Source organism: Coenobita brevimanus, chromosome 14 (genome assembly GCF_032717465.1).
Source record: "Coenobita brevimanus isolate Jiangsu-jjx chromosome 14, ASM3271746v2, whole genome shotgun sequence".
Classification (NCBI taxonomy): Eukaryota; Metazoa; Arthropoda; class Malacostraca; order Decapoda; family Coenobitidae; genus Coenobita; species Coenobita brevimanus.
Genome location: NC_136967.1, coordinates 30,106,568 through 30,178,656, shown reverse-complemented (window position 1 = coordinate 30,178,656; position 72,089 = coordinate 30,106,568). Strand labels below are relative to the sequence as shown.

At 42.2% G+C, this 72,089-nt stretch overlaps 1 protein-coding gene across 1 annotated transcript; it reads left to right on the top strand.

Annotated features, from left to right (window-relative positions):
- Window positions 1-32,172: 32,172 nt before the first annotated feature.
- Window positions 32,173-68,010, top strand: LOC145389625 (uncharacterized). The gene is made up of 4 exons (XM_080264864.1): window positions 32,173-33,132; window positions 35,295-35,685; window positions 36,426-36,743; window positions 67,627-68,010. The coding sequence occupies exons 1-4, from the start codon at window positions 32,191-32,193 to the stop codon at window positions 67,899-67,901; spliced, it is 1,926 nt and encodes a 641-aa protein (XP_080120990.1). The 5' UTR covers window positions 32,173-32,190; the 3' UTR covers window positions 67,902-68,010.
- The last annotated feature ends 4,079 nt before the right edge of the window (window positions 68,011-72,089 follow it).

Below are 72,089 nucleotides of genomic sequence, written 5' to 3'. Positions count from 1 at the left end.
TACACACGCTATGAATATTTGACTTAGAATATATTTCAGCACTTACAATAATTTGAACTTGCACCCGTAAGCATTTCCAGTAATAATAATTATATAATTACGGGCCGTATTTATTGCACTGAGCGGCAGAATATCGCATCATAAAACCCTCGCTATGTATGTTTCCACTTACAACATATTTATACACTCACATACAATTTTTGCACTTATGTTATACCCGTATGCACTTTATACTAATATTTGGAGATCAACATGACTGATAATTTCACTGAGCATCTGTCTGTCGCATTTACTTCATAGTTTCAGCGTCCTGTCGCATTCACACCATATCAGAATTTCATCAACGTGTGATATTCGCTGAAACATGGGTGAATACAGAGACCCATGTCACACTCCACGCACTCATAGCGGGTGTCCTTCCTCTGTGTCGTTAGTCTCACCTGGGAATTGCTACATACGTGACACCTGCGTTGGGGCCTGGGTCTGTTTGGCTGGGGAGGGATAGGAGTGGGGAAATGGCGGGCGGATATTCTTAGGGGAGTTTGGGCAATAGGGGCAGTGCGGGTGCGATGCTGGGGCCTTTCTACAGCATAACGTGCAAACATCTCTTTTGTGAGCTCCCTCACAAACCCTTCAAAGGTTTCCTGAACTCCTGTTGTCATGGCATGAAGGTGGTGGCAATTCAGAGCAGTGATGTCTAGCAGGTGAAAGAACAGTTTCATATACCACTTCATCGTGGTCCTGGCACACTCTGCCGTCGATATCATGGAGTCTGACTGGTCCACGAGGCACATGTTTATGTTATAGTCCATGACACACTCAGGTTTCCAAATATGACGCCTGTTCTCGCTACGGTAATCAACTGAATCAGTACGGTGCATCAAAGGGCGGTGAACCATTGACAAGAGGCTTACTTCTCTATTGTGGTTCCACACAATTGCAAGGATGTTGTTGGCTTTGAAGAAGACAACCTCATTCCTTGCAAGTTTCCGCCCTACCTTGGCCATGTGACGCCGGTTCACCTTCATGGTTCCACAGACTCCTGTTTCATGCGTGTGAAGATAACGAGCGAGAAGAGGGCTAGTGTACCAGTTGTCCAGGTAGAGGACGTGACCACGATGAAGGTAATCTTCTATCATCGTCTTTACCACTGCTCTCGACAGTCCAATACTTCGATCTTCTATTGTGTCTGTCTGTGCACCGGTGTACAAGACTATGTCTTGCACGTATCCAGTCCTACAGTCGCACATAACAAAGATCTTGAACCCAAAATGGTGCCTTTTGCTGGGTATATACTGCCTAAATGAAATATTGCCCTCTCCACAACACGAGACTCTCGTCTATGACGAGGTCTCTATAGGGATAGAATGAGGAACGAAAGGTTTGCCTCAGGTGATCAAAGACCAACCTAATTCACCTCATTTTATCAGTGTCGTTCGCATTTGCAGGATCATGAGCATCATAGAAATGGAGGCGACTTAGAATTTGTTGAAACCGATTACGGCTCATCACTTGCCCAAATATTGGGGTAAACATAACAGGGTCCCTTGTCCAGTAAGCAGGAATTCTGTTCTTTCGTATAATACCCATCAAAAGGACCAGGGCAAAAAATAGGAACATTTCTGAAAGGGAGACAGGGTAATCTTATATGATAGAATGCCTACTCCTTGTTCCCAGTCTTTCGCTCTCAAGGTGCTGGGTGCTTGCAAAAAGGTTGGATTGGTATACAATCTGCTCCACAAATACCTCACTAAAAAACAGGTGGAAAAAATCCAACCTGGTGGAATTACGGTGAATTCTGGGAGCAATGCAGCCAGAGCGCCCCTGCTCAGTGAAGGGGTGAATGAGGGGAGAAAAATCACTCCCATCCTCCCAATTCCATCCTACAAATCCCTCGTCCCCATCATCCCCATCACCGCCTTCGTCTGGGTGGGGAGGAGATCCTGGTGGGGGAGGTGGGGGAGAAGGAGTGCGGAGGGCTTCCCCACTGTCACTCCTCTTCCCTCTACCTTTACCCTTTCCCTTTCCCTTACGGCCTTGAGGAACATTAGGGGGCTGTGGGGATGAAGTAGTGGAATATTGGGGAGCAGAAGACGTGCTGGGGAGTGGTTCCTCCTCACCTTCCCCCTCCATGACAACACCACGTGCTTTCTCATGCACCCTAGCTCGACCACGTGTTAGGGGATATTGAGGAGCATAAGATGTGCTTGGGAGTGGTTCCTCCCCACCTGCCCCCTCCCTCACAACCCAACGTGATACTGAACGCACCCGCACTCGCTCACGTGATACACTATGCCGCCTCACACTACCTAGGGAGAGCAATGACTCAATCACGTCACTCTCACTTTCCCTAATCCTCCCTGTACTTTCCCTTTCACTCCCCACTCCCTCCACAGCACTTCCTAACTCCCCAAACAAAATACTAGGCCCATACCTGCTCGTCCGACGTGGTGTGCGCTCTGGGCCACGATGAGTGATTACCTCACATCCATACCACGTGGCAGTACGTCCCACGACTCAGTCCTCGTCCTCGTCATCAAAATCTGGTTCCAAATCACGTTGGGGATAGGCATAGGATGTTGCACGTGGCTTCTTGGCCTGCTGCCCCTCTCTAGCTGCACGGTAAGTCACGTACTGCCGCTTCCTGGGAGACGGGACTTCTTCGTCACTGCTGGTGGTTTCTTCCTCCTCTGGCTGCACATAATCTTTATCCACAACCTCGTCGTCCAGTGGGGAATCACTGTCGCGGGTAAAGGCGTCCAGGGCGGCTTGAATTTCGCCCTCTGAGAGACCTCTCTTAGCCATGTCTGAGCAGGACCGTTGCTACCGGGTGAGTGGACGAGTGGTGGGTTAGCGCGGGTCGGGCGGGGTCGCCGAGTGTCCCCACCTGGTGGCAGATAGGGGAAGGTCATGCGAGGATACGTACCGCAGATCAAGCACGAAATTTGAAAATTGTTGAAATTATGCACTTTGCAATTGCACGACATACCGGTACATCGCCGGGACTGGCAAATGCAAATCGTTGCAACGTACCCATACGTCGACGGGACGGGGCGTGTTAAAGTAATTGCACGATAGTTGGAGGATTGGGAGTGGTCACCCTTCTTTGGGACTGGCTGAATTAGGGCAAACTTCCAGCAAGAAGGAAAGGTACAAGTTGACAGACAAAGGCGAAAGAGTTTGCCTAGGCAGGGTGTAAGCACAGAAGCACAGTTCATTAGAACAACAGGAGGGACCCCATCAGGCCCATATGCCTTGTTAGTATTGGGGCCAGTGATGGCAGAAAATACATCAGCTGAAGAAATTTTAATGTCAGCCATGAGGAAGTCAGAGGGTGGAAGTGATGGAGGAACAGCACCGGAATCGTCTAAGGTGGAATTGGAGGAGAAAGTCTGAGCGAAGAGATCTGCTTTATCAGTAGTAGAAATAGCTACAAAACGACCAGAGTAGAAAAGAGGAGGGAAAGATGATGAGGTAAAGTTGTTAGAAAGGTTTTCGGCAAGGTGCCAGAAGGAGCGGGAAGAATTTGAGTTGGAGAGTTGAGAGCATTTAGTACGGATGAAATTATTTTTAGCAGTGCGAAGAACAGACTTAGCACGATTCCAGGCAGAAACGTAAAGATGATGTGATTCAGGGGTGGGTTGGCTCCAGTACCTTCTGTAGGCCCTCTCCTTGTTGCGGAGAGCATTAGAACAAATGTGATTAAACCAAGGCTTTCTTGCGTTAGTCAACTGATAAGAGGAAGGAATGTATGCTTCCATGCCCGAGAGAATAACCTCCGTAATGCGCAAGGCACACTCAGACGGCTCCCGGCCGTGGAAGCAATAATCATTCCAGGGAAAATCAAAGAAGTACTGCCTCGGGCCTCCCAATCCGTGGCTCCAAAATGCCACAGACGACATTTCCCTGGAGGGTTCACTTCCCGTACCGGAGCGATAGGACAGGTCAAGGTAATAAGTTTGTGATTGGAGGAGCCCAACGGAGAGAAAAGATTAACAGTGTATGCAGAAGGATTAGTTGTAAGGAAGAGGTCAAGTATGTTGGAGCTCTCTCCGAGGTGGTCTGTGATACGGTTAGTGTGCTGTACAAGCTGCTCTAGGTCATTAAGGATAGAAAAGATGTAGGCTTGTTCACCAGGTGGATCAGTGAAAGGAGAGGAGAGCCAAAGGTGGTGGTGAGCATTGAAATCTCCTAGAATGGAGATTTCAGAGAAAGGAGAAATGGATAGAGTGTGTTCCATCGTAGAAGTAAGATAGTCGAAAAATTTTTGATAGTCAGTAGAATTAGGGGATAAGTAAACAGCACAGGTATATTTAGTCAGAGAATGACAGGAAAGCCGAAGCCAGAGTGTAGAGAATTCAGAAGAATCGAGTTCAGGAACACGAGAGCAAGATAAGTCATTGCGTATATATACACAACAGCCACCTTTGGCTTTGAAATGAGTATAGAGAAAGTAGGATGATACAGAAAAGGGTTTGCTGTCAGTTGCCTCAGACATCTGAGTCTCGGTTAGAAAAAGATGAGGTTTAGAGGAGGTGAGGTGGTGCTCAACAGGGCGAAAGTTTGAGGAAAGGCTGGGAATGTTGCAGAAATGAAGATGAAGAGAGTCAGACAGTGGTTCTAGGCACCTCGAGTCATCACCGGGAGAGAGGCACAAGGTGGTGGCATTTATGGTCCCCCGCCCTGGGGACTCCGAGGCTGGGTGATGAGACGCCATAATTTTTTGAATTTTCGAAAAGGAAGTGTAGTGTGTACTGTGCATATAGTTTGGTGTAGATAGTTAGAGAAATTTGTACTGGAGAGCATGCTGGCCTACTCTCTGTGTAAATGAGACACTGAAAAAGTTCGGCATAAGGGGATGATTAGGAACTACGGCCGTATGCACACACATGGAGAGGCTCTACATTGGTCCCTACTTTACACACTAAGGAAAGCACAAGCAAGCCCTCAATTTTTACATAGTATGCTAAGAGAACATTAAGGGAAAGGGGACGGTTGGTAGCCCTACGTGGTCAGTTGGTATGTCGGAAGTGCTCCCGTGGGAGTCGCTGTGACTATTCTTTGTCCAGACGATGTCAGTCGGCACCATAACAAAATAATTTCCCGTCATTTTTTTTTTATATATCAGCACTTATTTGTACGTATACTTTATATACTATTATAGTAATAAACTTTTCAATCAATACTTATGTTGTAAATATGATAGTTAGCACTGGAGATAGGTCAGGTTAGGTTAGGATAAATTTGGTTAGGTTACCTTAAAACTGGTTAGGTTAGCTTAAAACAAGTTAGGATAAATAAGGCTGGGTTGAATTACGAAAACTTATGTTAGGTGTGGGTAAATGAGCACTATTAAAGGGCAGTTTCGCTGAAAAATAGCGTTCTAAGATGGCGTTTGTCAGTCTTCGCGCACAGGTTAGGATAAGTTTGGTTAGGTTAGCATAAAATAGGTTAGGTTAGTCTAAAATAGGTTAAATAACGTTAGGAGAAATAAGGTTGGGTTGTTACGAAAGTTTAGGTTAGGTTTGTACAAGTTTTCCTGCAAGGATAATTTCGATCGTACATGGCACTCTAAGATGGCGTCCATCTGTCTTCGTGCACCGCAAGATAGTGGCTGTTCATGAACAAACACCTCTTTTTAAAGCACATTTTACAACCTTTTTTAAAGCACATTTTTCAACCTTTAAAAGAAACAAAAAACACTGTAACTTGAAAACACAATTCGAGAGTACTGAAGAATTTCCATGAAGGGCTAAAGCAAGGAAAAAATGCAAAATAAGGTGGTCCTATGTCTCCTTAACCCCTTAACCGCGGGGCGTCACTTTCGTGACGCATGGGAGCAAGGGATCATACTGCGGGGTATCGCTTTTGTGATTCTGTGTTATTTTGAACTCACCCGGGCTTCCAAGTGGGGGCTTGTATCATCTATCAGTACTGCCAATGTCCAACACTAGTCAGCACTCCTAATCTCATCTGTACTCCCATCCTATCTATCTATCTATCTATTGCTAGATACCTCAATCCCGTTTGGGGTGGCCACAAACAAATCGCCTCCAAGTCGCCCTGTCCCCCGCCATTTCACTCCCCTGCTCCCAGCTCACACCCCCCTCTCTCATATACCTCTCCACCCCATCCCTCCATCTCATCCTCGGCCTCCCCCTCCCTCTTTCCCCCTCCACCTCACTCACATACACTCTCTTCGTCAGTCTTTCACCCTCCATCCTCTCCACATGGCCAAACCACCTCAGTGTGTTCCTCATAATGCTTCCTATCACATCCACATCAACACCACAACGCACCTTTATATCCTCATTCGTCAGCCTGTCTCTCCATGTGACTCCACAGGCTCCTCTTAAATAACTCATTTCCACTGCTCTCACTCTTGACTTGTGTCCTTCCAACAACGTCCAAGCTTCACTTCCGTACGTTAGAGTTGGTATCACAATACTGTCATGTAGTAACTTTTTCACTTCCATGCTCACTTCCCTGTTTCTTATCACTGCTTTCAAGGAACCAGCAACCTTTCTTCCCTGCTGTACCCTTTCAAGCACTTCACCCTCCAAACCTCCATCCTTACTCATCACACTACCTAAGTACTTAAACGTACTCACATTTTCCAATTCCTTACCATCCAACCTCGCTGTACATTCACTGACTTCACCTCTCTCAAAGACCATCACCTTACTCTTCCCTACATTCACCTTTAGATTCCGTTTCTTACACACTCTCCCAAACTCATCCACCAAGCCTTGCAGCTCTCCTTCGTCTTCACTCAACAACACAGTATCATCTGCAAACAACAGTACAGGGAGTTTCCAAACACTATCCTCTCTCACCATGGCCACTCCAACATCCACTACCCTACCTTGTACCTCTTTTATTACCCCATCCATGTACAGATTGAACAACCATGGAGACATGACACATCCCTGTTTCAACCCAACCTTCAAAGAGAAAAATTCACTTAGTTCACCATCCACACGCACTGCAGCCTTCGCACCATCGTACATACTCTTCACAGCATTCAACAATTTTCCATCTACTCCATATATTCTTAACACTTTCCACAATCCTTGTCTATCCACCCAGTCATATGCTTTCTCCAAATCCATGAATGCCGCATACAACTTCTTTCCCTTCTCTAGAAACTTTTCCACTAAAGATCTGAGAATGAATATCTAATCTACACAACCTTTTCCCTTCCTAAAGCCTCCCTATTCTTCTCCAACTAATTTCTCTGTTCTTTCTCTAACTCTGTCAATAAGTATCCTACCATACACTTTTCCTATTATACTAAGAAGACAAATGCCCCTATGGTTACCACACACTTCTTTTTCCCCTTTTCCTTTGTACAAGGGAATAATTATACCTGACTTCCAATCCTCCGGGACTCTACCTTCCTCCCAGGCCAATCTGCACATCTTCCACATCCATTCTACTACTCCCATCCATTGTTGACAATTTAGCCATTTCTCCCTGTTCTTGACTCCCCTCCCTACCCCCCCTCCATTACCCTATCCTCTCGCCTGCCCGGCCGTGCTACGCTAAGTAAATCTTCCCTAGAATTTTTCACTGATTTCATCCATTGAAATAAGTCCTATGCCCTATTCTTATACCAAATAATATATACAAGAAAGAAATAAGGTAAGTGAGAGTGCCATACACCTGGAATTGGCTAATTATCACCTGACAACACCTCACGTGCACTCGTTCGCTAATTTTCGCTGTTTTTTTCCCCTTGAAATATGCCGTATAATCTATTTTCGTAATAAATATACATATAAGGAGGGAAGGGAGAAGCCTAAGTGATATTTACATTCACCTGGAACTACCTAATTTATAATGTATTGTCTAGATTTCCTGGCAGTCATTTCAGTGAAATACATAGCTGTTTCAAGAGCTACGTTGGTAGTACTGAATATCCCCTAAGTAGGCCTCTACCCTGGCCCTCCCTTATCAGTTCTCTCTCATCTTCCGAAGAGGAGGTACGTCTGTTCCTCTTGCTGACTTCAGGGCCTTTTTCACCCCCATGCAAAGGGCCCTGTGACCTTTACCCCCTACTAAACCTCGTGTGGAAAGAGGTAAAGGGCTGACAATTGATAAAAGAATGACTATGATCTTTCTATTGAGTAAAACAGTGCGAGTGGAATTGTAAATAATGTGTAAACAGCAAGTGAAAGTAATGAATGTAAATGTACGTGAACAATGGAAAATAGTTTTATAAGTTACTTCAAGTGACAGTGCATAACACAGTGTAAATAAAATAGAAATGTAAATAACGTAAATAAAATAGAGAACGTAAATAGAAATGTAAATGAGTAGTATTATAAGAATACGAGTATATACCCTAGGAGTAATGAAAGTGAAAGTTTCACTCTAGCATGTCTGAATACTATGAGTTATGAGAGTGAAGATGAAAGTGACATTCACTCTCAGTGCTAGTATACAGGACGAGAAAGTGAATGCTACGTATTTTGCTGAAAGAAATTGAATCCCTACAGTGACAATAAACTAATACTACTGAAGGAAACTTATGGATAAAGACTGTAGAAAGTGAATGCTACGTATTTTGCTGAAAGAAATTGAATCCCTGCAGTGACAATAAACTAATACTACTGAAGGAAACTTATGGATAAAGACTGTATAAGTGTTATATAGTAATAGAAATATAAAGTGTGAGGGGTTTTATGAATAATAAATGACAGAGTACCAAGAGCGAACCAGCGCAAGTGCGGCGGTCAGACGCGCTCATAATTTTCATTGCTTTCACAGTGGGTTTTTTTTTTGGAGTATGGATCCCAAACTACTTGAAAATCATAGAGTAGTGTTTATAGTGTTAATATCTGGCTGTGGTAATCATATTACGGGTTGTCGGGAAGTGTAAAGTGGAGACTTCGTTACCCAACTTCAGAGGTCTCCACAAGTCCTACGGTAACTGACGAAGGCTCAACAAACATTCCAGGAGAAAGCTGAAGGTATGTGCCATAAGTATATATAATTTTAATATTCTAGGACTAATAACTGATTTTTGGCAAATATTTTTTGAGAGTCTGTCGGAGCCCGAATAACCCCGCGGCACACGCAAAACATCGGTAAACATGCCCGCGGTGTAGGGGTTAACGATTACCAAGAATTATGAATATAATGCTGCTGATAACTAAAAGTGGTATTATAAGAAAATGAAAAACAGTTTGCAGTGCCTGAGATTAAAACACAAAGATGATACAATGCTGGCACGACGTTTCATAGTTTGGCCTATGAGCGACGAACAGTACCTTTCTCGTTACATATATCAACGTATATTATTACCTTTAGCATTGACTGAACGTTCTATATTCAGTTAAATCACATGGGTAATGTATAAAAGTGGTTTACACATGTCAGTTTGAGGATCTCGCCTACTGTTAACTACGCTTAAAAAAAAATAAAAAAAGACAGTGTGTGCTTCCCAATAGGTTAAGTAATCATTTATGTCTATTTTCTCCTTCCCTGATATGCATTTATTTAGCATAATCATGTCACCTCTTTTCCTTCTCTCCTGTAGTGTTGGTAGATTCAGTTTGTTTAGTCTTTCTTCGTAGCTTAGATCCCTTAAGCTTGGTACCCATCTTGTAGCGGCCCTTTGAACTTTTACAATCTTGTCTATGTGTTTTTTAAGATGAGGACTCCAGACTACTGATGCATACTTCAGTGTTGGTCTCATGAATGATGTTATTATCTTTCTTAGCATGTCTTCATTTATGTATGTGAATGCTAGTCTCATATTTGCAAGCAGTGTATACATGTTCTGTACCTTCTCACTGATGTGGTCAGCCGGAGATAGTCTGTTATTGATAATCACACCTAGGTCCTTCTCTCTTTCTGATGTGTGTAGGGTTTTATCTCCTAACATAAAATCCCAATCAGGTCTTTTTCCACTTTTATGAAACTTGATTACGTGACACTTGTCCACATTGAATTCCATTTGCCATGTATTACTCCATTCATGAAGTTTATTTAATTCTTCTTGTAGCTCTTTACAAGAGTCTGTGTTAGTAATTCTCCTTTGTATTTTTGCATCATCTGCAAACATATTTAAATAGCTTTCATTTCCAGTGTTACTGTCTGTATCATTTATATACACTAAAAACATGATTGGTGCCAGCACTGAACCCTGTGGTACTCCACTAGTCACTTCTTTCCATGATGAGTAATTTCCCCTTAGTACTGTTCTCATTTCTCTTCTTATGAGAAAATCTTGCATCCAACAATACAGTTTGCCTCGAATTCCTCCTTGATGGTACAGTTCCCATAAAAGTCTTTGGTGTGGTACTGTGTCAAATGCTTTCCTGAAATCTAAATAGATACTGTCCACTCATCCTTCTCTTTCCTGTAATGTGTCTGTTACTCTGTCATAGTTACTCAACAGATTAGTAACACATGATTTTCCTTTTCTGAAACGTAACTGTCTTTCTGTTATCATATTGTGCTCTTCTAGATGATTTACCCAAGCTTTTCTGATAAGCTTTTCTAATACCTTGCTTACAACACTGGTTAGTGATACTGGTTGGTAGTTGAGTGGATTTTGTCTATTCCCTTTCTTGAATAAGGGAACAATGTTTGCTTTCTTCCAAATACCAGGTGTTTACGTTGACTGAAGGATTTCTTGAAAATTAAAGATAATAGTATACTTAACTCCTTTGCACATTCAAGTAGTACCCAACATGAAATTTCATCAGGACTATTTGCTTTTCCTTTGCCTAATTTACTTAGCTCCTCCTGTATTACTTTTTCTGATGTTTTTATATCTGGTAGTATGTGTGGGCATGCATGTTCCACATAATCCCTCTCAAAATTTTTTTCCTCTGTAAAACTGATTGGAATTTCTTGTTTAGTGCTTCACAAATATCCGTCTCTTGTGTATGGGTGATTCCCTCGTCTGTAATGGATTGTATTTTATCTTTTACTTTGGTTTTGCTTCTGATGTAGCGGTAAAATAGCTTTGGTTGATCACTACTTTTATTTATGATATCCTCCTCAAACTGTTTTTGGACTTCCCTCCTTATTCTTGTATAATCGTTTCTTGCCTGTTTGTAATTATTATATGCCTTTTCACTATTGTGTCTTCTGTATCTATTCCACAACAAATCTCTTTTTTCTTTTGATTTATTACATTCTGTATTGAACCATTTCTTTATTTTCTTTTCTGCTTCTTTGTGCTTTGGGATGTACTTCTGGACTCCTATTTCATAAAGTTTAGAGAATTTTTTATATATAGCATTTAAATCTTGTCCTCTAAGCCCCTTTCCCCAATCGATTTCTAAGAAGTACTTCTTTAGGTCATGATACTTTCCCTTTTTATAGTTTAGGCCCTTTTTATAACTTTCATTGCTGTTAATTATGTCATATGCTATCCTGAAGTTGCAATTTAGTATTGTATTGTCGCTTTTGCCGAATGGAGGGTGGTATATTAAATTGTCAATATTGTTTTCTTGCCTAGTAAATATGAGATCTAGCATTGAGGGTACATCGAGTTCTCTTTTTCTGGTGCTTTCCCTTACATCTTGCACAAGATCCAGGAGCTTTTGGTCCCAACAGCTTTCTTGGCTTATTATATCTAGAGTATTCCAATGTATATTTGTATTAAAATCTCCAGTTAGTATAATTCTTTCCGATTTCTCTTCCATTTTATGTAGTAATGATCTTAAACTCTGAATTGTATTCTCTGCCAGGTCCTCATACTCATCTCTTTCCCATGTGTTTGATCTGGGTGGCATGTACAAATTGGCTACAGTTACTTTCCCTTCAGTTGTATTGATCTCTACTGCAATCAGTTCTACTTGTGAGGGTATATCTAGTTCTATTTTTTTGACATTTAGATTTTTCTTAGTTAATATTATAATTCCTCCTCCTTTTTTTAAGTTCCTATCTCTTCTCCATATATTATATTCCTCTAAGTTTAGGATGTCATTTGATAGCCTTGTTGTTAATTTTTCTTCAGTTAGGCATATTATATGTGGTTCATTTTCTTTGACATAATCATTCATCTCTAATAATTTAGATACCATTCCATCCACATTTGAGTACATCAACTTAATCATCTTGTTTATATACTTGTCATGACTTGGTTCTACTACCTTCCTCCTTTTTATTCCCTCCTGTTCATGTACCACTTTTGTACCTGCAATCCTGTTACAGTAAGCTCGCCCCAAACACGTTCTCGCTGATCGCGCTTGCAATTATGCGCGGTTAGTGCTGGGATACATATAAGACAATGTAAGATTAATGAACCATTACTAAAACTATAAATTTACGCAAGAGAAGCAGCCTTTCAAAGGCCAAATCCTCGAACATCAGCGCAGCACCACGCACGGTTTGATCATGTGATCATGTCCTGCTTTTCCACAGAGCTGTATTTGTAATTTAAATGTTTATATTACTGTTCTGGTAAGTTTATGTACAAGTTAAAGTACTATTATATAATATTAAAGCAAGAAATAAAGTCTTGTAACCAGTTTACCTGATAGGCGTCGGAATATTGCCTTTTTTATTTGTTCGTTAAACATTTGTTGCACTGATTTTCCACGGTACTGTATTTGTAAGTTAAATATTTACTGTTCTGGTATGTAAGTGAAAGGACTTAAATAAAGTTAAAGCATTAAATAAAGATCTGTAACCAGTGAACTTGATTTATATGATTACCCATGATCGGCAGGTTCCGAGACAATTCTCCGTCAAGTCAGTTCGCCGCCAGACAATTCCCCGTCAAAACATGGACGATTCCCCGTCAGGACAATTCGCATCCTGAACGATTCCCCGTCATTCTATAAATATACTTATTTCGCCTTTGAATTATATTTTCACATCACCCACAGCTGTCTTCATTAATGACGGCGAATTGTCTTGTTATTGTTGTGATGGCGAATTGACTTGACAACGAATTGTCCCAAAACCAATCGGCATCGGAATGTTGCTTTGTGTTTATGTATTGGTGTGTTGAAGTTTGGGTGTGCAGTACTGTATTTGTAAGTCATAACTTTAAATAAACCTTCTAACCACTTAAAGTGCTTCATATTGATTACCAATGGCAGGTAACAGCAAAACACCACATTTAGGGGGTCTAGGGAGCCAAATAAGGAGTACTGTAGTTAAAACTTACGCGGTTTCGTGCCGAACGCGCCACGGTTAGAATGAAACTCTCGCATTAGGGGCGAGCTTGCTATACTTTGTAAAGAAAATGTATTCTCCTCCTCTGATTTTCCCTCTTTTTTTTTTTTTTTTTTTTTTTTTTTCACCTTATCTTTTAGTAATTCCGGTTCCTCTTGTCTTGGGCATCTTTTTATCCATACATTTTTTAACTCCTCTTTTTCCATAAGATTCTTTGCATTTTTTAGTATCTCCTCCATGGTGTTTACACTCTGTGTGTGTGTTCTTACCTAATTGTATCTTTACAGGAATGAGTCAAGCTCGTACTGTTCCGTGTCTTAAACCATATTTATCGTACATATCATTAAATTTGTGAATTGTTTTGGCACACACTATTTCATTCAGTAGTGCATTCCATTAATCAATTGCTCAGTTTGGGAAACTGAATTTCCTTGTCTTTATCACCTCTCTTCTTAAGTAGGTTTTTGCAGTGTCCTCTTGCTGATGCTTCTCCATATGTTAAGTAATCATTTATGTCTATTTTCTCCTTCCCTGATATGCACTTATATAGCATTATCAGGTCACCTTTTTTCCTTCTCTCCTGTAGTATTGGTAGATTCAGTTTATTTAGTCTTTCTTCATAGCTTAGGTCCCTTAAGCTTGGTATCCATCTTGTAGCGGCCCTTTGAACATTTTCAATCTTGTCTATGTATTTTTTGAGATGAGGACTCCAGACTACTGATGCATATTCCAGGGTTGGTCTAATGAATGATGTTATTATCCTTCTGAGCATGTCTTCATTTATGTATGTGAATGCTATTCTCATATTTGCAAGCAGTGTATACATGTTCCGTACCTTCTCGCTGATGTGGTCAGCCGGATATAGTCTGTTATTGATAATCACACCTAGGTCCTTCTCTCTTTCTGATGTGTATAGGGTTTTATTTCCTAACTTATAATCCCAATCAGGTCTTTTTCCACTTTTACCAAACTTGATTACATGACACTTGTCCACATTGAATTCCATTTGCCATGTATTACTCCATTCATGAAGTTTATTTAATTCTTCTTGTAGCTCTTTACAAGAGTCTGTGTTAGTAATTCTCCTTTGTATTTTTGCATCATCTGCAAACATATTCAGATAGCTTTCATTTCCAGTGTTACTGTTTATTTCATTTATATACACAAAAAACATGATTGGTGCCAGCACTGAACCCTGTGGCACTCCACTAGTCACTTCTTTCCATGATGAGTAGTTTCCTCTTAGTACTGTTCTCATTCCTCTTTTTATGAGAAAATCTTGCATCCAACAAAACAGTTTGCCTCGAATTCCTCCTTGATGGTACAGTTTCCATAAAAGTCTTTGGTGTGGTACTGTGTCAAAAGCTTTCTTGAAATCTAAATAGATACTGTCCACCCATCCTTCTCTTTCCTATATTGTGTTTGTTACTCTGTTGTAGTAGCTCAACAGATTAGTAACACGTGATTTTCCTTTCCTGAAACCAAACTGTCTTTCTGTTATCATACTGTGTTCTTGTAGGTGATTTACCCAAGCTTTTCTGATAAGCTTTTCTAATACCTTGCTTGCAACACTGGTCAGTGATACTGGTCGGTAGTTGAGTGGATTTTGTCTATTTCCTTTCTTGAATAATTGGATAATATTTGCTTTCTTCCAAATATCAGGTAGTTTACCTTGACTCAAGGATTTCTTGAAAATTAAAAATAATGGTTTACTTAACTCATTTGCACATTCTCGTAGTACCCAACATGAAATTTCATCAGGACCACTTTCTTTTCCTCTGTCTAATTTACTTAACTCCTCCTGTATTACTTTTTCTTCTATTTGTATATCTGGTAGTATGTGTGGACATGCATGTTCCACATGGTCCCTCTCAAAATTTTTTTCTTCTGTAAAAACTAATTGGAAATTCTTATTTAGTGCTTCACAAATATCTTTCTCTTGTGTATAAGTGATTCCCTCGTCCGTAATGGATTGTGTTATATCTTTTACTTTGGTTTTGCTTCTGATGTATCTGTAAAACAGCTGTGGTTGATGACTACTTTTATTTATTATATCCTCCTCAAACTGTTTTTGGGCTTCCCTCCTTATTCTTGTATAATCGTTTCTTGCCTGTTTGTAATTATTATATGTCCTTTCACTATTGTGTCTTCTGTATCTATTCCACAACAAATCTCTTCTTTCTTTTGAGTTTTTACATTCTGTATTGAACCATTTCTGTATTTTCTTATCTGCTTCTTTGTGTTGTGGGATGTACTTCTGGACTCCTATTTAATAAAATTCACAGAATTTTTTATATACAGCATTAAATCTTGTCCTCTATGTTCATTTTGCCAGTCAGCTTCAAAGAAATACTTCTTTAGGTCTTGATAATTTCCCTTTTTATAGTTTAGGCTCTTTTTGTAACTTTCATTGCTGTTAACTATGTCATATGCTATCCTGAAGTTGTAATTTAGTACTGCATGATCGCTTTTGCCGAGTGGAGGGTGATATATTAAACTGTCCGTATCATTTTCTTGCCTAGTAAATATTAGATCTAGCACTGAAGGTACATCGAGTCCTCTTTTTCTGGTGGTTTCCCTCACATGTTGCGTTAGGAAAAACTCTTGCACAAGATCCGGGAGCTTTTGGTCCCAACAGCTTTCTTGGCTAATTATATCTAGAGTATTCCAATTTATATTTGTATTATAATCTCCAGTTAGTATAATTTTTTCCGATTTCTCTTCCATTTTATGTAGTAATGATCTTAAACTCTGTTTGTACTCTCTCCCAGGTCCTCATATTCGTCTCCTTCCCATGTGTTTGATCTGGGTGGCATGTACAAATTAGCTACAATTACTTTCCCTTCACATGTGTTGATCTCTACTGCAATCAGTTCTACTTGTGATGGTATATCTAGTTTTATTTTATTGACTTTTAGATTTTTCATAGTTAATATTATAATTCCACCTTCTTTTTTTAAATTTCTGTCTCTTCTCCATATATTGTATTCCTCTAAGTTTAGTATGTCATTGGATATCCTTGGTGTTAATTTTGTTTCAGTTAGGCATATTATTTGTGGTTCATTTTCTCTGACATAATCATTCATCTCTAGTAATTTAGATACCATTCCATCCACATTTGAGTACATCAACTTTATCATCTTGTTTATATACTTGTCATGACATGCTTCTACTACCTTCCTCCTTTTTATTCCATCCTGTTTGTGTACCACTTTCGTACCTGCAATCATATTACTTTGTAAAAAAATGTGTTCTCCTTTTCTGATCTTCCCTCATTTTTTGTTTTTGCTTCCTCCCTCTTCTCTTTCAGTAATTCCAGTTCCTCTTGTGTTAGGCATCTTTTTATCCATACATTTTTGCACTCCTCTTTTTTCATAAGATGCTTTGCATTTTTTAGTATCTCCTCCACAGTGTTTACATTCTGGAAAGTCACCTTTAGAGGTCTTGTCTTGCTTTTCTCGTATTTCCCTAACCTTTGTGTTCCTCTATGTCTTTACAACAGATTTCCTCTGATACTTCTTTCAATAAGCTCATTACATTTGCCATCTCCTTTTTGTCTCTTGTGATCTTGTTTTTTACTTCTTCCTCTTCTATGCCAGTGATTGCTATAGATTTGTTTATATCTACTGAATCTCTGACTAACTTTGAATTGTTTTGGATTATTCTTTTCACTTCCTGTTTAATGCTTTTTTCCTCCACCCTTGTTTCTAAGTCTTTCTTTACTTTCACCATTTCAGCATAAGTGGTTTCCACATCATTTTTGTAGCTTTGCAGAGCTTCATTCACCTGTGTTATCTTCTCCTCAGTATCACTACTCTGGTCTGTCAGACTGCTTACTTGCCTAATTGTCTCTGTATCATTTTTGAACTCTTCCATAACACTCTCGTGATTGACTACTGTACTTGCCATTTCACTCATTTTCTTCCTAAGTGTACTCAGTTCCACTGTTAGTTCACTGATTGTTGTGTCTTTCTTGTTGGCTTCCCTTCCTAGTTTTTCTATTTCTTCCTTTTGCAAGTGCATCTGCTTCTTTATTTCATCAATTTCATTTTTGAAAGCCATTTCCAGTTTGTGTACACGTTCAACCAGTCTATTGTGCGTCTCCACTTCAACCAGTTCTTGGTAGGAATCATCATCTTGCTTTCTACCATTATCCTTTTTCTTTTCCAAATTTGCTTTACTAAAGTATGTGTCCATTTTGCAATACTAAAAGCACAGAGTACATGTACTTACATTCCCCGTGCAGCTGTAGTCTAAACAAACCTCAGCTGACTGAGCGCATTCTTTCGCCCCTCGGTTCTCTTGTTTGTTTGAACAAGTCTTGTTTAAACTTCTTATTATTTTTTTTTAATTATGAAAAATCATTTAGTCTAACTTGGTACTGAGCTTGACTCATATAAAGATACTAATATAGATAATGCCACTGGCCGTGCTGGCTTGGTACGAAGCGCCGAATTCGCACGTCTACCCTCTTTCTGAATCCCACTGTGTGTGTGTGTGTGTGTGTGTGTGTGTGTGTGTGTGTGTGTATGTATTTCATCAATATATAGCAGATATGAAAATTGTGGTAGCAGTTCATATTGATTGGTTCCTTATCCCATTAGAATAGCAAAAGATTCCTACCACTTTTTTTTAGCAATGACCATTTATTTAAGGGTCGTGCCTGTTGACACATATCTACAGGAAGAGAGAAAAAGTGACAGAAAATGGAAATTTATTAGTTAAGTTTATGCAAAAATGACAATCTCACTGTGGACTCCACTGGAGTTAGAACCAGTCCTGCCTTTGTTCTCCAAATCAGTTTTCTGAAAGAACTGTTTCTGCTCTTCATCCTTGCATCGTGCACTGAGTGTCTGGATCATTGCAATTCCTTGTTCCACAGCATCATTTACAACTTTCACATTTTTGACCAGGTCATTAAGTTCCATGGCAGAGATGGTCTCAAGGACCATCTGCTGAATGCCAGCCTCAGCAGTCAGCCACCCTAGCATTTCTTTCATTCGGCTGGTCACAAATCTGTCCAGGGTGTCAGTGGCAGAAATACTGAGATTTTTTCCCTCCAGCCACATCAGACACTTCCTGACTGGCTGACAAAGGTTTTCCAGCATTCTTTGCCTGATCTCCGGTTCAGGTCCTTTTTCGAAGAGACCCAGGGAGACAGCTTCCATGCTGAGATACCAGAGGTGATGTCAAAGGGCCTTCTCTGCCATTGATGCCACCCTCTAGTCTGGGAAGTTGAGGAAGTCCTTGAGAAAGTCCATATTTTTCTTGGGGACCCTGCTTGGTATAATAGCTTCATACCAACATGTGATGTAGATAAGGCAGACAAATTTCACCACTCTCATCAACCTTTGTCATTCTGTGGCCTTCAAATCAACCTGGTCTGTGAAGAGCATGATCTTGAGAGAGTAGATGGCCTTGGCCATCCTTCTTGCTTGGTGGTATTCACCTGAGGCTCTAAATGTGACACCAGCTCGTTTGTGCATCTCTACCCCAAAGTACAGATGGCAAACCCTTAGCAGCTCTTCAAAGTCCTCACATGGATGAGGGTTGCTGAGAACATTGTCTATGTATTCCATCATAAAACACAACAGCACTCTTCCCTGTCTCCTCGCGGATCTTCAGTACTCATGGTCATAGTTTTGAAGCTCATCCAGTCTATGTTGTTCCTCTGTTCCTGAAACCTGAAAGGTGAGATATATGGGCCACTTTGGTGACCTAGGGAGAGCTCAAACACATCTTTCAGCATCAGTTCATTGATGTGATGCCTGCAAATGAGCCAGAAGATTGGCCTTTAGAAGGATTGCTTGATTCGAATATAGGCACCATTAAGCATCCCAATGTCGTGTCAAAGTACAGTCCAATAAACTGACCTGAGATGCCATATTTGTTAAACAGTTTCAGCACCGTGGTGGCTACCGACTGTCCGGTTCCACCTATTGCCAATGGGATGATGAGAATCTCCTTGAACTGTTTCCTTGTCACCAACACTGCTCTCCTGTCCTCCAGGACCCTCCCTGTCACAGCACTGGGGGGCATCTTTCCATCCCATTGAAGAACCAGAGGAGGCAGATCCATAAAATCGAAGTTGTGAGATCTTGAGCGAGCAGATTCTGGTTCTTCCTTCTAATTCGGTGTACAGTTGAGTATGAAGCCGGCAGTTGCATGGCATTCACTGTAGCCCTAAACTGCCAGCACATGCAACATAGCTGGCCGATGCATGCTGATCAGCGAGGTTATTTAATTCGTCAGTGCAGGACACATGGTGTTCTTCATCCTCTTTTCTAGATGTCATTAGAGTAGACGATGTTGAAACAGATTTGTCTTCGGAGGACGACACACTGGATGATAATGTCAGTGCCCCTTCCCAGGTCATCTCCTGGAACACTGCACTCATTTCATCGTCATATTTTCTTTCTTTCTTTCTTCTTCTTCTTCTTCTCTCTTTTTTTTTTTTTTTTCTCCTGCTGCTTTCAACATTGTCAAGGAAAGTTCCTTGCAGCAGCAGCAGCGTGGACTTTGTTGATACCTGCCATGGAACAGTTCCTTGGTTCTCCCATTGCCAACAAAGGAACTCCCAGCCTTATTTTTAAAAATAATTCCTTCCCTAAACTTTTCCATCCCATTGAAGGATTTTCCTTTCCCTTTGGTATGCTTAAAGATTTCCTTGGAAGGAAAAGTGTTCAAGCTGGTAGCACTGTTAAGCTAAAATAACCCATCCCGCTGATATTTGGTATGGTGGAATGTTAGATTTATAAACTAATACATCAGAGCATGCATATCACGTACTGGATAATGAAAGCACAACACATTTGAGATGTGGGAGGTTGCCACTACATCCATACTGTTGGTTTGTATTCAGCCATAAATGACATTCTGGCCAATGCCACAGCGGTGTTCACTCCTCAAGACATAATATTTTCTATCTATCTATCTATCTATTGCCAGACGCCTCAATCCCGTTTGGGGTGGCCACAAACAAATCGCCTCCAAGTCGCCCTGTCCCCCGCCATTTCACTGCCCTGCTCCCAACTCACACCCCCCTCCCTCATATACCTCTCCACCCCATCCCTCCATCTCATCCTCGGTCTCCCCCTCCCTCTTCCACCCTCCACCTCACTCACATACACTCTCTTCGTCAGTCTTTCACCCTCCATCCTCTCCACATGGCCAAACCACCTCAGTGTGTTCCTCACAACGCTTCCTATCACATCCACATCCACACCACAACGCTTCTTTATATCCTCATTCGTCAGCCTGTCTCTCCACGTGACTCCACAGGCTCCTCTTAAATAACTCATTTCCACTGCTCTCACTCTTGACTTGTGTCCTTCCAACAATGTCCAAGCTTCACTTCCGTACGTTAGAGTTGGTATCACAATACTGTCATGTAGTAACTTTTTTACTTCCATGCTCACTTCCCTGTTTCTTATCACTGCTTTCAAGGAACCAGCAACCTTTCTTCCCTGCTGTACCCTTTCAAGCACTTCAACCTCCAAGCCTCCATCCTTACTCATCACACTACCCAAATACTTAAACGTACTCACATTTTCCAATTCCTCACCATCCAACCTCGCTGTACATTCACTGACTTCACCTCTCTCAAAGACCATCACTTTACTCTTCCCTACATTCACCTTTAGGTTCCGTTTCTTACACACTCTCTCAAACTCATCCACCAAGCCTTGCAGCTCCCCATCGTCTTCACTCAACAACACAGTATCATCTGCAAACAACAGTACAGAGAGTTTCCAAACACTATCCTCTCTCACCAGGGCCACTCCAACATCCACTACCTTACCTTGTACCTCTTTTATTACCCCATCCATGTACAGATTGAACAACCATGGAGACATGACACATCCCTGTTTCAAACCAACTTTCAAAGAGAAAAATTCACTTAGTTCACCATCCACACGCACTGCAGCCTTCGCACCATCGTACATACTCTTCACAGCATTCAACAACTTCCCATCTACTCCATATATTCTTAACACTTTCCACAATCCTTGTCTATCCACCCTGTCATATGCTTTCTCCAAATCCATGAAAGCCGCATGCAACTTCTTTCCCTTCTCTAGAAACTTTTCCACTAAAGATCTAAGAATGAATATCTGATCTACACAACCTCTTCCCTTCCTAAAGCCTCCCTGTTCTTCTCCAACTAATTTCTCTGTTCTTTCTCTTACTTTGTCTATAAGTATCCTACCATACACTTTTCCTATTATACTAAGAAGACAAATGCCCCTATGATTACCACACACTTCTTTTTCCCCTTTTCCTTTGTACAAGGGAATAATTATACCTGACTTCCAATCCTCCGGGACTCTACCTTCCTCCCAGGCCAATCTGCACATCTTCCACATCCATTCTACTACTATCTCTCCCCCATGCTTCAGCATTTCACCACACACTCCATCAATTCCTGGGGCTTTCCCCGATTTAACTTTCTTCATTGCTTCCACAACTTCTATCCTACTAATTTCTTCCTGTCTTCTCACCTCCCTCCTTCTCCCAGCCATTCCCCAGCCACTTATACTCGCATTACTTCCATCCTCTACGTTCAACAATTCCTTAAAGTGTTCTCTCCATCTGCTCACTTTTTCTCCCTTCTCCACTAGTAATCTACCATTTTTATCTTTCACTCCCCTGCTAACTTCACTTCCATCCTGTCTTACTCTTTTCACTTCTCTCCAGAACATATTCTTACAGTCCCTCCACTTTACACTCAGATTCCTTCCAAATTCCTCATCCACTCTCTTCTTACTCTCTCTTACTAATATCTTCACCTCTCTCTTCCTTTCCACATATAACTCTCTCTTCCGCCTCTCAACTTCTTCCACGCCCCTATTTCTCATCCATTCATTGTATGCTTTCTTCTTTTGTGCCACAGCCTGTTTCACCTCTTCTGTCCACCACGCTGTTCCTTGCACCCCCCCTCCGTCTTCTCTTCCTTCCACACACCACATCACATGCTGCACATATTTCTTCTGTAAATATCTTACACACACCTTCCACGTCTCCCATCTGGTCCAGTTCATATTTGCCCAATCGTTCCTCCACTTCTCTCGTATACTCTGCCTTTTTCTCATCCTCTTGTAACCTTTCCACTCTCCTTGCAACTACTCCTTCCTCTCGTCTTTCCCTTCTTCTATTCCTCCACCTTACTTGCATCCTAATTCTGGCCACCACCAAGTAGTGGTCAGAAAGTCCACTCCCCCAACCTCTATACACTCTTGCATCCTTTACACATCTTCGCATCCTTTCATCCACACACACATAATCAATCATTGCCTTCCTTTCATTCAGTTCACCACCCACCCATCTCATCACTCGCCATGTATACCTGTGGATCATTTTATGCCTGAAGAGGGTATTGGCTATCACCAACCCCCTCCCAGCACAAATGTCCACTAACGCACTCCCATTCTCATCTATCTCAGCAGGCACACCCCACTCACCAACTATTCCATCCACCTTCACATTACCAACTTTACCATTCATATCACCAATCAAAAACACTCTCTCATTCCTTCCAAACTTTTCCATGCACACTTCCACATTTGTCCAGAACTCTTCTCTCACTCTTCTAGCACGATCTTGCGTTGGCGCATACACACACACAATCGCCCGCATTTGTATTCCAACTTTCAACTTTACCCACACAATCCTTGACCCAACTGATCCATACTGTCTTATGCTCTTCTTCCATCTTTTACTCACAACTATACACACTCCTTCCTTTGCCCTCTCGTTCTCATCTACTCCTGCACATATACCCCATCCATACTCCCATTCTCTCACACTTTCTCCTCTCCATTTTGTTTCAGTTATTCCACATACATCCACTTTCGCATCCTCAAGCACCTGGACAATCTCTCTCTCTTTCACCTCATCATTTGCTCCTCTTACATTCCATGTACCCATTACCAAGTCCTTTGTCCGGTCCTGGGTCGTCAACGTTTGGTCAGTCCTTGTCCAAGGCTTCTTGTTTGTTTTTTTAGTTAGTTGTTTTCCGGGGAGGGGCACTAACCCTCCGCCAACCCTTTTAGTCGCCTTTTACGACAAGCAGGGATACTGGGGGAGTATTCTTGAAACCCCCCTACCCCCAGGGGGGGGGTAGTTATTTGTAAGTACAGCCAAGTCGCCTATGGTGCAGCTAATTGGTTCTGGAACAAGCCCGTGCCATAGAAAACCGTGCCATACAAATAACTAAACTTATAGGAAAAATGGAATTTGGTTCTGGACGTTCGCCAAAAGTCCCCTTTTTCACCCCACTTTTCCCCATTTTCCCCCACTATACACACACACACAATCAAGCAGTCAGTCAGTGCATGTATTACACACAAATGAAACACTAAACAATAAATAATGAAGGGATTTAAGGGCATAAATACTGAATGTACCTAACTCCAGTGACGATAGTGCTAAAGTGAAATGGGTAGGGTTGGTGGTTCTGAGGCAAGAGGCGCATTTCAAACCTTGCCGTGCCCCTGCACCATAGGTATTTTATGTGTGTGGTTCATTTTCTTGTGGTTCTGGCACCTTTCCGTATCATAGAAAACTGTGCCATAGAAGTCATTGCCGTAGGTGACTTGATTGTATAAGAATCACTTGTTAATGTCCGTTTCATGTATACTCACATTGTGGCGTTCACTTGTTTTTTTCCAGCTTGAAGACATGAGCTGAACTACTTGTGTGACCTTGATGGCAGATTTTCCTTTTCCAGGCAAATTAACAAGCAAAATGTTTCTTGAAAAAAAAAATCCTTGTTTGACCATAGCCGTAATGAGTAAGCTTTGTCAGTGTCAGATCATATAAGATTGGATGAATATTGGAGGCAGTTCGTTATCTGCTCTATTTGTGTCAGGCAAAATATCTCAGCCAACATGGGTAACATTTTTTTAAAGAGATACAAATTGCAAATTGAATTATTAAAATTTCAGAGTACCTTTCATCAACATTTTAAATATGCTTAAGACAATAAACAGCAAAAGAATGCACAAAAATTGCGAAGGGTTTTTTGAAGAGATGGGTCAAATGATTCCCTGAAGTTCCAATAATTATGGCTGCTTGAAGGGAAGACCTTGTCCTTCAATCAGCTCAGAAAGAGAAGGATTGTTTCAAAAATACCAAATCAGCAAAGGATGTCCTTCCCATTCATCTAAAAGGGAAGGAAAAGTTTTAAAATATGGGCATCCTTATCCTCCTCTGGAATTCTCGCCTTCATAATGTCAGCCAATGAAATGTTGAATATTTCCTCCAGGTCACCCTTCCACATCTCCCACTTCTCTTAGCAGCTGGCGTGTTCATTGTCACATCCTTCCTCATTGCCATGTATTGTTCATGGAGCTGCTTAATCTGCATCCTCAGGTTGGCCTTCATTTTCACAGGGAGGTTGGCCTGCCTCCACACTTCCTTCAGTTTCTCAGAAACCACCTTTGCTGCCACCAAAATTGGTTCCATCAGGTCCTTATGATGCCACGTAAAAACTTGCAAAATGTCCTGTTTGGAAGGAAGGCGGGCGAAAGAAAAACCTGGAAAGTGAGCCATTTGACAACCGGAGACAAGTCTTCAACTGACCTGTAAAGAAAGCCAGAATTGGTGTTATCAGACAGTTGAAAAATGTGACCAGGTAACAGTACCTGTCTATCTATCTATTGCCAGATGCCTCAATCCCGTTTGGGGTGGCCACAAACAAATCGCCTCCATGTCGTCCTGTCCCCCGCCATTTCACTGCCCTGCTCCCAACTCACACCCCCCTCCCTCATATACCTCTCCACCCCATCCCTCCATCTCATCCTCGGCCTCCCCCTCCCTCTCCCCCCTCCACCTCACTCACATACACTCTCTTCGTCAGTCTTTCACCCTCCATCCTCTCCACATGGCCAAACCACCTCAGTGTGTTCCTCATAACACTTCCTATCACATCCACATCCACACCATAATGCTCCTTTATATCCTCATTCGTCAGCCTGTCTCTCCATGTGACTCCACAGGCTCCTCTTAAATAACTCATTTCCACTGCTCTCACTCTTGACTTGTGTCCTTCCAACAATGTCCAAGCTTCACTTCCATACGTTAGAGTTAGTATCACAATACTGTCATGTAGTAACTTTTTCACTTCTATGCTCACTTCCCTGTTTCTTATCATTGCTTTCAAAGAACCAGCAACCTTTCTTCCCTGCTGTACCCTTTCAAGCACTTCACCCTCCAAACCTCCATCCTTACTCATTACACTACCCAAGTACTTAAACGTACTCACATTTTCCAATTCCTCACCATCCAACCTCGCTGTACATTCACTGACTTCACCTCTCTCAGAGACCATCACTTTACTCTTCCCTACATTCACCTTTATATTCCGTTTCTTGCACACTCTCCCAAACTCATCCACCAAGCCTTGCAGCTCCCCTTCGTCTTCACTCAGCAACACAGTATCATCTGCAAACAACAGTACAGAGAGTTTCCAAACACTATCCTCTCTCACCAGGGCCACTCCAACATCCACTACCCTACCTTGTATCTCTTTTATTACCCCATCCATGAACAGATTGAACAACCATGGAGACATGACACATCCCTGTTTCAACCCAACCTCCAAAGAGAAAAATTCACTTAGTTCATCATCCACATGCACTGCAGCCTTAGCACCATCATACATACTCTTCACAGCATTCAACAACTTTCCATCTACTCCATATATTCTTAATACTTTCCACAATCCTTGTCTATCCACCCTGTCATATGCTTTCTCCAAATCCATGAAAGCCGCATACAACTTCTTTCCCTTCTCTAGAAACTTTTCCACTAAAGATCTGAGAATGAATATCTGATCTACACAACCTCTTCCCTTCCTAAAGCCTCCTTGTTCTTCTCCAACCAATTCCTCTGTTCTTTCTCTAACTCTGTCAGTAAGTATCCTACCATACACTTTTCCTATTATACTAAGAAGGCAAATGCCCCTATGATTACCACACACTTCTTTTTCCCCTTTTCCTTTGTACAAGGGAATAATTATACCTGACTTCCAATCCTCCGGGGCTCTACCTTCCTCCCAGGCCAATCTGCGCATCCATTCTACTACTATCTCTCCCCCATGCTTCAGCATTTCACCACACACTCCATCAATTCGTGGCGCTTTCCCCAATTTAACTTTCTTCATTGCTTCCACAACTTCTATCCTACTGATTTCTTCCTGTCTTCTCACCTCCCTCCTTCTCCCAGCCATTCCCCAGCCACTTGTACTCACATTACTTCCATCCTGTATGTTCAACAATTCCTTAAAGTGTTCTCTCCATCTGCTCACTTTTTCTCCCTTCTCCACTAGTAATCTACCATTTTTGTCTTTCACTCCCCTGCTAACTTCACTTCCATCCTGTCTTACTCTCTTCACCTCTTTCCAGAACATCTTCTTACAGTCCCTCCACTTTACACTCAAATTCCTTCCAAATTCCTCATCCACTCTCTTCTTACTCTCTCTTACTAATCTTTTCACCTCTCTCTTTCTTTCTACATATAACTCTCTCTTCCGCCTCTCAACTTCTTCCACGCCCCTATTTCTCATCCATTCATTATATGCTTTCTTCTTTTGTGCCACAGCCTGTCTCACCTCTTCAGTCCACCACGCTGTTCCTTGCACACCTCTCCGTCTTCTCTTCCTCCCACAATAAATATCTGATAACCAAATTAGCTAGATATCCAGCTTAACCCGATGAATGTGCAGTAAGAAGCATTATTTCAAACAACTTTAATAAGACTGCACACACGAAGCAAGAACCCACGTACTAAGCACTTTCCATGACTCCTCACCAGCAACTCACACCGAGACACTGAATGTCGCCTGAGGCACAGAAATGGCACTTGTCCACTACCCAACTTCAGGGTTTAGGGCTTAGCAAATTCCTGAGTCATGATTGGCAGAAATAACCAAAAACCAGGTCACCAACTTAAATGTGGCAAATGAACGCAACCTCAAAATACATTTCAATTTCCGAGAGATGTTGCAGGAATCATTAATAGGGACAATGGATCACAGCCACAAGTGATATGAACAAGTTGTTGAATATTTCCAAATATGAAACATCCCAGTGTGTGTGTTCTTATCTAATTATTCTTACCTAATTGTATCTTTACAGGAATGAGTCAAGCTTGTACTGTCCTTTTTATTAAACCATTTTTATCATACATATCTTTAAATTTGTGAATAGTTTTGGGACACACAGTTTCGTTCGGTAGTGCATTCCACTGATCAATTGCCCTATTTGAGAAACTGCATGTGTGTGTGTGTGTGTGTGTGTGTGTGTGTGTGTGTGAGAGAGAGAGAGAGAGAGAGAGTTGTATAATCAGGAATTAAAGATTATCAACATTCCCAAAGGAGTGCAGGATACTTACCATATAGCTATAGTACACTGACATACTTGTACTATACTGTGCAAATTGCCATGGTCACTAATGAACAGGCAAAATTAAGAGTGTTGTGAAGAAAGAAAGAAGAAACTGACTCAGTAAAGATACTGGGAAATGGGGGTGAGTAAGAATATGTGGAGTAATTTGAAGAATAGAAAACGAGAGAGGGTAAGATGACATCTTAATCTAAATAGTAAAGTCAAGCTGTGTATGTGTGTGTCTGTGTGTTTGTCTGTTTCTTTCACGAGAACGATAATAGATATGGACCTGATTCTTTTGCACTAGCTCGGGGTAAGTCTGGGGAGTGTCAGGAAATACCAAAGATTTTGGCGATTATGTGCGACGTGATGGCGCAAAATTGTTGGAAATCGCAACACGTGAAAAAGTCTGTCTGCATTTGTTCATATCTTTCACAAGAATGGTAATAGATATCAACCTACCTCTCTTTGTACTGGGCCGGGGTAAGTCCAGGGAGTGTCTGAAAATACCGTGCCTCCAAAAAAATGACGATCATGCATGACGCGACGGCGCGAAATTGTCAGAAATTGCGACATGAAAATATGCATTTTTTTTTTTTTTAAATCAACATTTTGGTCAGAATTGGTCATTATGGGGTCAGTAACGGTATGGAAACAAAGATAATGGTATCTGCAAACATTTTGTGATGGAAAGGCTATTAGTCATGCAAATTTTTGCAGGCAAGCACAAGTGATTCTGTATTTTAGAATGCAGGAGTAGTAAGGTGGGGTAGCCAATGCATATGAGACAGGTAAAAGGTAATGATATCGATAGGACTGCAGTATGCAGTCATCAGCGCAAGAAGAAATAGGATTACTGTATACAGTTAATTTACTTGAGGAGAATACAAACAGAGCTGAGAATGTATGCGTATTAAGATCCAAATAGTCGTAAATTTACAGAAATAGTGAAAATCATATTACCAATAAACAGTGAGAAATACTGTATGCACAACTACAACGGAGGTTCATATTAGAGAGAAAATAAACCCGATGAAATAGGGAGAGGAGAAAAACACTGACATCAGGGTGAGAGAGAATGGCAAACTGTAGTGAGAGGGAAGGCCAGAATGCCCCGTAATCCCTCCCAGGCCCTACGGATCTGAGTCAAATGCTACGAGCCTGGCGATGGTGTTTGTACACACACACACACACACACACACACACACACACACACACACCGCTCGCTGGCTCAGTGGCAACATTCTCACTCACCATCTGGTAGACGGGAGTTCGCACCTCACTCAGGTTGCAAAAAGTTTCACTGACGAAGTGGGCAGCTACTGTCCCCCTAGAGCAAGGGGATGCATGTGTGCATGTGTGAAGGTCACAGCCTTGCCCTTAGATTGGACTATATGAGCTCTCAGCTCCCATCCAGGAGGGTAAAAGTTGACAATCACGACCATCAAGTGATCGTGACCGACCCGGTGAATTGCGCACACACACACACACACACACACACACACACACACACACACACACACACACACACACACACACACACACACACTAGTCTGTATACTTACAGTATACAGTGCATTGTGGGAGGTTAGTTAGTAAGGTGTGCAATACTCTAAACTAGTGTTGTGAAGGAGCAATGGGGGGCTTAAGATGTGACTTTGTTAAGATGTTCAGGTACCTTTGATCATGTGCTAATTAGTGTTTGAGTCTGTACAAAGTAGGATGTGTTGGTTATTTGTTTAGTATAACTATAAGCTCAGTGATCATTGTTCCAGTTTTTCAAAAGTTTGGAATGCTACAGTATGCATATGAGTAATTACCCATGTTTGTGAGTGCCTGTATGCTGTGTGGTCCTGAATGTTTAGGTTTAGGTTGCTGATGCCATCTGGCCCTGTACTTGCAGAGTTCTTTGTTTTCTTGATACTGTTACATGTCTTTAGGAGTGAAGGTGGTTACATTATGGTCAGTTTGAGAGGACAGCCTTTGCAGAGACGATTGATTTTCAGACTCAGTGTGTCATGTTGGTGTTTGTAAGGTTTGCATAGTGCTTCTTAAGTATGTCTGCTTGTTCTTTGTAAGAAGTAATATATTGGGTGTTGTTGTTGTTGTTGAGTAATCCCGGTCTGTCTGGCTGAGCAAGCCCATCAGTCGCAGGTAAGGGAATCACTCCTGCAGGGCAACCAGTGTTCCCTTTGGCAGACAGAGTGTGGAAGCTTGGTTCCCGAATAGATGCCGTGTTTGTCTCAGCACCCAGTTAACAGGGGCACCATTGTAGGCTTCATGGCACCCCATTATTTTGGAAGTGTTAGCAGCATGGATCTTGGAGGTGCATGTTTGTATTTCAGTGATACTATTAAGTGTTTCTGTAGAGCCGACAGGGACGCATGAAATGGCTTCGTATTGTTACAGAGTCTCCCATTTTTCTTTTTTCTTTTTTTGCGTTAATTGTCAGTTTTCTCATTTAATTGGTGGAGACTTGAGATACCGGTAGTGTCTTGAGAATGTGGAAGAGGTGAGTTGTATTTGAGTGGGTCATGCTGTTTCATAAGAGCAATCTCCAATATAATTTAAACTTTGGGTTGCAGTGTCTTCTGTTCCATCCATCCATCCATCCATTGCCAGACGCCATAATCCTGTAAGGGGTGGCCATTTGACTTTGAGGTATTTGTTTTTACGGGGAGGGGTACTAACCCTCCACCAACCCACTTGTTGACACGTAGGGAGCATGTATGGTTTGGTTATATGGTTAGCACCCAGCGCTGTAAATGGTTTCCTGTCTTACAGGAAACCATTTGGCTTGTCACTCAATGTAAAGCCACCTGTAAAGGAAAGAAAAGCAATAAGAAGTGACAGGAAAGATGGGAGAAATAGAAAGAGAGGAGTCTTCTGTTGCCTTGTGGAATATGGTGTTTCTGCACCAAGTATGATGTTAGATTTTATAATATGCCTATCAGTATTGGTGATGGGTGTTGTTTAGTGTTCTGAAGTGTTGTTCTGTTTCTTCGGTTAGTTGTGTCTAGTCTGCTTTCATATAGTTTATGTTAGTAATGTGTGATAGCTCTTTGGAGTGTACTGCTGCTCTGATAATGATAAGGAGGAGATCAGAAGAGAGTTTTGGTTTCATCTGCCAGGTGGTAGTGAGTGAAAGTGTGGGTAAACAGATTGTGATGCCTGGGAAGGAGGGAGAGTGGTGCGCTTGGTATGGGATGTAGGTGTATTGTGAGGTGTATTGGGAATGTTCATGTTGTTTATGTGATGCAGTGTCGAGGCCTTGGTGGTAGTTTTGATTATGTTTGTACCAGGCAGTGTTTTAAATGTTAAAGAAAAACAGCAGTGATAGAATTAGGTGTCTGTGTTGGGGGAAGGAGCTAAGGGTTGGAGTGAATTGGCATACCATAGGAGGAATGTAAATGTTAAAAATGGTGATTCCTTGTTTGTGACCAGGATTGACATTCAGTGATAATTTTTAATGTGTTGTAATTCTGGAAAGAAAATGATTTTTTTTTTTTTTTTACTGGATGGATGTCATTGTAAGTGATGAGGCGTGCTCCATGGATGTCAGTTCTATGTGAATGTGTGAATAGTGTCTGATGTGTGGAGTCTTGCATGTGCATGTGAGCTTTTTTTTTTTCTTGTTCTTGAAGGAGTGCAGTTTGTATGTTGTACAGTATTTGTGAAAAAAGTCTTCAAGCTGTGGTATTTGGAGCAGTGGCTATCAATTTATTGCAATATGTTTGTGTTACATGTTTGAGGTGGTATGTGTGTACTGTGAGTCTGTGTTTTAGTGTAGTGTTTGTGTGCAGGAGTTGAGTAATGGTGGCAGTACATTTGTGAGTAGGGAGATTGTGTTTTGTGTGACAGGAATGTTTATTGAGGTGTTGCACATGTCACATATCTATATGTTGTGACAGTGTCTCATATCTGTAATAGTGCATGTGGTTTGGATCCATTCTCTTCAAGAATTGCATGGAACAGATCCATGTGTTTGTTTAATACATGTCATACTTTGAGAGCAAACTGGATAAATATATTGTGTATGGGACCCAAGATTTCTCTCAGTATCTCCTGCAAATGTGAGGAGTGGAAAAATAAGTGCCAAAAAGTCATTTCTCCTTGTATTAAAAAAACAGCACAGGAAGCAACTCCCCCTATGTGGGAGGCAGTGCCTCTGCCAGGCTGATTGAGGTCCTCCTTGCAGGACACAGGTCAGGTTGGGGAGGTTTTTCTCCCAAGTTGAAGTTGCTCCATCTTGCCTGGGGCAGACAGCGCCTCCATGAGTACATTCCCCTCCAGTGCTTGTTGTGAGAGTGAAGTGTGTTGGGGTGTGAGAAGCACTGTGGTTAACAGAAACAGATGAACTGAATACAGTATTGCATTAAATTATTCCTGCTTAACAGTTTGATGCTTAGTTTATTGTTCTTGTAAATGGGCACCTGGGTATAGGATGAGGATAGTGATATGTAGTACTGAATTTTGTCCATTTTTCATGTACAGTAATCTCATGTCATTGTACTAACTTATTTTATGTAGCTATTGCCCCATAGTGTTATGTCTATATACCAGTACTAAATACAGTATATTGGTTTTCTGCGCTACCATATGAGTGCACTAAATATATTATTGTTGTCCTCAGACACAGCGACCCGAGCAGAGTGTGATGCAGGCACTGGAGAGCCTCAATGATGGCCAAGTCAATGATTTTCTGACGGGCAAGGCTCCTCTCAACCTAACCATGCGACTAGGAGACCATATGATGCTCATCCAACTCCAGCTCTCCACTGTCTCCCCCACCGCCACCCGGAAGACCCGCCTACAGCCTGCACACACGCATGCTTATGCACATTCACATGCACATGCCTATGCCCACACACATCATGGACATGGAGGTTCACATCAGGAACACCATAGTGGGGTGGGGAGAAATGCAACTCCATCTCCAACCACGCATTCACATCCACTAGCCACTCCCTTTACCCAACACACTGCCACCTGTTCTAGTTACTCCCCCACCCACCTGGCCCAACCCACAGCACCACCCACTCCCACCCTTAACCCTAGTCATTTGACCTCCCCAACCTCTTCGACCTCTCCTGCCCCACCACCCACCCGTACCAGCCCCCCGCCCTCTCCTTCAGCTTCCTCTTCCTCCTCCTCTTCCATGTCCTCTTCCTCCTCCCCATCATATACAACACTCAATCACCACAACCTGCTACACCATCACCATCATCACCACCACCATCACCACCACCATTCTCTAGGCTGCAGCTCTCCCTCCTCCCCACCACCACCACCACCCCCTGCCCCATACCTGTCAACCCCCCCACACCACCACCACCATCACCACCACCACCATCTGCGACCCTCCCCCTCCACACCAGGCCACAGTCCTGGATCAGCTTCTTCTGGGTCATCGTCCAGCTCCCCAGCAGGTCTGGGATATGATGACCTTCCTATGAGAGGGTGCCCACACCGGGGGGAGGAGGCTGACCCCCGTGCCTCCCTAGACACCAAGGCCCTGGCAGAAGCCTCAAGAAATCTTACACAGACACTGAAGCAACTCTCCTCTGAAGTTCTTACGTCCAAGCCAGATCAGAAGGAGGTGAGTCCATTTGGAAAGCAGTAAGGCCACAAGTTTGTATGGTTTTATTGTCATCTGATGTACTTTGTGCCCTGTCATTGTTAGAAGTAGTCTGCTACAGCATTGTATTCTTATACAGTATACCACAGTAAAAATCCTCTCATTGGGCATCTTTGGGACCAAGCAGGTGCCAAAAGAGCAGAAACTGCCAAATGACCGGGAAAACCTGTCAAAAAGTTTCTAGCAATCATTGTCAGTCACTCCAGTGCAGTTGCAGTGTTAGCCCTAGGCACTAAATCGGCCTTCTGTTTCTTAAGGTCGTATATAGTGGAAGAGCTCACACCAAAATCTTCCATTATCTTTTTCTTAGGAACATCCGCCTCCAATTTTTCTTCAACAATTCAGTTTTCATGGTGGTAGTCAGCACCTTATGGGTGCATTTTTTCACAACACCAGTAGGCTTTCAATCAGTAGAGTCCATAACGCAACACAAGAACAAGAGGATGACTGTGAAATAGCACGACATGGTTTCTAAACTTTCAAAAGGTCCCGCTTACAAAGCCAGACACTCATGAGTCATGATGGCCGATGGCGCCTGCAGTGTTGGGAAGCAGAAATCTTCCAAATCGCTAAGCTCAGCTTTAAAACACGCTAAGCTGTAGGTGAAATGTTCAAATTTTGTGCTAAATTGGACTTCAAAATGTGCAAGATATAGAAGAAAATATAATATTTATTGGCACCAAATTACTATGAAAAGCACTTGATTTAGCGCTAGCAGCACCAAATTGGCCGATTAGTTCAGCATATGTGCCGGAAGAGCAAAGAACTTTTGTTACAGGACCACTTATGAAAGCCACCAAAAGACTGGATATACCGTAAGACCAGCTGCCAAATGAGAGGACTTTTACTGTATTTGATTGCCATAAATGTCACGTTGCTGGAGAAATATTTATTTGCCAAAATATTTTATATAAGCAAAGCATATCCTTGTGATTACAGTTTATGGTATTGTATTAAATGATACCAACTCTAACGTACGGAAGTGAAGCTTGGACGTTGTTGGAAGGACACAAGTCAAGAGTGAGAGCAGTGGAAATGAGTTATTTAAGAGGAGCCTGTGGAGTCACATGGAGAGACAGGCTGACGAATGAGGATATAAAGGAGCGTTGTGGTGTTGATGTGGATGTGATAGGAAGCGTTATGAGGAACACACTGAGGTGTTTTGGCCATGTGGAGAGGATGGAGGGTGAAAGACTGACGAAGAGAGTGTATGTGAGTGAGGTGGAGGGGGAAAGAGGGAGGGGGAGGCCGAGGATGAGATGGAGGGATGGGGTGGAGAGGTATATGAGAGAGGGGAGTGTGAGCTGGGAGCAGGGGAGTGAAATGGCGGGGGACAGGGCGACTTGGAGGCGATTTGTTTGTGGCCACCCCAAATGGGATTGAGGCGTCTGGCAATAGATAGATAGATAGATATTAAATGACTTAATGTATCTGGGATGTTGGTAGCTGGGCTGTTAGCATCTGCTTTTCCCTGTTTGGGCAGTTCTTCTGGTTATTTCCCCCCCCCCCCAAGGCCCAGCAGTCCTCCCACATATCATACACCTCTACATGTCACCACTTCGGTGCAAACACCCACCTTCCATATTAAATACATGCTAGGATTGTCTCATACAGGACTGGTGTATTGGTATTAGCGGGGGTATCTTTACAACATGTCGGCGGGTCTTCTGGTAGATCGGTAAAGTCTACTTTACATGAAATTCAGATCCTTAAACTGTTCCTTTGCCCCAGCGGGGATTTGAACCTGGGTTCAGTAGAACCGCAGGCCACCTCTCTACTGACTGAGCCACCGCTTACCACTTACCAGAGGCTTACTGGAAGATACCATGCAATTAAACTTAGATAAAATATTTGTGTTTGTGCTGTTGTATTCCAGACAGCATTTAATACAACACAGCATAGTGAACTGAATGATAGTACTGTATCTGTACTATGAAAGATAAAATGATGCAAATGAAGCTAAATTTCACCACAGTAAACTATTTTGATAGTGTATATATACTCTCCTGTATTCAAAGCTGTAAGGAAGTCAGGGACATTATCACAATACAAAGCACCATTTGTAATAGGAAATTTAAGTAAGTTAAGGGTAAACAGCATGTATAATATCTGATATTTTTCAGGAGACTTTTACCTCACCTGAAATTGCCGCACCTTCCCACGACTCCCAGAATGGCAGCAGCTGCAGTAACAATGCTAACACAACCACCAACAATACCAGCAGCAGTTTCAGCAGCAGCAACATCACAGGAAGCAGCAGCAGCAGCAGTTCTGGTGCCAACAGTATTGGCAGCAGCAATACCTGTAGCAGAAACATTAACAGTAGTAGTGGAAGTGGCAGTGGGTTGACCAGCAGTAGCAGCAGCAACAACAGCAGTAGCACAAGTAGTGGCAGCAGTGGCAATGGCAGCAGTAGCCAGGGTGCTAGCAGCACAACCAGTATCAAGAAGCAGGGAGCCATCATCGAAAGTATGCACCACCATGGCAAGGGGGTCTACTCAGGCACTTTCTCAGGTTAGATGCTTACTATACATTTTTTTCTTAAACAGACTAATTTCTTGACATGTTGTTTTGTATATTGCCAGAATAGTTTGCTGCCTGAATGTGTTGCATATGGGAATTGCAGAGATGGTACTTAATCTACTGGCACTTTGTCACAAAGCTCATAATCCAAAATTTATTAGTCTTCTCCTAAGTAGATACCTGTACTGAAAATACTGTACCTCATCCATATTTCTATTGCTAACCCACAAAAACTAATATTCACTGTCAATGCCCATATCTTTTCAGTGTGTTAGAGGTCCACTGCAGGACCAGACTTTCAGAAGAAGAGTGATAGAATTAACCCTTTCCCATGATTGCAAAGTATGAATCAGCTTAGTGAGAGCAGTGTATTTTAAAGTCATAATAGTAATGATTGTGTGTGTCAGTTAATGGATGTCATCAGACAGGTTCAAACATTCTGTATGCTAACATTGGGAAGAACACATGACTAGCATGCACTTTGAATCTTCACCAAGACTTGGGTGTCAAATCCCAGACTAAGGGCACACAGATTTGGAGGTGAATATGGCAACTTCTGATACACCATGACTCTACTTTGACATTCTCAACTTTATAAGGATTTGCTACTTGCATGAAATAATATTTTTTACATAAAACTGTGTGATGTATCTGTGCCAAGGTAATGGTAATTATAGAATTTTTTTTTCTGCAGTAAATTATTAGCATTAATATTTGGTTATGTAATGCAGGGACCCTAAACCCAGCACTGCAGGACCGGCAGGGGCGCCCCAAGCGGGACATATCCACCATCATCCACATCCTCAATGACCTCTTGTGTGCCACACCTCAGTACCGTCGCCACTCCTCCACCTCTACTCTTTCCCTCTCCACTCCTTCCTCCACTGCATCTACCTTCACTGCCCGGAGCAAAGGAGTTGCCAGGCGGGCAGCTGCAACGGGGCAGAGTGGAGAAGAAAATAGGGCAGCAATTACCCTAGCAAGACAGGACCCTCAAGTAGAGGGTAGTGGAGGAAAGTTGGAGGGCAGCACTCAGGCGAGTGAGCAAGGTAAGTTGAAATGTATGTATGTAAATGAAGTACTGGTATGTGTGGAAATTGTAAATGATGAGTGTGTGTGGCTTAGTGATGAGAAAAAGAATCAGAATCAGATTTGAACCAGAAATTAATGAATGTACATACCATTGTATATCCAGTATCATCATCATCACCCAAATCTTCATATTAAAAAAGAGAAGTCTGTGAATTAGATTTGAACCAGTCACAGTGCCAAGATGCACTTGAAAAACAAAGCAGCAAGGGATGCATTCTATATTGAGATGAGTAGAGTGGTGACTCAGTGGGGAGTTGTAGAAAGAAGTGTTAATGAGCAGTACAGAGCTGACAGAGACAATCTCTTGAGAGTTACTGATTCATTGTGTGGATGGACAAGGGGCCCATCCAAAATACAAGGTAAAGTGGTGCTGGGATGAAAGTGCTGAAGCTGCAGTTAAGGAGAAAAGAAGACTATTTTTGGGAATGGAAGAGGGTTGGTATCAAAGGACTACATGTCTGCTAAACATGGACCAGAAAGGAGGTATACAGGGCAAAGTCTGAGTCTCAGAGACTTTTACTGGATAACCTAAATGGTGCTGAAAGAAGGAGTATGGTATTTAAGGTGGTAAAACAGATGAAGAGAGAAAACAAGGATATCATAGGTGAGCAGTGTGAAGAATGATGAAGAAAGGGTGGTGGTGGAGAGTGAGGATATTACCAATTTCACATCGGGTGGCACATCAGCGTGCCACCAAGGAAAGGTCTATAGCCATCAGGTGGCACATTTACTTGTTCTAATTTTTTATATTTGCATGCCACTACTCGGGGTCCGACAGTGGTTCAGTATCAGGAGGTGGCAATACTGAATAATTGCCATCACGGTAGGACTATTTTATTGCCTATTATTTTCGTCACATACAAGAAGTATGTTAATGCATGTGGTATGAGATGTTTTGCTGCTGTGGCAGCTTACTCAGATGTGATGGAAGCGATGTCTGATGACTCAGATTATGTTGTCAGACAAAAGTGAGAGTGAATATGAAAATGCTACAAAAAAATAAAAATAAAATAAAATACTGTACTCCACGCAGGGGCAGATAAAACCCCTGTATAGAGTCACCAATTGTGCAGGGGTAAAGAAGGAACGGAGTCGGCTTAGCACACCCAGTCTCTTGGAAGCAGATTTTACAAGAGATGTAATATGATTTTTCCAAGATAAGTCCCAAGTAAATGAAACCCCAAGCATGTTCAATGATGATGCAGGATTAAGCTGAATATTATTAAACATTAGTGGGTATACCTGTGGAAGATTTTGTCGGGTTGATAGGTGCAAAAACTGAGTCTTTGATGCATTAAAAAAATCAGATTATTTTTAGCCCAGTCAGAGATACGAGCCAAGTCAGACATTTGGTGTGCCATAACCTCATCCCTTGTTTGTTGAAGTAACTGCTGCGATGGACGTTGTGGGAATCGAATGGAAAGGTGAAGGGTGGAGTCATCAGCGTATGAGTGGATTGGGTTAGATGTACAGCTTAGAAGGTCATTGATGAATAAAAGGAAGAGAGTTGGTGATAGGACAGAGCCCTGAGGAACATCAATGTTAATAAATCTAGGAGAAGAACGATGGCCGTCTACAACAGCAACTATAGAACAACCAGAAAGGAAGCTAGAGATGATGGCACAGATAGAAGGATAGAAACCATAAGAGAGCAGTTTGGAAATTAAAGATTTATGCCAGACTCGATTGAAAGCCTTTGAGATGTCAAGTGCAATGGCAAAGCTTTCACCAAAGTCCTGAAAGGAGGATGACCAGGAATCTTAAAGGTAGGTGAGAAGATCGCCAGTGGAGCATCCCTGACGGAACCCATACTGACAACCAGAAACAAGGTTGTGATAGGAAAGATGCTTTAAAATTTTTCTATTAAGAATAGACTCGAATACTTTTGAGATACAGGATGTTAAAGCAATTGGACGATAGTTAGAGGGTTGGGAATGGTCACCCTTCTTTGGGACTGGCTGAATGAGAGCAAACTTCCTGCAAAAAGGAAAGGTACAAGTTGATAGACAAAGGCGAAAGAGTTTGCCTAGGCAGGGTGTAAGCACAGAAGCACAGTTCTTGAGAACAACAGGAGGGACTCCATCAGGCCCATATGCCTTATTATTATTGAGGCCTGTGATGGCAGAAAATACATCAGCTGAAGAAATTTTAATGTTAGCCATGAGGAAGTCAGAGGGGGGGAGTGATGGAGGAACAGCACCGGAATTGTCTATGGTGAAATTGGAGGAGAAAATCTGAGCGAAGAGATCTGCTTTATTAGTAGAAGAAATAGCTACAGAGCCACCAGAGTAGAAAAGAGGAGGGAAGGATGATGAGGTAAAGTTGTTAGAAAGGTTTTCGGCAAGGTGCCAGAAGGAGCGGGAAGAATTCGAGTTAGAGAGTTGAGAGCATTTTGTACGGATGAAAATATTTTTAGCAGAGCGAAGAACAGACATTGGAGGAGCTCCAACACCACAGGTTTTGACGGCTTACCACACAGGTATTTTTTATTTTTCTTAAACATCATGTTAGACATAATTTTACTCAGGAAATTATGGTCTGTTTTTTGGTGTATGACCATCCACTCACTCAATGTAGTGCTGCTCTCGGGTATCTGCCCTTTCCTCTCCTCCATCCTTCTTTCCTTCCATCCTCTTTTGTCTTTCTTTCCTTCATTCTTTTCTTGTCCTTCTGCCTACGGTTGACTTTACACTTCCTCTTCTGTCTTTCTTTCCTTCATTCCTCTTCCTTCTGCCTGTGGGTGACTCTACACTGAGTGACAAGCCAAATGGTTTCTTGTACACTGGGAAACCATTTACTATGCTTGGTGGTAACCATATAACCAAATTTTGGCGCCTGGTGGTTTAATGAGTAATTATGGCGCTCCAATCGGATTGAGCCGGTGAAGGTTTTTATCCAAGGGGTGGTTGGGGTTTATTGCTCACGTAATGCCACTCAGTGATGAGTGAGGCTGGTTGCTCTCAACTTAAATATCAGGACCAACTTGCCTAGCCCCGGGCTAGTAGGTGAGAATGAGAGGGCAAAAGAAGGAGTATGTATAGTTGTGAGTAAAAGATGGAAAAAGAGCATATGAGAGTATGGATCAGTTGGGTCAAGGATTGTATGGGTAAGATTGAAAGTTGGAATACAAATGTGAGCGATTGTGTGTGTGTGTATGCGCCAACGCAAGATCGTGCAAGCAGAGTGAGAGAAGAGTTCTGGACAAATGTGGAAGTGTGCATGGAAAAATTTGGAAAGAATGAGAAAGTGTTTTTGATTGGTGATATGAATGGTAAAGTAGGGAATGTGAAGGTGGATAGAATAATTGGTGAGTGGGGTGTGCCTGCTGAGATAGATGAGAATGGAAGTGTGTTAGTGGACATTTGTGCTGGGAAGGGGTTGGTGATAACCAATACCCTCTTCAGGCACAAAATGATCCACAGGTATACGTGGCGAGTGATGAGAAGGGTGGGTGGTGAACTGAATGAAAGGAAGGCAATGATTGATTATGTGTGTGTAGATGAAAGGATGCGAAGATGTGTAATGGATGCAAGAGCTTATAGAGGTTGGGGGAGTGGACTTTCTGACCACTACTTGGTTGTGGGTAGAATCAAGGTCCAATTAGGATGGAGAAATAGAAGAAGGGAAGGATGGGAAGAAGGAGTATTTGTAAGGAGAGTGGAAAGGTTACAAGAGGATGAGAAAATGGCAGAGTATAAGAGAGAAGTGGAGGAATGATTGGGCAAATATGAATTGGAGCAGATGGGGGACGTGGAAGGTGTGTGCAGGATATTTACAGAAGAAATATGTGCAGCATGTGATGTGGTGTGTGGGATGAAGAGAAGACGGAGGGGTGTGCAAGGAACAGCGTGGTGGAGTGAAGAGGTGAGACAGGCTGTGGCACGAAAGAAGAAAGCATACAATGAATGGATGAGAAATAGGGGCGTGGAAGAAGTCGAGAGTCGGAAGAGAGAGTTATATGTAGAAAGAAAGAGAGAGGTGAAAAGATTAGTAAGAGAGAGTAAGAAGAGAGCGAATGAGGAATTTGGAAGGAACTTGAGTGTAAAGTGGAGGGACTGTAAGAATATGTTCTGGAAAGAGGTGAAAAGAGTAAGACAGGGTGGAAGTGAAGTTAGCAGGGGAGTGAAAGATAAAAATGGTAGATTACTAGTGGAGAAGGGAGAAAAAATGAGCAGATGGAGAGACCACTTTAAGAAATTGTTGAACTTAGAGGATGGAAGTAATGCGAGTATAAGTGGCTGGGGAATGGCTGGGAGAAGGAGGGAGGTGAGAAGACAGGAAGAAATCAGTAGGATAGAAGTTGTGGAAGCAATGAAGAAAGTTAAATTGGGGAAAGCCCCAGGAATTGATGGAGTGTGTGGTGAAATCCTGAAGTGTGGGGGAGAGATAGTAGTAGAATGGATGTGGAAAATGTGCAAATTGGCCTGGGAGGAAGGTAGAGTCCCGGAGGATTGGAAGTCAGGTATAATTATTCCCTTGTACAAAGGAAAAGGGGAAAAAGAAGTGTGTGGTAATCATAGGGGCATCTGTCTTCTTAAAAATGTATGGTAGGATACTTATTGACAGAGTTAGAGAAAGAACAGGAATTAGTCGGAGAAGAACAGGGAGGCTTTAGGAAGGGAAGAGGTTGTGTAGATCAGATATTCATTCTTAGATCTTTAGTAAAAAAGTTTCTAGAGAAGGGAAAGAAGTTGTATGCGGCTTTCATGGATTTGGAGAAAGCATATGACAGGGTGGATAGACAAGGATTGTGGAAAGTATTAAGAATATATGGAGTAGATGGGAAGTTGTTGAATGCTGTGAAGAGTATGTATGATGGTGCTAAGGCTGCAGTGCGTGTGGATAGTGAACTGAGTGAATTTTTCTCTTTGAAGGTTGGGTTGAAACAGGGATGTGTCATGTCTCCATGGTTGTTCAATCTGTACATGGATGGGGTAATAAAAGAGGTACAAGGTAGGGTAGTGGGTAGTGAATGTTGGAGTGGCCCTGGTGAGAGAGGGTAGTGTTTGGAAACTCCCTGTAATGTTGTTTGCAGATGATACTGTGTTGTTGAGTGAAGACGAAGGAGAGCTGCAAGGCTTGGTGGATGAGTTTGGGAGAGTGTGTAACAAATGGAATCTAAAGGTGAATGTAGGGAAGAGTAAAGTGATGGTCTTTGAGAGAGGTGAAGTCAGTGAATGTACAGCGAGGTTGGATGGTGAGGAATTGGAAAATGTGAGAACGTTTAAGTACTTGGGTAGTGTGATGAGTAAGGATGGAGGTTTGGATGGTGAAGTGCATGAAAGGGTACAGCATGGAAGAAGGGTTGCTGGTTCCGTGAAATTAGTGATAAGAAACAGGGAAGTGAGCATGGAAGTGAAAAAGTTACTACATGACAGTATTGTGATACCAACTCTAACGTATGGAAGTGAAGCTTGGACGTTGTTGGAAGGACACAAGTCAAGAGTGAGAGCAGTGGAAATGAGTTATTTAAGAGGAGCCTGTGGAGTCACATGGAGAGACAGGCTGACAAATGAGGATATAAAGGAGCGTTGTGGTGTGGATGTGGATGTGATAGGAAGCGTTATGAGGAATACACTGAGGTGGGTTGGCCATGTGGAGAGGATGGAGGGTGAAAGACTGACGGAAAGAGTATATGTGAGTGAGGTGGAGGGGGGAAGAGGGAGGGGGAGGCTGAGGATGAGATGGAGGGGTGGGGTGGAGAGGTATATGAGAGAGGGGGGTGTGAGTTGGGAGCAGGGCAGTGAAATGGCGGGGGACAGGGCGACGTGGAGGCAATCTGTTTGTGGCCACCCCAAACGGGATTGAGGCGTCTGGCAATAGATAGATAGATAGATGGTCCGGTAGCTCCTTAAGTCCGATAAAAGCGCATTCCGGTCTACTGAAGTCCGTTATATCGAGGTTTTACTCTCTCTCTCTCTCTCTATACAGTAGACCCTAGTTATCTGCAGGGATTAGGTTCCAGAGACCCCTGTGGAAGGCAAATTTCGTGGATACTCAAGTCATCATCACAAAATGGCATATTTTTACCACATAAGCTAAGCACATCCCTGAAAAAATAAAAACATACCCCCTGGGGGTAGGGGGGTTTTCAAGAATACTCCCCCAATATCCCTGCTTGTCTTACGTGGCAACTAAAAGGATTGGCGGAGGGTTAGTGCCCCTCCCTGGAAAACAGCTAACTAAAAAGACGAACAAGAAACCTCGGACAAGGACTGACCAAAAGATGATGACACGGAAGACTTCCACACTTGTCTTCATAACACAGGTGAGGCTGTAGGCGTCGATGATGTGTGGAAGTGGTTAGATGATGATGGGGGCAATCCCAGCTATCAGGTTATGTTGGACTTCGAGATCGCCACTTCTGTTGCTGCTGCCTGGCCAGAAGAGAGTGATGTGGACAACATGGATGACCTGGAGAAGTGCAGCACTCCAGCCATCTCCCACCTGAGCACATTCCGGGCACATCTCGAGCAGGTGCTTGAGTATGCTGAGCACCCAGAATGTGATAGAAAGATGGTGCCTCTTCGCCTTGTGGAGGATCTGTGTTCTGTGCGGAAGAGTGTCATCCAGTGCCTGAATTGTCGCTCCTATCGCCAGTCCAAAATTGACTCGTTTTTCAGGCCTCTGACCCCCTGCCCAGTCCACCTCTGCTCTGCCACCACCAAAGCGTCAAACCACACCTTCAATGACGGAACTTCAACCTAGCACATTGTCAACTGTTCTCTCTCCACTGGACGTGAGTTTGCGGCTACTTTCAGAGTCCTCTGAAGTAGGCAGTCCATCACCACGTCCCACAGCCGTTTCCCTGGGCTGACTGCTGGAGGTCCTCCTCAACTCTTGACTCGTACTAAGCTCTTCAGACTAAGCCACTACGCCACATGGGATGTACTGTGCAGTGCAACAGCTTCGCCAGCCGCAGTACAACAGTCTGAGTCAAAGGGGTAGTGGATTATTCAGCACGATACCCAGCAAGGAATTGTGTTTACACTGATTTTATTCTAGCTTACTATACTCTACCATTATTTTATTCTACTTTACCATGATTTTATTCTATTTTACCATTACATTTTGTGTGCCCACTGCACTTTTCTTGTGTAGATGGTTTTCTCATGTTTTTTTCATGTCACTACAGGGTATGACCCTGCAGTGGTGATTGCTTGACTTGTTGCTGATGGGCTGGTTTCCCACAGTAAATGCTTGGCTGTGGTTTATAGGTCTGCTTGACCTGATAGTGCTGAACAACAGGAACAAGTGCTGAAAACAACAGGAACAGGTGCTGAATGATGTAGTGGCCTTTTACACTGGCTTTCAAAGTAAGGTTATGTATGAATGGGGGCCTGGAGAGAAGTCCACTATCCAGATGGAGCCACTACCTGGACATGCCTTTGGCTCAGTTATGTTGGATAATCAGGGGATTACTGTACAGTATCCTCAAGTCCAGTACGGTATTTTTGTCAGACAGTACTATTGTACTGGACTAAATCCATACTGGACAAACAACAGACTTTATGGGAAAAATGAATAATGTCAGACAAGCCTTGAAAAACTCCCCCCTAAAATTCAGCTTTACATTTTGACACAACTAAGATTCTACCAACCTTTAAGGCAAGTGGTGATGGGCTTGGGGAGGATGAGGGAGAGTTTCTGAGGCTGTAGAAGGTCCTACTGACCCCCTGGAGGAGGGCCTTCAGGATCCTGAGGAGGCCTCTCTGCCTCAATCTCCCTCATAGTCACACACTGGCACATCATTATCTTTGTCATCAGGGGGAAGTGCAATACTGCAATTTGACTGGCACACGTCATGAGTCATGAGAAAGGCGTACTGGACTGGCACGGCAGTACACTAGGGAAACATTCCTTGGTGTTACCCATCTTCCTGCGGGCGCGCGGGTAGTAGTACTGGACGCAGCACGTCAGTACTAAAGAAGAAGTCCTTGGATTTGGCCAACTTTGCGCAGCCGATCCGTACTAGCCCAACAAATCTGTACTACAGTTATTAATTTTGTATTTTTTTTTTTTTGCCGACCGTACTGGACGAGAACAGTACTGGACAAACACATACTGGATGCGAGGGTACTGTACTAGGCAAATATAAAACACTAGGAAATGTATAAAGTACTGTACCTAATACATGTATTGTATATAATACATGTATAAATCAACATGTTGCTGCAAGAAGTTAGTACATTATAATGTTGACAGTAAAAAAAAAAAAAAAAAAAAAAAAAAATGTTAACAACCCATATGTATTCCCTACATGTAAACCCATATGTATTCCCTACATGTAAACAGGTGGGTTGGCGGAGGGTTAGTGCACCTCCCCGTAAAACAACTACTGTATATGCCTGCATATAAGTCGCTCCAGCTTGTAAGCTGACCCCCTAAAATTTTGAGGTGTAATTCAGGTTTGGGCCTATATTCACCAGATAAGTCAACCCACAAAATAAGGCAGCGCCACTTCCACCTGGCTGTCAAAAATTTGTATGTGTTAACCAGCAGATAACTGACATCATTAGAACCAAAACAGCAAAAGTTTACAACCACCAGATATACTAACAAAGTCCAGTATATACAGTATAAGGTTAAGATGCTAGAATTGGTTCTTCCTGTAATTATGTCACATCGTGCCACTGCTAAACTACTGCACAAGTTTCATTTGTTATTACTTATAAACTGATGTTCCTTACCTGTTAGTATTTTCAGTTATGTGGTTAGAATTATCATTACATGACTTACAAACATGGTGTGCAACTGATCACTGTTGCAAAACTGTTCAAAACACATATCGTTTTGATCCATGGAAAGCCTACGGCAATAGCATGTCAGATTCACTGTCTTGAATAGCTGTTACCCAGCTGGTGTTTGTTTACGTTCGTGGAAGGGTGCACGGCACTGGATACTCCTCACTTTTTCGGTGTAAAGCCCGGTAATTACCGGTAACCATGACGTTTTTATTAAAACTTTTTCTTGGCTACAATCATAAAAGTTGTGGTACATGACTAGCATGATAGAATTAGTAGGCTACTGTATGGCTGTAGGCCTCCAGGTAGTGTCACGGCCTTATTTTCGTCTCGGCCATGTATCAACTATGTTATGCTTGGCATATTAGTTGACTCTTAGCTTTTGAGAGATTTTTTTATGCTTCAAATGGCAGCTTATACGCCGGCATATGCAGCTACTCTTAACGGGATTGTGGCCTCTCTCTCTCTCTCTCTCTCTCTCCAAACATATATATATATATATATATATACTGTATATATATATATATATATATATATATATACACACACACAGTGGATTCTCGAATTTCGATGGGCATGAGTACCAAAAAATCACCACGAATATCAAATCATCAAAAATTGAAGTGAACTTCTTATGGGAAAAATAAGTTTGCGTCCAGGGCCTCCAAACCTAACTAGGTAAAAACATGATTTTTTGCCCACACCCCCTGCAAACTTTATGAACTATAATTGTGGTTAAGTAACTGTAGTTCTGCATTGTATTGCCATACTGTCAGCAAGTTTATACTTGGTGTATTTCTGCCCTTTCCTGTATTGTCATTTCTCCTTTGGCTGCTCATCCATTACCACTGCTGCCCGAAGAACCACTCTTGCTTGCCATCTTGAAACAGGTAAGTTGCGACGAAAATACAAAGAAAATACGTACAACTAAATTGCAGTGAAATGCATGTCCACACGTGGAAGGTACAGGCTGAAAGTGCAGCACTTGGCTGTAGAGGGCTGGCTGCTGGCAGGACAGTCGCAAGATGGCCACCGACAACAGAACTCACCTTGCCCATTGCTTGTTGTTGTTGGTGCCTACTCCCATCTGAGTGCTCTTGTCCTTAAACAACATGACTTTTTTTTTTGTTTTTTTTTTTTCCTCAGTCTCTATTGTTCATTTCTATATTGCTCTCCTATTCATAATTACTGTCCTTCTCTTTGTTTCAGTATTCTGCCTACTGTATTTGCTACCACCAATAATTAATTTTGTTTTAGTACTTCGATTATTGATTCTTTTCCTTTAATTTCTCTTGTTATATCTTTGAGTTATTAAAGTATTGAGTAATTAATAATAAGTATATTTATAGAATGATGGGAAATCATCCAGGGTGTGAATTGTCCTGACGGTAAATCGTCCGTGTCTTAATGGGGAATTATCTGACAGTGAATTGACTTGACAGTGAATTGTCTCGGAACCATATCATCGTCTGCTTCACATATGAATAAATGATGTTGATTTCCATTCTCTTCTTGACACATGTCACATATGATACAAGGTTAGGCTCATAATTTTTCTTATAATTTTCCTTCATTTCTAGCATTTTGGTTCGCATCACAAATATTATCTTTGCTTGTTTTGGTTGGAGTCGCCCTGAGAGCACGTCACATACGATATTATGTTAGGCTCATACTTTTTCTTATAATTTTCCTTCACTTCTAGCATTTTGGTTCACATCAAAAATATTATCTTAGTTTGTTGTGGTTGGAGTCTGGCCCTGAGAGCATCGAAATACGCAACTCTGCATAGAAAAGTGAGGTAGGCAGACTACTCCAAAATGCATCTAAAATTGATTCGTCGAATTCTAAACTGTTGAAATTCGAGAAACCACTGTATATATATATATATATTGTAGTCCTTCATTTATCCAGACGCTCAGTATCTGGATGTGTTCATTATCCAGATGCTGGGCCTTGGCTCTATTAAACCATTATCTAAATTTACTTGCTATTATCCGGACGTAAAAGTCCCCGAGAATTCCTGCCTGCCAGCCATTGTATTCAAACATTCGGTATCATGGCTGCTGGGCTCAAGCCGTGAGTGGGAAGTAGTCTGTAACCCACAACCAGAGCTAAAATGTCCGTCTGCCCCTGTACTGAATGGTCAAAGTCAAGCACTCGTCTTATCACTTCCAACGAACCTCCAGCATTCGACTGTAACCCGCAAGCGGGGTCAAAACGTCCATATGCATTCCCTACCAAATGTCTAATATTGCGCAGCCAAGGAGACTAATTCTTTCCCAACCGCCACCTCCACCAAACACAGACCACAAGCCATGGGTACATGTTTGGCAACAGCGGCCATCCACCTTTTTTACCGAAGGTAGAAAGTCCCCCAGTCATGGCGAGTTGTGTTTGCGCATGGCCACCCGGCATCTTACAGACCGCAAGCCATGAGTAAATGTACGGCAAAAGTGCCCGTCTGCCTGTTGACAGGAGGAGGAGAATCCTGCACACAGCCTTGCTTCTCTCCCCCCCCCTCCCATCTCTCCTCCATACTCTCCTGGCTCCCCCCCTAACTCCTTCAGTCCCCACCCTCCACTGTGGTGATGACACTGACTCATGAGTTTTCAATTTTTTTTTGCAATTTATTTGACTACTATTGGTTGTATTGAAATTCCGCAGTAGCCATGAGAAAGCTCAAGAAATTCTGCATTTAGACATATGCTTAAGTCGTGGAAGGTCTTGGCAAAATATTGAACTAGGATGGTGGGAAGTTATATGAAGGTATGTTTTACTCCTGAACACTTTATTATTGTGGTAGGTGGGGACACCCATCATCCACCCACTTACTGTAGTGGCACCCTGTTTTTTTTAGGGTAGTTCTACATTGAGTGGCAAGCCAAATGATTTCCTGTAAACCAGGAAACCATTCACAACGCTGGGTGGTAACCTTATAACCAACCAACATGTGTTCCCTACATGACAGTAAGTGGGTTGGTGGAGGGTTAGTGCCTCTCCCCAGAACACAACTAACTAAAAATATGAACAAGAAGCCTCGGACCAGGACGGACCAAAATATGACGACTAAGGACCGAACAAAGGACATGATACGAATGGCAACGTGGAATGTAAGGGGTGCAAATGAAGAGGTGAAAGAGAGAGAGATTTTTCCAGGTGCTTGAGGGTGCGAATGTGGATGTATGTGGAATAACCAATACTACATGAAGAGGTGAGAGTGTGAGAGAATGGGAGTATGGATGGGGTATATGTGTGGGAGTAGTTGAGAATGACAGGGCAAGAGAAGGAGTGTGTATTGTTGTGAGTAACAGATGGAAGGAGAATATAAGAGAGTATGGATCAGTTGGAACAAGGATTGCGTGGGTAAGATTGAAAATTGGAATACAAATGTGGGCAATTGTGTGCGTGTATGCATCAATGCAAGATTGTGCAAGCAGAGTGAGAGGAGTTCTGGGCAAATGTGGAAGTGTGCATGGAAAAGTATGAAAGGAATGAGAAGAGGTTTTTGATTGGTGATATGAATGGTACAGTAGAGAATGTGAAGGTGGATGGAGTAGTTGGTGAGTGGGGTGTGCCTGCTGAGATACAAAAGAATGGCAGTGCTTTAGTGGACATTTGTGCCACGAGGGGGTTGGTGATAGCCAATACCCTCATCAGGCACAAAATGATCCACAGGTATACATGGCAAGTGATGAGAAGAGTGGATTGTGAACTGAAGGAAAGGAAGGCAATGACTGATTATGTGTGTGTGTGGATGAAAGGATGAAATGGTGTGTGATGCAAGTGCATATAGAGGTTGGGGGAGTGGATTTTCTGATCACCACCAAGTGGTGGTCAGAATCAAGGTCCAAGTAAAATGGAGAAATAGAAGAAGGGAGGGACGGGAGGAAGGAGTAGGCGCAAGGAGGGTGGAAAGGTTACAAGAGAATGAGAAAAAGGCAGAATATCTGAGAGAAGTGGAGGAGCGATTGGGTAAATGTGGATTGGAGCAGATGGAGGATGCGGAAGGTGTGTGCAAGATATTTACAGAAGAAATATGTGCAGCATGTGAGGTGGTGTGTGGGGTGTAGAGAAGCCAAAAGGGGGTGCAAGGAACAGCATGGTGGAATGAAGAGGTGAGATAGGCAGTGGCACAAAAGAAGAAAGCATATAGTGAGTGGATGAGAAATAAGGGCATGGAAGAAGTTGCGAGTTGGAAGACAGTGTCATAAGTAGAGAGGAAGAAGAGAGTGGATAAGGAATTTGGAAGGAATTTGTGTGTAAAGTGGAGGGACTGTAAGAAAATGTTCTGGAAAGCGGTAAAGAGAGTTAGACAGGGTGGCAGTGAAGTCAGTCGGGGAGTGAATGATGAAAACGGTAGATTACTAGTTGAGAAGGGAGTAAAAGTGAGCAGATGGAGAGAACACTTTCAGGAATTGTTGAACATAGAGAATGAGAGTAATGCAAGTATAAGTGGTTGGGGAATGGCTGGGAGAAGGAGGGATGTGAGAAGAGAGGAAGAAATCAGTAGGATGGAAGTTGTAGAAGCAATGAAGAAAGTCAAAATGGGGAAAGCCCCAGGAATTGATGGTGTGGTCAAATGCTGAAGCATGGGGGAGATAATAGTAGAATGGATGTGGAAGATGTGCAGATTGGCCTGGGAGGAAGGTAGAGTCCCGGAGGATTGGAAGTCAGGTATAATTATTCCCTTGTACAAAGGAAAAGGGGAAAAAGAAGTGTGTGGTAATCATAGGGGCATTTGTCTTCTTAGTATAATAGGAAAAGTGTATGGTAGGATACTTATTGACAGAGTTAGAGAAAGAACAGAGAAATTAGTTGGAGAAGAACAGGGAGGCTTTAGGAAGGGAAGAGGTTGTGTAGATCAGATATTCATTGTTAGATCTTTAGTGGAAAAGTTTCTAGAGAAGGGAAAGAAGTTGTTTGCGGCTTTCATGGATTTGGAGAAAGCATATGACAGGGTGGATAGACAAGGATTGTGGAAAGTGTTAAGAATATAGGGAGTAGATGGGAAGTTGTTGAATGCTGTGAAGAGTATGTATGATGGTACGAAGGCTGCAGTGTGTGTGGTTGGTGAACTAAGTGAATTTTTCTCTTTGAAAGTTGGGTTGAAACAGGGATGTGTCATGTCTCCATGGTTGTTCAATCTGTACATGGATGGGGTAATAAAAGAGGTACAAGGTAGGGTAGTGGATGTTGGAGTGGCCCTGGTGAGAGAGGATAGTGTTTGGAAATTCCCTGTACTGTTGTTTGCAGATGACACTGTGTTGTTGAGTGAAGACGAAGGAGAGCTGCAAGGCTTGGTGGATGAGTTTGGGAGAGTGTGTAACAAACGGAATCTAAAGGTGAATGTAGGGAAGAGTAAAGTGATGGTCTTTGAGAGAGGTGAAGTCAGTGAATGTACAGCGAGGTTGGGTGGTCAGGAATTGGAAAATGTGAATACAGTATGTTTAAGTACTTGGGGAGTGTGATGAGTAAGGATGGAGGTTTGGATGGTGAAATGCTTGAAAGGGTACAGCAGGGAAGAAAGGTTGCTGGTTCTTTGAAAGCATTGATAAGAAACAGGGAAGTGAGGATGGAAGTGAAAAAGTTACTACATGACAGTATTGTGATACCAACTCTAACGTATGGAAGTGAAGCTTGGACGCTGTTGGAAGGACACAAGTCAAGAGTTAGAGCAGTGGAAATGAGTTATTTAAGAGGAGCCTGTGGAGTCACATGGAGAGACAGGCTGATGAATGAGGATATAAAGGGGCGTTGTGGTGTGGATGTGGATGTGATAGAAAGCGTTATGAGGAACACACTGAGGTGGTTTGGCCATGTGGAGAGGATGGATGGTGAAAGACTGACGAAGAGAGTGTATGTGAGTGAGGTGGAGGGGGGAAGAAGGAGGGGGAGGCCGAGGATGAGATGGAGGGATGGGGTGGAGAGGTATATGAGAGAGGGGGGTGTGAGTTGGGAGCAGGGCAGTGAAATGGCGGGGGACAGGGCGACTTGGAGGCGATTTGTTTGTGGCCACCCCAAACGGGATTGAGGTGTCTGGCAATAGATAGATAGATAGATAGTATATATATATATATATATATATATATATATATATATATATATGTACAGTACTGAGGAGAGACTCTATTGTGTTAAGACAGTGTCATGGAATGCAGTAACATTATGTAAGGAAGGGGTTGTTTCTTTGTCTTGTACCCTTCTTTAACATAAAAATAAAGAAATCAAAGACAGATATACAGTGGTGAATAGAGGTTCTGAAAGGTGAGTGTGTATTTTAGTGAAAAATACTCATATCAAGCAACCTTCTGTAGTCTTGGTCAAGACATACTTTTTTTCTCAGAACTTCCCTTCCAGAATTAGGGTGCGTCTCTCACACTGCAGCGTCTAACATGCCGCGAAATACGGGTATCCTCCCCTCACAGATGACTGTTGGGGGGACATGGGGGGGATCCACATCAGAGGGGTGGAAGATGCATGAGGAGAGTGTGGGAGGGGTGGTGGTGGTGGTGGTGGTAAAAACGGAGGGAGGTAGGGTGATAACAACTTAGTGGGGTAGAAGGATGCAGCGAGAGGGAGGTGGGGGGCACATCCCCCCAGGAGGATCCATGCCTGGGTATGGGCATGGATCCTCCGTCCTGCGTGTCCAGCACTTAGTTCTGCTTGGTCAGAAGCCATCTACGTCACAGCTGGGGTGGAACAAGCTGCCGCCAGTTTTTTGTGGAAGTTGCACAATTGGCTCTCCTTGTCCATTTAATAAACTGTGAAAATATGTTGATTGTCGAGCTTAGTATTTTAGGGGTTAAGGTTGTAGCGCCACAGGTTCTCCAGTGTTCCCTGCCCTCACATGTCCAGCCCCAACTCTGCCTGTCCTCGTCCTCTAGAACAACCATCACCTTGTCGAGGAACCTCTGTTGGTACAGCCTCTTTGTGGCCACGATCGTTCCTTGGTCCATTGATTGAATCAGAGCAGTGGTATTAGGTGGCAAAAACATGCACCTTATATGACTGTCACCTTTCTCGGAGGGATGTGCAGGGACATTGTGCAGGAGAAGTAGAGCCTTTACCTGCCATGAGGGATTCCAAGGTCCTCCTTTTGATAACGGATGACCTCCTTGACGAAATGCCTGTGGAACCAGTCTGTGAAGATCTTACAGGTAAACCAGGCCTCCACAGAATGGTACCACACAACAGGAAGGACATCTATTGTCCATGAAGGCAGTGAGGCTGTTTTGCATGCCCAGCAATAACGTGTTTCAACTGGTGCAGCCTATTAGCATTAGTTCAGCACAGAATTGATACCCGTTGCTTAGACAGCTTGTGACCAGGCACATGCTTCTCCTTCTTATCTACCAGAGTGTTTGCAGGCACTGAGTGATGGAAAAGGCCAGTTTCATGGGCATTATAGACTTGACCGAAAGAGATGGCCCGTCTTCTCAATTAAGCCTAATAAACTGCTGAAATTCCTGCACTCCCTCCTCACTAGCCTCCAAAGCTTTGCCATGGGCCTTACGATTGGTAAGGCCTTGTCGAAACTTGAACCTGAATAACCAACCTTCGGATGCCGTGAATTCGGGGACGTTTTGAAGGTGGGCAAACTTCTCGGCAGCAGTTTTCAACTCGGTACCTCTCACTAGCATGACTGCAGCCCTTTATTGCCAGTACCAGATCAGTGTCGAATGGTCAGTTTCGGCTTGCTGTGCAAACTCATTGTCTTCCTTTCATTACCGTGTCTCTTCTGGCCAAAGTCTTCCGTGTACTGGGTGAGTTTGTCATGGGCTTTCCTGATGTCGTGTAGGGTTGAGCGGGCCTGGTCTTACTCCTTAAGGATGCGGGAAGTGGACCATCCTTTGTCAGTCATACTCTAAATCTCCTGCTTGGTCTCCAGAGTCAGCACTACCTTCTTCCATTCCCCTGGTGGAGGGGCCATCATCATGCACCCTAGGAAGATGCATGTTAGAAATAGCAAGGCTTGAAGCAGGTAGGGAACCACCACAAAAGCCACCATATGCGCCATCATAACAACGGACTGGGAGGAGCTGCTCACAACACAAGCAACCTGCGGGAAGTGAAAGCGAGCAACAGGGGTCTCTGGAGAACATATGGTAAACAAACCAGCCCAACATGGCTGTGCACCGAGTTATTCTCGCCTGTCAGGGCAGAAATTTTTCACGCAACCATAATTTCAAAACGGACGCAAACATTTTGTCTGGATAGTTGGGAAAAAATGTACAAATAATGGTTTGGAACAGCAAGATCACAGCATCCAGGTAATGGATGTCTGGATAATCGAGGGATTGCTGTAGTAGTGTGATAAGAGTATTAAGTATAAGGTCAGCTTGAGATGACAGGTGAGATGGGGTTGGGTAGGAGTATGGGGGAAGGTTGGGAGCCAGGGTAGAGGTGGACAGAGTTTGTTTTATTCCCACCTTCCTTCGTCCCTGTGTATACAGGGGTAGGAAAGGGGCACCCCTGAGTGGAAATTAATGCTTATGAGTGTACATATAGTACAGTAATACAGTATATAATATAATCATACTCACTTAGTGTTGGTACTGCCACAAAAGCCACAAAATCAACCATTACGCAGAACTAGGGTACAGTAGTCAGATCACTAGGCCATGGAGCACTGAGGGCCACAAGGGAAGCCACAGCAATACAGCAACGTACGAGGCATAGGGGCAGGGGATTGGCTTAGTGTGTCAAGTGTGCTGCTCCCACAGTGCATCGTGATCGGCTGGTATGTGTTTGCTGTGTTGCGGGATCTGCCCACACACCGATTGGGTTCTGTGTCTGAGCTGGATAATACACAATACAGCCAAAAAATACATGGTATTGCCTTCTTTACTCCTGCACAGTTGTTGACCATACACTGGTTTTATTCGCCTCTGTGTAGAGTACAACTGTCATGTACGGGGAGGCTCCCCACATACAGCTCTTCTCAGCAAGGTGGAGTCACAGGTATTTCATCTCATTAACTCCCCTTTTCTTACTGGTTCCCTTCAGCTCCTGTCTCACTGCTACACTGTTGCATCTTTATCTCTTTTCTATCGCTTCTTCAATGGTCACTGCTCCTCTGAACCGTCTTCTTGCATCCCTCCACTATGGCTGGTGCATAGCACCCATCTAGCAACAAACTCTCATCCCTTTTCTGTCCAACTCTCTAATGCAAGAGTTAGCCATAACTCCCAGTCCTTCTTGTATGCAGCAGGTCAACTCTAGAACTGTCTTCCTCTGTCTGTATTTTCTACTGTCTGTGGCCTCCAGTCTTTCAAATGCAGTGTGTCCAGGCATCTCGAAATGAACAGATCTTGAATTGGCTCTCTGTTATCTTGTTTTTTTCTTGGAGGGAACAATCTTACAGGCTTCAGGCCTTTGGCTCCTTCTTCCCTGCATTAAAAAGAACAAAAAAAAACAAAAAAAAACACACTTTCGGCATTGGATATTGCAAAATTCCACCAGATATTGTTTTAATAGAACTGAGCGAAAAACACCAGATATTGCAGCATCAAATATTTGAGAGTTTTCTGTACTGCCTCTGTCCATGACTGGCATACACTCATGCTTTATTTCATGAAATGCAGTTTTAATTATGATATATATATAGGGACAGCCTCAGCTACTAGTGAGTTAAATCTAATCTCAGGGAATAAGGCTGGTGTACAGTATTTATACAGTCAAGTCGCCTATGGCGAGTGCTTCTATGCCACGGGTTTTTATTACACGGCAAGGTGCCAGGCCCAAAAAAATGAACCACACGCATAAACTATACTTGTGGTGTGGGCGTGGCAAGGTTTGAAACATGTGGGCAAATTCCCCTGGCGGCGCGCTCCCCTGTTTGTAAACAAAGAAGATGGCGACCACTTCAGCCCCATACTACAAGTGCTCCAACTGTGGACTTTTTTCTCTCTAATGAGGAGGTTAAACTTCACCAAATTCATTAAGTAATGAAACATTAAAGATTATTTGGGTATTGTGAATAGTTAATAGGTTTTTTTGTAAAACCGCTATACACGGTTTAGTGACGAAGCACCTACCTCTGAGCTAAGATGAAGTATAATGCCTCCCATCATCATCATCATCACGTTTATAGGAATGATTATTAACGTGTTAAATGTGAGTTTTGTTGACACTTGAGCATACAAACTTTATCAAATAAACTTCTTCAATCAGTACTTGACCAGGCAGCCTCTGCCATCTGTAATGTTTTGGTCGGTCAGCTGATCTGTGTCTGCTTGGCTGAGCTTTTTTTCGCTCGATCTGCAGCGCATGGTATTGCCCAAGTAGACACCAAGCGAAGTGAGCATGGAAGTGAAAAAGTTACTACATGACAGTATTGTGATACCAACTCTAACGTATGGAAGTGAAGCTTGGACATTGTTGGAAGAACACAAGTCAAGAGTGAGAGCAGTGGAAATGAGTTATTTGAGAGGAGCCTGTGGAGTCACATGGAGAGACAGGCTGACGAATGAGGATATAAGGAGCGTTGTGGTGTGGATGTGGATGTGATAGGAAGTGTTATGAGGAACACACTGAGGTGGTTTGGCCATGTGGAGAGGATGGAGGGTGAGAGACTGACGAAGAGAGTGTATGTGAGTGAGGTGGAGGGGGGAAGAGGGAGGGGGAGACCGAGGATGAGATGGAGGGATGGGGTGGAGAGGTATATGAGAGAGGTGGGTGTGAGTTGGGAGCAGAGCAGTGAAATGGCAGGGGACAGGACGACATGGAGGCAATTTGTTTGTGGCAACCCCAAACGGGATTGAGGCGTCTGGCAATAGATAGATAGATAGATAGACACAAGGCTGATCACCCTACCATTTTTTGTGCCTGTTGTTACACGTAATAAATGCATTGACTGATTGCTTGATTGTGTGTGTGTGTGTGTGTAAAGTGGGGAAAAATGGGGAAAAGTGGGGTGAAAAAGGGGACTTTGGGCGAACGTCCAGAACTGAATTCCATTTTTCCCATAGGTTTAGTTATTTGCATGGCACGGTTTTTTATGGCACAGGTGCGGTCCAGAACCAATTAGCCGCGCCTTAGGCAACTTGACTGTACCAGTATGCATTAACACTGTAGGCTGGTCTGGCTTGGAGATGGCTAGTGATCAGAATGTTACATACTTTTAATTGTAAATGTTGTTTAATTTTATTGCTAAATGGCCATCCAGCTTAGATTTTACATACTGTACTTTCAGGTAAAACTCTGTGTTTATTTCCTGGATAATGTCCATAAGTTTTCCTACATTATATGTTTCATCTATACTTAATTACCAAGATCTGGCTTAGTTTTTAGAAGTTAAAATGTAATGTGTTTACTGTTTGTCTAATGACAAGTGTTGCCCTCTTAATGGAAGCACAAAAGTTACAATAAGCACTTTATGTTATGTCCTATTATTTGGCCAGTGGCAAGACATTACGCTCAATCATCAAGTAGCATGAACAGTTGGGAATGGACAAGGACTGTACTACTCAAACTCGTGTCACTCAGACAATGTTTGCATGTATAATGGTACAGTGTGTTCTGGCTACTTTCCAGACTCACACTTTTGCCCGTTCATACCACACTACACCACATAAATTACCCCCTACTTGTACCCACCATCAGGTGAAACACTGAAAGAGATACTGTATAACAGTTGCAATTAAGAACTTGAATGGTATTAAAAAATAGCATTAACAAAAACAAAAGTTGGGCTGGGTACCCCCACCCCCAATGTTGTTGTTGTTGCCATAAAGGTTTGCCTTCTTTCATATCATGCTGTCTTGAATAGGGACATAGGTCATATGCTTGGACAAAAACTTATGGTTTTCGCAGTTTTAGGAACGAAATGGAACAAAACTGTTTGCTAACGTAAAAAAAATGAATCTTTCATCCATTTGTTCTTGTAAGGGAGCGTTCAGTTTCACATTCTTTGTTCGATTTCATGCTTCCCAACACATTTCAGACCTACTAAGCATACGGCAAGTTGTTCTTTCTCTGATGCTCCACATAACTCCATATGAGCACCTCAGTCAGCTCCAGGACAACATTACGAGCTTTCACTGCTGCCAGGTTTACATCACCAGGGTTCCCATGCACGATCCCCTTTATCTTCTGGTCCTTCCAAATCTTTCTGATGGTGTTTTCAGTTATGCCATGCTTTTTGCCATTTCTGCCTGCCTCTTTCCCTGCTCTAACTCCTTTTTTATTTCATACTTCTGGGCATAATTTCTACCTGCCTCTTTCCATGCTCTAAATTTTTTACTATCTCATACTTCTGGGCATAGGAAAAGATGTGGTGCTTTCTAGGTGGCTGGGGCTGATCACGCGGCGTGGCCTAAAGTCACTGTTCTTGTGACACAGCATGGGTAGAACTTGGTTTGACACAAGAAAGGACAGTTAGCCATATGGTTAGTCGGTCTGAAAAGCGTTGGGGAGTGCAAAGTAAAACGAAGAATGTGTACCTGAATGTTAACTTACAAGAACACATGGATGAAAGAGTACTGTAATGTTTTTCTGATTAACAAACATTTTCGTTCCATTTTGTCCACCAAAATTGCAAAACCTATATGAGTGTGGGGTAAACTCGCAAGAAAAGACTGTTCAGTTAGTCTGAAACGTGTTGGGAAGTGTGAAATTGGATGAAGAATGTGAACTGAATGCTAACTTACGAGAACACTTGGATGAAAGAGTAATTTTTTCTCATTTGCATACGTTTTTGTTCCATTTTGTCCCTTAAAATTGTGAAACCCATAAATTTTTATCGAACCATACAGCCTTGAATGTGCCCAGGATAGATACCCGGATGTAAGCTGGCCAATCTTGGCGAGTCTGGCGGATGATGTCACCGCGCGTGACTTTCAAACTTGTCGCCAGGCCAGCTGACATCCTGCATGAGCTCAAGTTTTTTTGCATGTTTTGGTTATGACCTGCATTACGCTGAGCATGTTAGAACAAAAACATGTTACTCAAGGACTGAGTGTTCTTAGATTTAAGTATAAATGTGTTTTCTATCAATCTGTCTATCTGTTGCCAGATGCCTTAATTCTGTATGGGGTGGCCACAAACAAATTGTCTCCATGTTGCCATGTCCCCTGCCATTTTGCTGCCCTCGTCCCAGCTCACGCCCCTCTCTCTCATGTACCTCTCCACTCCATCCCTCCACCTCATCCTTGGCCTCCCTGTCCCACTCCCCCCCTCCACCTTACATACGTTCTCTTCGTTAGTCTCTCGCTCTCCATTCTCTCCACATGGCTAAACCACCTCAGTGTATTTCCCCTAATGCTTTTTATCACATCCACACCACATTGCTCCTTCACTTCCTCATTTGCCAGTCTGCCTCTCCATATTACTCCACATGCTCCACACTAATGACTCGTTTCCACTGCTCTCACTCTTGACTTCTGTCCATCCAACAAGGTCCAAACTTCACTTCTATTTGTTAGAGTTGGTTTCACAATACTGTCATGCAGCAGCTTTTTTGCTTCATGCTCACTTCCCAAATTCTCATCTCTGCTTTTTAAAAGCTAGCAACCTTTCTTCCATGGTATACCCATTCAAGCACATCATCCTTCAAACTTTCATCCATACTTATCACACTACCCAAGTACTTAAATGCACTCACGTCTTCCATTTCCATATATTTCAGTCTCAGTGTGCATTTAGTAACTTCATTTCTCTTGAAGACCATGACTTTACTCTTCCCTGCATTCACCTTTAGATTCCGTTTCTTACACACTCTCCCAAACTTGTCGTGCAGTTCCCCTTCATCTTCACTTAACGATGCAGTATCATCTGCAAACAACAATGCAGGAAGTTTCCGAACATTGCCCTCTGTCATTAGGGCCACTCCAGCATCCACTACTTTACATTGTATCTTTTATAACCCCCTCCATATACAGTCCATGGAGACATGATACATCCCTGTTTTAATCCAACATCCAGCTAGAAGAATTCACTCAATTCACCATTCACATGCATTACAACCTTAGCACCCTCATACATACTCTTCAGGGCATTCAGCAGCTTCCTATTTTCTCCATATATTCTCAGTGTCTTCCACATTCCTTACCTGTCCACTGTCATACTATCTATCTATCTATCTATAGCCCTACGCCCTAATCCCGCAAAGGGTGGCCGCAGACAAAACGCCTCCAAGTCGCTCTGTCACCCACCATTTGACTACCCTCCCCCCAACTCACACCCCCCCTCCCTCATATACCTCTCAACTCCATCCCTCCACCTCATCCTCGGTCTACTTCTCCCTCTCCCTCCCTCTACCTCACCTACATACACCCTCTTAGTCAGTCTTTCATTCTCCATTCTCTTCACATGTCCAAACCACCTCACTGTATTTCTCCTAATCTTCTCAACCACATCCACCCCACAGCGTTCCTTCATTTCTTCATTCATCAACCTGTCCCTCCACGTCACTCCACATGCTCCTCTCAAGTAACTCATTTCCACTGCTCTCACTCTTGACTTGTTCCCCTCTTGCAAGATCCTTGCCTCGCTTCCATACGTCAGGGTAGGGATCACAATACTATCATGCAGTGACTTCTTAACTTCCATACTCACCTCCCTATTTCTCATCACTGCTTTCAGTGTACCAAAAACCTTCCTTCCCTGCTGTACCCTTTCACGCACTTCATCCCCCAAAGTTCCATCCTTACTCATCACACTACCCAAGTACTTGAATGCACTCACATTCTCCATATCCTCACCATCCAACCTCACTGCATACTCTGTGACTTCATTCCTCTCAAACACCATACCTTTACTTTTGTTTACATTAACTTTCAGATTCCTCCTCCTACACACTGTCCCAAATTCATTCACCAAACCTTGCAACTCTCATTCATCTTCTCTCAACAGTACTGTATCATCAGCAAACAGCAACACTGGAAGCTTCCAAAGCTCACCCTCATTCATTAGAGCCACCCCCACATCCACTGCCCTACCCTGCACCTCCTTTACAACCCCATCCATGTATATATTAAACAGCCATGGAGACATCACACAACCCTGTTTCAGTCCCGCATTGAGATCAAAGAACTCACTCAGCTCACCATCCACTCGCACCGTAGCCCTAGCTCCCTCGTACATGCTCTTCACAGCACTCAGCAATTTCCCCTCCACTCCATATATTCTTAATACCTTCCACATACCTTGCCTATCTATTCTGTCATAAGCTTTCTCCAAGTCCATGAAGGCAGCATACACTTTCCTTCCCTTCTCTAGATACTTCTCCACTAAACATCTTAGAACAAATATCTGATCTACACACCCTTTTCCCTTCCTAAATCCCCCTTGTTCTTCTCCAACTAGCTCCTCTGTCATATGCCTAACCCTATCAATGAGTATTCTACCAATGAGTATTCTACCAGTCACACTAAGTAGGCAAATACCCCTATGGTTACCACATACTCAAGGAATGAGTGTTCTTAGATTAAAATATGTGTTTTCTATCAATCTGTCTATCTATTTCCTGATGCCTTAATTCTGTATGGGGTGGCCACAAACAAATTGTCTCCATGTTGCCATGTCCCCCGCCATTTTGCTGCCCTCGTCCCAGCTCACACCCCTCTCTCTCATGTACCTTCTCCAAATCCATGAAGGACACATAATACTTCATTCCCTTCTCAAGAAACTTTCCCACTAAAGACCTAAGAATGAATATCTGATCTACACAACCTCTTCCCTTCTTAAAACCTCCCTTTTCTTCTCCAACTAATTCCTCTGTGATTTCCCTAACTTGATCAGTAGGTATCCTACCATATACTTTGCCCATTGTGCAAAGAAGGCAAATGCACCTATGATTACCACATACTTCTTTTTCCCCTTTTCCTTTGTGCAGGTGAATAATATTACACCTTCCCTTACTTCCTATCCTTTGGGACTCTACCCTCCATACAGGCCAATCTACACATCTCCCATGTCCATTCTACTGCCATCTTTCCTCTGTGCATCAGCATTTCTCCACACACTCCATCAGTTCTTGGGACTTTCCCCATTTTAACTTTTTTCATTGTTTTCCCTTCTTCCATCCTACTGATGTCTTCCTCACTTCTCACCTCCCTTCTTCTCCCAGCCATTCCCCTGCCACTTATATGCACATTACTTTCTCTCTCCATGTTTAAGAATTCCTTAAAGCTTTCTCTCCATCTGCTTCCTTTTTCTTGCTTCTCCTTTGTCAATATATATATATATATATATATATATATATATATATATATATATATATATATTTTTTCACTCCCCTACTAACTTCTTTATCACTCTGTCCAACTCTCTTGACCTACTTCCAAAACATTTTCTTACATTTGCTCCACTTTACACTCAAATTCCATCCAAAGTCCTCATCCACTCTCTTCTTACTCTCTCTTATGAATCTTTTCACCTCTCAACCTCTCTACAAATAACTCTTTCTCTTCCGTCTCTCAACTTCCTCAATGCCTTAGTTTCCTATCCACTCACTATGTGTTTTTTTTCTTTTGTGCCACAGCTTGTCACACCTCTTCATTCCACCATGCTCTTCCTTGCACCCCGTTTCACTTTCCCTTCACCCCATACACCACCTCATATGCTGCACATTTTTTGTCTGTGAATTATTTACACACACATGTTCCACCTCCCCCATCTGCTGTAAATCATATTTACCTAGATGCTCTGCCACTTAACTCTTATATTTTGACTTTTTTCCGTCCTCTTGCAACCTTTCTCCCCCTTTTTATATGGATTGCTTAGTCCTATCTATCCATAGCCAGATAGCATAATCCTGTAAAGGATGACCATTTGCCTTTGCGTTAGTTGTTTTTATAAGGAGGGGCACTAACCCAACGCCAACCCACTTGTTGACATATAGGGAACACGTATGGGTTGGTTATGTGGTTGCCACCCAGCATTGTAAATGGTTTCCTGGCCTAAAGGGAACCATTAGACTTGTAAAGCCACCTGAAAAGGAAAGAAAGTAATAAAAAGTAATGGGAAAGATGGGAGAAACAGGAAGAGTAGAGGGCAGAGACAAAAAGAATGCCAAAAGTTAAGGAAGAAGTACGTAGCACTACGCCAAGCGAATGGTGATGGTCGCCACCACCTGCCACCATCACTTCCTTAATGTATCTTAATAATGTTTTGAAATATAAAGGTATAGTACAGTTACTACTTATCCCTTGTTTAAAATAAAATGCAAATAATAGAGCTAAAAGACTAATGATATTTCAGTATATTTTAATATATTAATTTGTATAATTCTGTAAAGTACTTGGATTTTTTACAGAAGCCACACAAAAGTGGATATGCAAGTACATACTAAATTTAGCACTAAACTCATTGAAGTCCAAAAAAAAAAAAAGACAGCAATAATTGTTAGATTTTTTAAAATACAGTATATATATTTGCATTATTTGCTGAAGATTAATAGAAGAAAATGATAAGAAATTGAATTTTTGCTCACAGCTCTTGTACCATTGAAAGTAAACTTAATCCTGTCATACCATTGATGGAACATCCCAGTGTACTTTATGCTGGGTGTGTGTGCTTACGATCAATTTATGACAGTCAGGTTCTTACCTGTCTGCCACAGCTCATTGACAGAAGACTGCTGTCTAGGTATTGTTTTTGTGTAGAGTTCTATTCTAACCACAGTAATATACTGTAATATTATAGTCTAAATACAATATTCATTATGTTTTAGGTCAAGCATTTTACCAATTACGACTGAACGGGATGTGATATGCGATTATATTTTTAGAAAATAATTAGTCTTAGTTCTTGCCTAAAATGGCAGAGAAAGGTTCTGTTGGGTAAAACAAATATCTGTTTATTTTTTCACCATTACTCGGCCAATTCTGATATGATTCTGATTATCGGAGTATTTTCCCTTGTGTACAGATACAGGTATTAATTGGGTTTTGCTTGCCATTTTACAGCACTAAGTATCTAATAAATAAACTGATGTAGTTTTGACAATATACTTGCATCAGAAGGTGGTAGGTGCTGGCAACCATCATCCATTTACTTGATGTAGTGCTGCCTGCTTCTTCTTTAACCTTTATTGTTCAATTTCTGTGAGTCCTTTTTTCTTCTTACTTTTCTCTTTCCTTTCTGTCACTGTATATTACTTTTCTCTCCACTTTGGGTGGCTTTACAGTGAGTGACATGCCTAAAGATTTCATGTAACCAGAGATGGGCACCACAAACGAATATTCACTTCCGCGATGCAAATCCACAAACTAAAAAAATTGCCTTCTGCAATCGCAAATCAGCAAAATTATTTAAATTAGCAGTTCCGAAAATGCAAAAACGCAAACTCAAACAATTTTTATTCCTTTCATTACCCTGGCATCAACTTCATTTTATTCTGTATACCATTAGAGATTATTACCTGTCCCCACCCCAGAGGGGCTCGGTGACAGGTATTGTTTTCACTTGGTTTGTCAGTCTGTTTGTTTTTTGTTTGTTTGTCTGTTTGTCTGTCTGTCTTAACAGCATTATGCAAAAACTACTGTTGTGATTTTGACCAAAATTACAGGGATGATGAGCTATTGGGCCATTGCCCAACTGTAGGCCCAAAAAATGAGAGAAAGAAAATTTTTTTTTTGCCATAACTCCTTTCAAATTCATCATATTGACATGAAACCAAAACATAAAGGTGCATCTTTCAAATCTGCATCCCATAACATGCCTCATTACATCAGGGGGGTCACCCCTCAGTTAGTGGTAGTGGAGTCAGCGTCAGGTGGGTCGGGCTTAAAATTTCAAATGAGCATAAAATTGTCAATTTTCTTTTGATTTACTCTATCTATCCATTTATTACCAGACGCCTCAATCCCGTTTGGGGTGGCCACAAACAAATCGCCTCCACGTCGTCCTGTCCCCTGCCATTTCACTGCCCTGCTCCCAACTCTCTCATATACCTCTCCACCCCATCCCTCCATCTCATCCTCGGCCTCCCCCTGCCTCTTCCCCCCTCCACCTCACTCACATACACTCTCTTCGTCAGTCTTTCACCCTCCATCCTCTACACATGGCCAAACCACCTCAGTGTGTTCCTCATAACGCTTCCTATCACATCACCATCCACACCACAGCGCTCCTTTATATCCTCATTTGTCAGCCTGTCTCTCCATGTGACTCCACAGGCTCCTCTTAAATAACTCATTTCCACTGCTCTCACTCTTGACTTGTGTCCTTCCAACAACGTCCAAGCTTCACTTCCATACGTTAGAGTTGGTATCACAATACTGTCGTGTAGTAACTTTTTTACTTCCATGCTCACCTCCCTGTTTCATATCACTGCTTTCAAAGAACCAGCAACCTCTCTTCCCTGCTGTACCCTTTCAAGCACTTCACCCTCCAAACCTCCATCCTTACTCATCACACTACCCAAGTACTTAAACTTACTCACATTTTCCAATTCCTCACCATCCAACCTCGCTGTACATTCACTGACTTCACCTCTCTCAAAGACCATCACTTTACTCTTCCCTACATTCACCTTTAGATTCCATTTCTTACACACCCTCTCAAACACCAAATTTGTTATGTGACATCTTTGACTAGATATCCTGTTGTGTGTATACGTCAGCACTAAAATGACTGCCGGGGACGGGTTTACTGTGCCCTGGCACTGCTTCTTGTATTAAGTTTAGGATGATATTTTTCATAATCAAGGGGTTAAAAATCATATCTAGTTTCGCATCCACTACAGTTATATCATTATAATGTGGTAGGTGGGTGCGCTCACCATCTACTCACTCGATGTAGTGCTTCTCTCGGGTGTCTGCCCTTTCCTATCCTCTATCCCTCTTTCCTTCCATCCTCTTCTGTCATTCTTCCCTCCATTCTTTCTCACCCTTCTGCTTACAGGTGACTTTATACTCCCTCTGTCTTTCCATCATTCTGTCCTTTTCCTTTTGCCTGTGGGTGACTCTGCACACCAGGAAGCCATTTACTATGCTGGATGGTAACCATATAACCAGATTTTGGCGCCTGGTGATTTAGTGGGTAATTACGGCGCACCAGTGGGATTGAGATTGTTTAGGTTTATATCCAAGGGGTGGTCGGGGTTTATTGCTCACGTATGGCACTCAGGGATGAGTGAGGCAGGTCACTCTCATCTAATGTCAGGACCAACTTGCCTAGCCCCGGGCTTCTACGCATCTCATGGGGCAATGTAGGATTGGATGATGAATGAGTGAATTAATGAATTTACTTTATTCTAACTAACAATAGGTGACTTTATGAAGAGTGGAAATTGTTTAAAGTAATGAATGGAATATATAAAATTACTGTATAGTTATAGTAAAACTAAAACTTATATTCCAGTTATTATTATTATTAATATATTAGACTGTTTTTACTACAAAACAAGGGTAAATCCTTCACTATTGTGTATAAATGAATTAAATTATTTCACTTCACAGCCCACACATGACAAGTTGACACACCAGTCCACCTCTGTTCCTCGGCTCTAACCTCCTCAGTCCTTACTCCTTAGTCACAGTCAGACTCCAACAACCGAGGCTACTCCAACATATAGTATATCTCGCTATCTGTTTATTTATTTATCTATCTATATTGATACGACATGGGGAAAGGTGGTTGTCTGGTAAGGAAAATGGTAAAATTGTGTTCAGTTTCATTTTGTATGTTTCTTGTTTAATCTTTTCTTTATCTGCCTAATGATTTTTGTTGAGATTGAAATACTGGCACTGGCAATGCTGTACGTGTGTCAAATTTGAAATTTAGACTAAAGGTCATATTTTAGGTGGACTGAGAAGCTAGGTAGCACATCTTTACATCACATACATTATAACATTGAAGAATCTGGAAAATAACTTGATCTTGAATTAGGCTTTATATTTTTATTTATTTATTGGGGGAAAAAACATCTTTGCTGGCTTTTATCCTTAGATTCTTATTTCTTTCCCTCCCCCCAGAAAGCACATACAGTATATCAGATAGTGTAGTGAGGAACCTTCCTATGTAAAGTAGAATATGACTTGCTTTGACAATGTTATGATTTATTATTTAATCACGAGTACGAACGTTGCCCCCACTTGGCTGATACCCATATTCATTCCTTTCCTGAGAGCTTCTTATGAAGCCAGTGATTATCAAAAATAGATGAATCTGATCTTCAGCTGTTCTCTCTCTCTCTCTCTTTCGTTTTGACGAACTGAAGAATCATCGTACAAAATGTACGATAATGAAAAATGCTATTGTACATTGTACCGAAGGTGAATTTATCGTATATATATACAATACCTATCATACATATGGCAACAGTGCGGGAGTGGCGGCCGGCAACTTACCAAGATGCAGCCTGCCGGGCTAGGCCACGTAGATGTGTGTGGGCAGATTTGTGTTTGCGGATGTGCTTCCGCAAACTCGAAACCACAGATTTGCATAGAATTTGTCACAAGTGCAAATCTGCAAACGAAATCACACTTCTGCAATTGTGGAATTCACGGTTTGCGGAAGTGCCCAGCTCAGCATGTAACCCAGAAACCATTTACAGTGCTGGGTGGTAACCATATAGCTAGGTAATGGGGTGATGTGGAGCCCACTATGGTGTTTCTTTTAACTGGGTGGAGACACAAATGGTGCATCCATCCAGGAACCAAATCTCCGCATTCTTCCCTGTATCTTGCTGTGGTGAGGCGTTGTGAGCTGCAAGGGACGATCAGTTCACTGCATGGGACAGCCCTGCAGGGGCAGTTGCATGCTTGTAGTTGATGGATCTGCTCATCCAGACAGACTGGGGTTGAACAACAACAACTTGTGTCAGATGCAACTTTTATTTAACTGAATGCATTTTAATAACATGCATGATTGTAAATATTGCTGCACATCCATTACATCCTTTTTTACCATATAATTAAGACTGCATGCTGCTACTTTAGATACTGTTTATAAGGGCAAAATTCTCAAATATGAATGTTACATTGTAGAATATGTCCTTAGTTTATATAAAGCTCTTAACAAATCTCAGCGGTAAAATATTTTACTTTTATTTGCAAGGTTTGCTGATTTTTTTTCTTTTATAGTCAGTAGTAAATAGAACTGACAGTATCAGGCTGAGAAGTAATGAGATGATTATGCTCTTTACCAGATTCAAGTGATGAGAACCAGGTGATGAGGACCAAAGTGGAGCAGCTGCGTCTCATCATGGAGCAACGTCGTGCTCGTCGCAAAGCTCGTCGTGATGCCCGGGCCAGACCCTACCCTCATGCCACGTCATGGGCAGGTGACACCACCACAGTCCCAGCAGTAGTGGCAACTAGCACCGCTGCCCCTTCCCAGCCCATGGATGTTGATTCCAGTCAAGCCGATCCCACCGACCCCTCAGCTCTGTGCGAGCTGAACTCGGAGACTGTGGTGGCTTAATGTCGGCCCTTGCTAGACACCAGGTAACGCTGATGCCACGTTGTAGTGGTGACAGTGGTGCCAGCACCAAAAAAAAAAAGAAGAGAATAAAATAGAAACCACCACTCAGGCCGCATGTGTGAGGCACTGGCAGTGTTTTTGTCTGTGATGTAGGGTTGCAGTGCTGTGAGAGATTCGCAGTACAAGTGTTGATTGAAGTTGTGCTTCCACAGATGGAAAGGTGAAAGGAGTGTCAGTGCAGGAAGAACTAGAGTTCATCAGTGTTATTGGATACCATAAGATGACATTTAATGTCCATAATGGCTTTCTTAATGTAAGAGAATAATCACAAACTGAGCATCTGGTAGACAAACATTTAATTTAAAATCAGCAGTGTGCACAAGATACTGTATGTTCAAGAAAACTTTATTTTTCTTGGCATTAGAATACCCCTGAGGCTTACCCTGGGACCTGGCTTGTGACTGCAGGACTCAGACACACAGGTGTATCATGGAATTCAGGATATGCATCAGGTGGCCTTGTAAGTCTCAAGTGATTCTGGGTGCTGCAGCTGAGGTCCAGGTGTTGTGATAGTTAACATTCTTATATCTCTTCCAGTATAATGGGACATGGTGGGGCACACTTTGAGTATGGCTGGTGGAGCAACAGGCCTGTGCTTAGCTGCAGTCATATCAGTGTGAGTCAAGCTCGTAGGATAACATAGCCCCCCTAACTGGTAACATAACACAGCCTGGTCCTCGGCACACCCCATAACCCTGCAGAGGTGATGGTGGCACTGCCCTGCCACTACCCTAGGGGACACAATTCAGGCTATATCAGGAGGGTATTTCATCATCAGAGCAAAAGTTTTATCTACCTCGTCATAAAACCAATCACTTATTTCTTTTACTACAGGCAGATCATATTTATCCTGCTCTTTAATGTTAATGATTAGACAGTATGATATACTGTTAAGATTCAGGATGTCACCTTTGGCTGTCATAATGCCATATAACCAATTGCCATAGTCATGTATAGATGTGGTTGAACTCACTTCTATTTCCCAACTTTTTTATTGCATTATTGTGTCAACTTGTAAACTTTCTGCTTCTCAAACAACATTATTGCGAATCACCCCACTAACTACGGAGATGACAATGCTTGGTGTGTTTAACCTTGACGTGATATTGTATCCATTGCGGGTCAAACCTCTTCTAGTGTGCACAGTGTAAATAACACGGGGATTTTTTTCTCCTCTCCAAGCCTTCTCATAGAGGCAGAGCCGTCTCCGTAGATTATAAAAAGGGAAAAAAAAATTGTGTTGTTAGTATCTAAAAATTTATCTTTAGGTCTTATACTCTTAGGCCCTTGGTGTAGGGAAGTGCCAGGAAACCAAGCATCCAGACATTTTGTGTACTGTCGTATTTTTTAAAATGTTATTATTCAGGCCAAGAGGATCACTGGTCAAAATGGATATTATTGATGGTAGAGAGAATGGCATGACAGCCTGGCTGTGGTATAACAGCAGAAAATTAAACAAGAAAACATATACTGTATGCACTATTGGTACTTATGAATGAAGATGTGCGAATGCTTAGTGTTATGAAACTATTGCTTAAGGTCTTTCCTTGGTAGGTTGTTAAATTTTGAGAAAGGTTTATTCAAGATTTAAAATGTTAAGTACAGTACATTTGTTATTGGATTTGTTTCATGAGTGTTTGAGGTTTGCACAGTAGATTTTCCAGTTTGATATGGTCTTGTTTAATTATGAAGCTAGGGCATCATGTAGAAATATTCTCCTTTAGTTATTTTTTGCCAGAATTCAATAATATAAATGCATGTGTGATGATAGAAAACCTGTAAAAGATTTTTTTTTTTTTTTTTTTTTTTTTTTTATAGGTACCTGTATATATACAAACTTTCTTGGTAATCAGATCATCACAAAACTTCTACAGCTTAAGTATACGCCGATGATTATTTGGCACATTAGTTATGTGCACAGTCTGTGCAGTTTGTTTTACCATCGGGTGTGTGAGTAGGTTTGATTTCTAATGAAGCCCATGCCGTTTATATGGAGTAATTGCTTAGTAAGGTTGCTTATGTGGAAAAGCAGTGTGTATAGCATTCCTGTTTATTTGTTATAAATTTGTTGTCAGTGCACTGACCCATACCACTTCTTACTAGTGCTTTCAGTATTATTTGGGTCTGAGCAATTAATCAGGCAAGATTTGCTTAAGTGTTGCTTAACAAATTTATGTGGATGAATTGTTTATTTCAGTATGCAGAAAAGTACTGATAGGAAAAGTTTAGTTGTGTTTTGAGTTACATTTGTAGTATTGTTGATTCTGCTTTGTAAATCTTAATGATTTGATATCCGTGTGTGTGGTTATCACAGAGTTCATCACAGTACAGTATTTATCTATATCATGGTTATTCTATTGTTGCCTAAATTATTATTGTATTTATACAAGTTTTCATATCTTCATTTTGTTGAGTCTGTTTGAGGTGTACCTATGGAACGTACATGTTATGTTGCAGAATACATTATTCTGTTAATGCTGATTGAAAGTGAAAAATTTACTTGAAAGAAGAGAATGAGTATACAAGTCTCATCAGGTGAGAATTTGGGTGTTAGATTGCTGCTGCCCCTGTAATGTTGCAGTGAAAAACATCATTGTTGTTTTTCAGTTCTTGTTGATGAGCTTGAACTGATATATTAGTGCTCCAAAACCCCAAAAATAATCATAAAAATATGATATTTTGGATTTCAGTGATGGATTCTTATATTGTGGCTGTAAATTAAACAGGATGGAGTTCTCAGCAGTTGTGATAACCAGACTGTCAAACACCATATATCCTGTATATATACATACATCCATATATATATATATATATATATATATATATATATATATATATATATATATATATATACAGTAGGCTCGCACAGTGCGCAAGAGATTGGGCGGTCCACGACCTCGCGTACTGGGAATTCGCGTACTGGGAATACATAATCCTATGGGAATAATTACATATGGGCGGTACCCCCTCATACCTGGACATTTTTTGGCCCTTAGAGACATAATAAAGGTCATATTTTTCAGACATTGTGCTAAAGCTATAGCTACAATAACAAAAATATGGGTAGTCACCTTAACAACAGTAGACAACAGGCCTGATGACCTTAAATAACAGGGGTTCCGAGGCACGGCAACACTTACAGTGCCACACTCCCCACCGCACCAACACTTCCCTCCACAGACTCCTCTTGAGCACCTTCCCCAGGAACATCAAAGTCACTCACTTCGGCCATAAACCCTTCAAAGTCCAATGCTGACACTTCTGACATTGCATCCTCTTCATCCTCAACAGTAGAATGCCCGGGAATTTCTGCGCATCAACATGACGACATGTGCCGCGCTGTGTGAGGGGTGGTCGCGCACTAATAGAAAATGGCATTTTTTAGCCACTCCTTGCCTCTGCCTCGCGTTCTGTGCGGTAAACTCGTGCATTCAAGGGTTTTTGGTTATGATTTTTGGTCACTCGCGCACAATGCGTATCTCGCACTGTGATGACGCGCACTGTGCGAACCTACTGTATATATATATATATATATATATATGTATATACGGTGTATATATATTATATTCAGGATTCTTTTTCTTCATTATCAATGCTTGACTTGTTCAAGGTGAGGATCTAATTAAGTACTGGTACAACTGTGTCTTTCTTATACAACCAACTCTTGATAGTGGGGGTTGAGACTTAACTGCAGTTGTTATTTCTGTAGCTATAATTTTGAAGATATTAGTTTGCTGGTATAATTTCCTGTTATTGTAAAATAATTAACAGTGCTCTCCATCTTTAGCTGACCCTTAGATGATGCCACGTCAAAGTGCTGACTGGGACTGTTTATTAGAGGCATTCGTTCACGCGTATTACTGCGAATATATATAGTGTCCCGGCCTTCAGCCTCAGTAGCTGATTTTCTAATTATATGCTATACCAAATTTGCTTCACTGGCACAGGTGATGATTAAATATTTAAGCCATAAATTATTAAATATGGTGATCATAAGTGAAAAGTCTGATGGTAACTTATGTATGTTATGGTTTATGAAGCAGGGAGTAGCTTCAACAATTTACTATAACATTGAAAAGTGCTGGTAATGTTTATACCCAAATGTATTTTTTGCGGGGACTTAGTGCT

What these genes read in the sequence shown, in the direction of transcription:
- LOC145389625 (XM_080264864.1), top strand. Translation starts at nt 32,191, where the DNA reads ATGCAGGCACTGGAGAGCCTCAATGATGGCCAAGTCAATGATTTTCTG. An exon ending in CCAAGCCAGATCAGAAGGAG is followed by an intron (nt 33,133 to 35,294) that starts GTGAGTCCATTT and finishes GATATTTTTCAG; the next exon opens with GAGACTTTTACCTCACCTGA. An exon ending in CACTCAGGCGAGTGAGCAAG is followed by an intron (nt 36,744 to 67,626) that starts GTAAGTTGAAAT and finishes GCTCTTTACCAG; the next exon opens with ATTCAAGTGATGAGAACCAG.